Source organism: Urocampus carinirostris, chromosome 8, assembly GCF_059441175.1.
Source record: "Urocampus carinirostris isolate Australia breed hairy pipefish chromosome 8, RoL_Ucar_1.0, whole genome shotgun sequence".
In the NCBI taxonomy this organism is placed as follows: Eukaryota; Metazoa; Chordata; class Actinopteri; order Syngnathiformes; family Syngnathidae; genus Urocampus; species Urocampus carinirostris.
Window position 1 is genome coordinate 42,681,091 of NC_142356.1, and position 72,089 is coordinate 42,753,179.

The 72,089-nt window shown below is 40.1% G+C and overlaps 3 protein-coding genes and 1 pseudogene across 7 annotated transcripts; 2 read left to right on the top strand and 2 right to left on the bottom strand.

Moving 5' to 3' along the window:
- The first annotated feature begins 418 nt into the window (after positions 1-418).
- Positions 419-3,229, top strand: LOC148361938 (insulin-like growth factor 1 receptor pseudogene; annotated as a pseudogene).
- Positions 3,230-14,380: 11,151 nt separating this feature from the next.
- On the top strand, positions 14,381-32,004 carry lias (lipoic acid synthetase). The gene is made up of 11 exons (XM_088342778.1): positions 14,381-14,550; positions 14,704-14,876; positions 16,257-16,350; positions 20,781-20,861; positions 20,940-21,096; positions 23,279-23,336; positions 29,047-29,175; positions 29,285-29,430; positions 29,496-29,566; positions 31,056-31,167; positions 31,307-32,004. The coding sequence occupies exons 1-11, from the start codon at positions 14,458-14,460 to the stop codon at positions 31,372-31,374; spliced, it is 1,182 nt and encodes a 393-aa protein (XP_088198904.1). The 5' UTR covers positions 14,381-14,457; the 3' UTR covers positions 31,375-32,004.
- A 1-nt stretch (position 32,005) lies between these two features.
- On the bottom strand, positions 32,006-44,631 carry ugdh (UDP-glucose 6-dehydrogenase). 2 transcript variants are annotated; one of them, XM_088342776.1, is made up of 12 exons: positions 44,545-44,631; positions 42,625-42,786; positions 41,794-41,895; positions 41,040-41,240; positions 40,779-40,976; positions 39,392-39,539; positions 38,056-38,150; positions 37,849-37,979; positions 36,209-36,348; positions 36,020-36,111; positions 35,845-35,955; positions 32,006-34,964 (listed from the first exon to the last, which is right to left on the bottom strand). In XM_088342776.1, the coding sequence occupies exons 2-12, from the start codon at positions 42,784-42,786 to the stop codon at positions 34,821-34,823; spliced, it is 1,524 nt and encodes a 507-aa protein (XP_088198902.1). In that variant the 5' UTR covers positions 44,545-44,631; the 3' UTR covers positions 32,006-34,820. The 2 variants fall into 2 exon arrangements, with proteins under 2 accessions (XP_088198902.1, XP_088198903.1); XM_088342777.1 differs by lacking the exon at positions 44,545-44,631 and adding an exon at positions 44,509-44,519.
- A 4,299-nt stretch (positions 44,632-48,930) lies between these two features.
- Positions 48,931-71,894, bottom strand: map9 (microtubule-associated protein 9). 4 transcript variants are annotated; one of them, XM_088342779.1, is made up of 13 exons: positions 71,611-71,894; positions 71,460-71,541; positions 66,640-67,113; positions 64,353-64,522; positions 63,120-63,156; positions 62,977-63,044; positions 56,881-56,942; positions 56,648-56,798; positions 56,481-56,558; positions 56,189-56,350; positions 54,185-54,330; positions 52,650-52,785; positions 48,931-52,580 (listed from the first exon to the last, which is right to left on the bottom strand). In XM_088342779.1, the coding sequence occupies exons 1-13, from the start codon at positions 71,680-71,682 to the stop codon at positions 52,461-52,463; spliced, it is 1,758 nt and encodes a 585-aa protein (XP_088198905.1). In that variant the 5' UTR covers positions 71,683-71,894; the 3' UTR covers positions 48,931-52,460. The 4 variants fall into 4 exon arrangements, 3 of the variants coding, with proteins under 3 accessions (XP_088198905.1, XP_088198907.1, XP_088198906.1); XR_015851168.1 differs by lacking the exon at positions 48,931-52,580 and adding an exon at positions 52,849-53,154 and having other exon boundaries at positions 52,670-52,785; XM_088342781.1 differs by lacking the exon at positions 66,640-67,113.
- Between the last annotated feature and the right edge of the window lie 195 nt (positions 71,895-72,089).

The window sequence follows — 72,089 nt, forward strand, 5'->3', positions numbered from 1 at the left end:
GTAATTAATCACCTTTTATGGACTTTATAGAACTTAACAATAGTGAAGGGAAAAAGTTATGTTTAATGATAATAGGTTCATTCTCAAAATGGATAGAGCTTTTTCCTACAAAACACCCAGATGCGCTAACAGTAGCTAAAGCATTATGCCAAGACATAATTCCATGTTATGGGATTCCAGAAAAGATCTATAGTGATAATGGTTCATTTTGTAAATTAAAAACTTAACTAAAATAGGCATTTCATATAGACCTAAAATATCACTGTGCTTATCACCCACAAAGTGCAGGGTTGGTGGAAAAAAAAAAAAAGAATGGAACTATAAAAAAATAGACTTAGGAAGTGTATGGAAGAAACCAAAAGACTATGGACTAAATATCTAGAATTAGTAAAACTGTATATTAACATCACCAGTACAAATGTGCTAACACCATATGAAGTAATATTTGGTGAATTACCATTCTTTAAAAATATGTGGGAAACTGAAGATGAAAGTACTCTGGCTGATTACATGAGAAAAATGTTGCAGCACCAGAAGCAACTGGCGGATTGTAATGATAACGATGATAACACTTTCTATGTCTCCACAGGAAAGCCAATTAGTTGAACCAGGTGATTGGGTCCTGATAAAAAGCAGTAAAGATTGCAAAAAAAAACAAAAACAAAAAAAAAAACACATGGGCTCATTTGACACACTGTAAGAAAGTAATTAAGCATGAGTAAAATAACTGTTTCAATGTTTCTATTTTAGCATACGCTTTGATTGTTCTTAGTTGCGTCATTGTAATAGCACTGTGGTACCTACTGGAGAGCTGTTATTCCTCAACAAAACTTTCAGAGGAAGTCTGGCTACAAAGGGGGCTGCAATTATAGTTTGCAGTCGTCTCAAACCAGTGAAGATTGTCCACAACTCTGGAAGTGTTAGGAGGAATTGCAGATCTGCAGGTAGAATGCTAACAGGTAGAATGGTAGCAGTAGGCGAATTGGTAGTAGCAATTATAGCAACGTTTTTATTGTTATTTGAAGAAAACCTTAATGTGCAAAAGAGAAGAAGAAAAAGTAAAAGAACTCTCAGGAAGACAACTGGGATGGCGTTCCCCAGGTTTCTCCAAGAACCCCACGGGCGCTGAGATGCTTTTGCACCCGGCAGTGGTGAAGCCATATTTGACACTCCTTGCTGAGAGCTCCAACCCTGCAACTCTGGAGGGCGCTGCAGGGTCACTTCAAAACCTCTCACTGGAAGTTTGCGGCATACAACCGTGCTGCAGTGTGGAAGGAAAAAGGACTTTCCATCCTGGTGGAGCTGCTGCGAATGGACAACGATTAATGTGTCCCAGCCGTTGCAAGCACGCCTGCACCGAAAAAGGCGAATGCTGCCACCGCCAATGTCTGGGCAGCTGCACGCACGCAAACAGCGACACGGCATGCGCCGCCTGCCTGCATTATTACCACGAAGGCCGCTGCGTGCCCGACTGCCCGCCCGGCACTTTCAAGTTCGAGGGATGGCGCTGCATCACCATGGACCTTTGCTCACAAGTTCACCTGCCCAGCGACGTTCACTTCGTCATCCACGAGGGCGAGTGCATGCCCGACTGCCCCTCCGGGTCCGCACGCAACGAGAGTAATCGGATGCTGTGCAGCGCCTGCAACGGCCTATGCGACAAAATCTGCTCCACCTCCGTCATCGACTCGGTGAACGCCGCTCAGTCCCTCAAGGACTGCACCGTCATCGCCGGCAATCTGGACATCAACATCCAGCACCTTCACAACCTCTGGGACTGGACTCAGCACAACCTAACCATCCGTGCGGGACGCCTCTTCTTCCGCCTCAATCCCAAACTCTGCATGTCCGAGATCCACACCATGTGGGAGAAAACCAGCGTCACGGAAAAGCCCCAGGAAGGCAACTTTCGCAATAACGGCAAAAGAGCCAGTTGTGAGAGCCACGTCCTCAGGATTTTGTCCAACAGCACGTCCAGCTATGCCATCCGCCTGATGTGGGAGCGCTACCATCCACGGGATTACAAAGGCCTTATCAGCTTTATGGTCTACTACAAAGAGGCCCCTTCTCAGAACATCACCGAATTCGACGGCCAGGACGGCTGCGGTTCCAACAGCTGGCACATGGTGGACGTGGATCTTCCAAAGGATAATAATACGGACCCCAAAGTCGCCATTCACCACCTCAAACCCTGGACCCAGTATGCCATTTTTGTCAAGGCCATTACCCTGCGGGTGGAGGACAAGCACATTCCTGGTGCAAAGAGTGACATTATTTGAATTCGAACTCGTCTGTCATTGCCGACCGTGCCCAAAGAACCCCGTGCCTACGCAAATTCATCCATGAAGCTGCTGGTCAAATGGTCGCCGCCTCTTTTTCCCAACGGCAACCTAACCTACTACCTCGTCAGATGGCAGCGGCAGCCAGAAGACCGAGAGCTATACCTGCACAATTACTACTCCAAAGAGCTGAAGATCCCGATCCGGATCCCTGCCACGGGATTTAGCGACATGGAGGAGATCAGCAAGCCCACCAAGTCGGAATTGTCCGGGGCCAAGAAGGGTCCTTGCTGCGTTTGCCCAAAGACCCCAGAGGAGAAGGACCGGGAGAAGGATGACCGCGTCTTTCTCAAGCTCTTTGAGAACTTCCTCCACAACGCCATTTTTTTTGCAAAGACCTCAAGATCGTCGTCGCCGGGACCTTTTTGGCCTGGCAAATGCCACTTCCTTACATTTTCCAGATCTTTTTTTCAGAAATTTTTGACTACGGTGAATCAGACGACAAAGTTTAACCTCTAAGTGTAACATGAGTACTATAACATGATTCTGTAACTGAAAATCAAGAGAAGAAGTTATTGGATGACAAATAGAAATAGTGCAAAGTGAATAAACAGGAGGGAAATGATGGATTTAAACTCTAAAGATGTTATTCTACTATTGCACAAGCTTCTTTGCATACAATGCGCCTTTCTTGCTTGTGTTTGAAGAAGGAGGAAACAGGATAACACCTTATTTGCGGCCAGATAAGGGACCTCTCTGACCGCAGGCTCACTTAGTTTTTGTTTGCTATAGATAACATGTTATCGTATAAACAGGTCTCAACTGTTTGTTTTGTCACTCCCACTTCCCTTACCAGAAAAGACCTTATGTAAATTAAGGCCTTCCGAACACAATAAAAAGACAAGGAGCATAAGAATATTTCAGAGTATCCAGCAGACTGCCTTAGGGTAGACTATGGATATTTCTCCTTGCAAGTAAATCAAATATCACGTTCTCTCTGTCTTTTTTGTATATAGGTTTTGTACATCTGTTGGGTTAAACCTGACAAATAACATGCTTTTACTGTTGTGATTCACTCTTTGTTTAGCTTTTTGTAAAAAAAAACCCGATGCATTATCTTCTCAATAAGTAAGTTTGTTTAAGATAACAATATTTTGCAAAGAAGGCAGGTAATTCACGCTCAAGGTGAATGACTCCACAAAAATGAAAAATGCCATCCAAAAATGTTTTCAATGTGGGCAATACTCTAACGGTGTATGGTCATTCTAATTGATTATTGTTAAGCTATTTGACAAACATTTGAATTGTTTTATTGTTTTATATTATAGCATATTCTTTTTGTGTAATATTTTTCCATCCGTCCAAAACTTTAGAATTTGAATTTCAAAAAACAATTATATGGAGAGCTTATTCAGAAGAAAATTTTTCATCAATTGCGGAAAAAACTAGTGTAAGATTTTAACCTTTATTGTACTGAAGTCTGACCAAAAACATTTCACGTGTTTCGTTCTGAAGTTAGAATTTACCAGCCTCTTAAAAACTTCCCCCCAACTGAGTTTTGAACTCAGTTCAACTTTTATGAATACAAGTGAAATAAAACAGCATATATCATTTTGCAAGATACATTTATCAATCTTCCTCATGTGTATATACACTTTTTATTTACAAGACTCTATGTACCGTATTTTCCGCATTATAAGGCGCACCGGGTTATACGGCGCACCCCGAAAAAATTGTTTTTGGTCCTATTTTTGACACACATAAGACGCAACGGATTATAAGGGGAACGTCGACAAAACAGTCAGATAGTTCAGTCAAACTTATTACCCCCTTAAGATTCCTAAAGCTTGCAAAGACGCAAACATGTGTCGAAAACACGTGCGTATGCGGAGTCCGTACGATGTCACTCAAATGCATCATTCCATCATTCGGGGTTCAAGAAATACCACACATTCCTTAGTTTCTATTTTCTTTTTCACTCGCAACTTTACTGTGCATATGACAATAAACACTTGGAATTTAGTTGAATTTTAAAATAGACACTCCATTCCATTCATTATCTGCACCGCTCATCACAGAAACATCGAGTTCAGTCTGAAACAAGACACAGGGACAATATAAACCCCGGAGTAGCTCACCGAAGTCGTTGTGTTCATAATAATGTGCAGCCAATGTCCTCTTATACCCGTGAGTGCAGTAAATCCAGGAGAATATTTACAAATACAGAATAGAAAAAAAGGCTTTCTGTGTGCCGTCAGCCACGTGCTATACGCATTGCAGGCTTTGTTTTGCCGTTTAAGCCAATGTCAGCCTGTAAATGATAAAAAGGATCTGCCTCTTGACCTCCGAATAACTTTAGCCAATAGTGATCGATTCAACTGATGATTGACACATCTTTTTCGGCCAATTGCAGCCTTTGTTTTGCTGTTTAAGCCAATGCCAGCCTGTAAATGATAAAAAGGATCTGCCCCTTGACCTCCGAATAACTTTAGCCAATAGTGATCGATTCAAATGATGATTGACACATTGGTTAGCCAATGAAACACCGGTAAATAAATCCCAGCATACACCGCGTACTACTTGGCGTTCGGGGGAAAATCTAGCCGGTGGCTGCAAGTTAGTTGGAAAACTTAATGTTGATCCATAAATAAGGCGCACTCTATTATAAGGCGCGTGGTCAGCTTTTGAAAAAAATAAAGGCTTTTAGGTGCACCTTATAGGGCGGAAAATACGGTAACTTCAAGCAGACGCATTCTTTATTTGTTCTTGTGTTCCAGGCCTTGAATTGCGTATTCCACAGTACATTCACCGTTTGAATGTTGCTCTTGGCCCATCAAAACTACTTTTCCAAAATGTGTCCATCTCAAAAACGAAATGACTCCATTGTCTTTTGTCAGTTCCACTGCAACTGGCTGACAACCAGTTCAGGTATCTCCTGTTAGCTGTCCGAAAAGCAGCTGGGGTGTGCTCCATCACCCCCGTGACCTCGCTGTTGACAAGCAGTGTAGACAATGGATGAATGGATGTCTTTGTTAATTTTTCTCAACTGTGTTCCCCATCACAGCAGATAACATTTTGTCCATCTTCATTCTGATGTACCCCCTTTTTGACAGTTTGATATGTCCTTTGGAGAGTCCATTGATTTTCAAACAATGTTTTTTCTCTTTAGTGGAACTCAAAACTTAGAGTCTTGCTAAGTCCATCGTGCTTATGTACTGGGATGTCTTGGTAAATTAGCTGGACTATTCAATGGCCTAAATTTTTCTCTAAATTAAATTACCATGTAGACATTATCTTAGTTTAATTAATTTCTATCAATTTATTTCCTGTGCAGTTATATTTTTAAATTATCATGATCTGTCTTGAAATCTATTAATCTGTTATTTTTAAATTCCTATGATTGTTTCCAGGATTGGTCAATCTGTTTCTCATTGTCTTCTAAAAATGCTCTTTTCCATAGAAACTGTTTCATTTTAATTTAACCAAACTATAAGTCAGCATTTGTTACATATTTATTAATCATTTGTCCATCGTAACATGCTCATTCTTAAGAAATGGAGTGTGGAATTAGTTGTCTAAGGGATCTTATCCTTTGGGCTAAACTCAGCAAAATTCCAAATCCTCACACTGCCTAAACATCAAAAATCTCAAAAAATGCCAAATGGAACTCAATGTCAAAACTTTTTAGTTCATTTCCTCTCTCTATAATCATAATCAATCTTTTCTCATTGATTCAATATACACTAACACTTATGAATTATCTAGTTGACTCGCATTTATATGTCCCCTACCCCTCCAGCACACCCGTGACCCTACTGAGGATAAGCGGTGAAGCTAATTAGATGAGATTATCAGTATTATTAGTCTTTGCTCTGTGCAATAGTCTTTGTTCTGTACAGCCCTTCAAGATCCTTTATGATTAAAGGCTATACAAATAAACATGACCTGGCCTGACTATTGATACTTGTGTGTCCTTTTTTCTTCTTTTAAAAAGAAAACACATTTCATCTAGTGACTCAAATAGCTTCAGCTAGGTTATTAATGATTTCTAATCTCAAATTTTCTTTTCTGTGTTAATACAGTGGAACCTCATTTCTCGACCATAATCCGTTTCAGAACCCTGTTTGAAAAGCAATTTGTTCGATCACCGAGATCATTTTTCCCATTAAAAATAATGTAAATCATCTTAATCCGTCCAACATCCTGAATGTTTACCTTGAATGTTTAACGTAAACATAAAGCTAACCCAGGCTAATCGTACGTTCGCGTTAGCGTAATCTTCCGTACGAAAGATTACGCTAACACGAACGAGTAAAAATAAAAAAATCCGGTCGTTTACAAGTCATTTAGCACCCGGGTCTCCACAACAAGTGGTGAGCGGTTCATTGGAAAGGGGGCTGCGTCCCAACACCCTGAATGTTGGGCTCCGTTCAAACACCCTGAATATATCATCCGTACGAAAGATTACGATAACGCGGACGTACGATTAGCCTGGGTTAGCTTTATGTTTACGTTAAACATTCAAGGTAAACATTCAGGAAAGATTAAGATAACGCGAACGTTCGATTAGCCTGGGTTAGCTTTATGTTTACGTTAAACTTTCAAGGTAAACATTCAGGGTGTTGGAACGGATTAAGACTATTTAAATTATTTTCAATGGGAAAAATGATTTTGGTGATCGAACAAATCGGTTTTCGAACCGGGTTCTGGAACGGATTATGGTCGAGAACCGAGGTTCCACTTTATCAACACAGAAAAGAAAATTTGAGATTAGAAACATGAACGAATAAAAATAAAAAAAGGATAAAGAAAAGAATTATGAATAGGATTTCTTACCTTTGTGGTGGTCAGCAGAAGGCGCAGGTGGACGGTGGGCAGAGGGATGGAACTTTTCGAACCATCCTCTGCTAGCCTAGAAATCAAATCCTTCAACAATAAGCGACGGGTCTTTCTTTAGCAAATCACAGTACATTTCTAGTGTTTTCGCACAAATCATCTCTTCACTAGCATTATCTCCCGCAAACTGTTTTTCATTTATGAAAATCATCAAAAGTTTTTCAACCTCTTCGAAGACTTGCAGCCGTTGCTTGCTTATAGTACTCACTTCCTTAGCCACATCACTAGATTTCACAGCCTCCTTATTCTTTAGTATCTTACTGATCGTAGATTTAGCCATGACGTATTCCGTAACAAGATTAGACACACACCTCCTTCATATTTTGCTATTATTTCTTTCTAATATAAAATAGTTGTACGCACTACTTTTCTTTTTTCACCTGTAGCAACTTTGCTGCTTGCACTGACTTTCTTCTGAGGCATAATTAGGGGCTAAAACACTTAATACACCTATATTAAAAGCAAAAGCAAAACGAAGCACGTCCGCACGCGATAACGGTTGGTCACGAAAAGAGCAATCTACACCCGTACGCCGCTCAGCATCGCACCCCAGCGTACGCACTCACGCATTACTGGTGTTCGAACTCCGATTTTTTGACCGAACAGCGAAGCAAGGATTTCTCGAAATTTTTGGTCGGACTCCAATTTGTTCGAACTAAGAGGTGTTCGAAAACTGAGGTTCCACTGTACGTCGTTATTTTCAAACTTGCTGTTTCTTAGGGAGTAGAGATAGAGAGGATCCCCAAACACCTCGCTCCCTCCACTTTAGTCACCTCTTACGACACACAGAGGACCATGGTGGGAGGATTCTCTTACCTCTCACAAGGAGAGGGCCCCTCACCACAGGGAGAAGTTGTGAAAGGATAGTGGGATTGTGGACGCGTTCTTAAGGATGGGCTGGGCACCCGTATGATGCGGCAGGGGTAAACCAGTGAAAACTGTCGGGCCCTGCTGTTGAACAAAAGAGTGTGTTGTATTACCCTGACCCGAGTGACATGGCCGATTTCTGGTGTCCCATTTCATCTGGAGGGACGAAAGCATGACCAACTTAGGTGCCGAGGTGCCTAACTTGTTTGGGTATTTGGGCAATTGGGTTGGCCATGGTCCCCAAAAATTTGTGAGCGTTTTTTTTGCTATTTTTTTCCCACTTTTATTTTCTTTGTTATTGTATGTGTTTTTCTTGCTGTCGGTCACCCCTCTTGAGGAATATGCCCAAGGTAGATAGATGGATAGATTTTCAAACTTATTTCAAAATGTTGATTATTTGAAACGATTCAGATCACCTAATCTTTTGTGTGCAATATTCTATTGAGAGTAGTATGTTAATAAATATGGGTAAAAACTATATTTCCGCACTACGCCTCTCGAACTGGTCCATTTACAAACGAACGAGAAAACGGACACTAAAATTATGGACGTTCCCAGTTGCCGTCTTTGCTTTATTCGTCTTTGCTTTATTAGGAGCAAAACTAGACGTCTTAGAGTTTTTACCCTTCCGCTATTCACGTGTCCAATGAGAAATGATTAGTCTTGTTATTTACATATTCTTTCTTTTAAAACTATTCTGTATAATTACCTTGTATTATACACTCAGTGTTCTGGTTTGCCCGCGTCCCTGCGTCCTAGACGCATCGTTTTTGCTGGGGACGCATAGCCTCAAATCAACGTGTGTCCCTGGGACGCAACTTTTTTGCCACAAAATTGTCATTATTACCTAATTACTCTTTAACAAAGGGGGCCAAGTACAGAGCCTTGTGGAACACCACAGGGGACATTAGATTGTTTAGAGGTCAGATTGCCATAGTTTTCGTCTGCACGCTGAGATTTCGTAGCTTCGAGATTACGTCATTGTTGTGGTGCTTGTCGTTGAGCGAAGGTTAAGTCCATCTTTTTTAGAGAACTGGCTTTTTTGGCTCTACTCATTAAAGGGAGCCAGCTCTCCAACGGCTCACTTGCTTTGATGATTAATATTACGAATTATGTTGTATAAAGAAGTTAAGGAAAAAAAGAAGTATAAAAGGAGAAAATGAAAAAAACAGGCCTGTGGCCATCCCCTGATCGGTACATTACCAACAACAATTCGATGCAGAAAATGAATTAATAATTTGATGATTAAAACTGAATGAATACATAAATTTCTACTATATGTTTGTCACCGATTTACAACCTCAACCTCGATAACACTAAATCCTGGGGGCCCATAAATCTCTGCCGGGGCCCACAGATCCCCGAGCATGCGAGTCCCCGGGACCCACCACCCCTCAGGGGCAAAATGAACACTGTACACTACAATATCTCTATTACTCTAATCTTTTACACCTATCATATTATCATTATTGAATGTTCAGATGTCAAACGATTTCATATATAAATATATATATACATATACATATCTATCTATCTATCTATCTATCTATCTATCTATCTATCTATATATATATATATATATATATATATATATATATATATATATATATATATATATATATATATATATATATATATATATATATATATATATATATATATATATATATATATATGTATATATATAAAAAAGCTTTACTTGTCAATGACCTTATTAATGAACACAATGTTAACCTATTGGCCTTTGTGAGACCTGGTTAAAACCAAATGAGTTTGTAGTGTTAAATGAGGCTTCTCCCCCTAACTTTGTAAGTCCGCACTTGGCACGACCATGCAAAAAAGGTGGAGGCGTTGCTCTTATATCGGAAGGTAAGTTGAAATTCACTCCTGGTACCCCTGCTGTTTTTAAAACGTTTGAAGCACTTGTTATGAGGTCCTTAATGTCAACACCAATTTATGTAGTTGTGTATCGCCCACCTGGACCATACTCAAATTTTTTGGATGAATTTTCGGAACTGTTAACAGACTTAGTAACTTATGCGGACAATGTTGTAATTATTGGTGATTTTAATGTTCACATAAACTCCCCATTAAATTCACTTGCAATTGCTTTTAAGTCACTGATTGATACATTTGGTTTCAATCAAATAGTTGATGTGCCCACTCATAAAGATGGGAACACTCTAGATCTCAATCTGACCCGTGGCGTAGTAGCCTCAAATGTTACAGTGTTACCGTATCTTAATGCCATCTCTGATCACTATATTGTTAAGTGTGAGGTGCTGTTTAATGTTTACTGTGATAAGGAAAATTTAGGCTTTAGCAGTCGCAATATCCGCCCTACAACGGTATTAGCTTTAAAAGATCTATTACCTACGGTAACTGCAGCCTTCACTTCGTACACTGGGTCCATTGACTCACAAACAACTTCAATACTGCTTTGGTTAATGTTCTTGATTGTGTGGTGCCCCTAAGGCATAAATTTCGACCTAAGAAACATACACCTTGGTTTACTGAAGAAACCAGGTCACTCAAACAAGGTTGCAGAAAACTTGAACGAAAATGGCGCACTACTAAGCTGGAGGTCTTCCGACGGGCCTGGTGTGACAGCTTGCTGAAATATAAAGTAGCTCTTGCCTCAGCTAAAGCCTCGTTTTTCTCAAAGATTATTGTTAAACATAAGAATAATCCGAAATTTTTGTTTGACACAGTGGCGAAACTTACCAGACAACGACTTAACCCAAATGGTTGCACTTATTCTGCTAAAGACATTTTGGATTTTTTTCAATAAAAAGATTCAATCAATCAGGAATGACATTTTAAAAGAACGCACTGTAACCTCTCATCTCAAAGATGTGGAAGTGTTAGGTTAGGACTGTGTCGGCGGTTGTTCAGAAACATTCTCCAGTTTCAATGATTTGTCCCTTGATAGTCCAACACAGATGGTCAGTAGGTCCAAACAAATTACATGCCTGCTTGATCAGTTTCCAGCTTCACTGGTGAAGGATCTGTTTGGGATCTTAGGACCATCAGTTTTAAATATTATTAATATATCGCTATCCTCGGGTATTGTTCCTGTAGCCTTCAAGTCTGCCGTCATCAAACCCACACTTAAGCTACCTAACCTTGACCCAGAAAGCATGGGTAATTATAGGCCAGTGTCAAATCTGCCTTTTTTTTCAAAATTACTTGAAAAGGTCGTTGCACAGCTGACAAATGACTTTTTGTCAGAAAATAACCTCTTTGAAACTGTCCAGTCAGCATTTAGGGCAAATCACTCTACTAAGACAGCCCTAGCTAAAGTAACCAATGATCTCCCTTTAGCAATAGATTCCGGTGCCTCATCAATGTTACTGCTGCTGGATCTCAGTGCTGCTTTTGATACTGTCGACCACAACATATTACTGGTTCATCTGAAATGCATTGGTATCTCAGGAACTGTACTCTCGTGGTTTAGGTCCTACCTGTCAGACAGAATGCAATGTGTTAAATATTGCAATCTGACCTCTAAACAATCTAATGTCCCCTGTGGTGTTCCACAAGGCTCTGTACTTGGCCCCCTTCTTTTTAATATTTATATGATCCCGCTTGGTGACATTATCCGCAAGTATCATATTAGTTTCCATTAAATGTTTGCATGGGCTTGCCCCCTCTTATCTATCCGAATTGATTTCCCATATGTTCCTGCACGGAGTCTGCGCTCGGATAATGCCGGTCTACTCGTGACTCCGAGAGCCAAGAAGTCTGCAGGCTCTAGACTCTAGAGTCTAGAGTGTTCTCCATCCGGGCCCCGGTGTCATGGAATGTCCTGCCTCCGGAGATAAGATCTGCAATCTCAATGGAAGTTTTTAAATCGAGGCTTAAGACACACTTCTATTCCAAAACTTATGATTGATGCCCACCTCATATTCTGTATTGTCCTGTGTTTTTCCGACTGCCTGCCTGGTGGTGATACAAAGGAGAAGGACGATTTGGAGATGAGTCAGCGGACCAGCGTTTGACCTGAAGCATGTGAACGTCTGAATGGACCAGCTGGCAGGGATGGGAAACTGTGTCGTGGCCGTCATAGACTTTCTGGGCTAGGTTACAGGCTGGAGACGTCGCTGCTAACATACACTTTCCGGAAAAAAATTCAACATGTTACCTTGTGTTTACTATGCTTGTGTATAGTAATGCCAATTGTGATTCACCCTGGTCATCCTGGAAGGTGGATTACCACTTGTGAGGTCCTTTCTGAAGGTTTCTCTTTTTCCTCACACAGAGGTTTTGAGTTGTTCCTTGCCCGCATGTTGGTTTAAGATCAGGTAATTGTGTAGTTGTAATCCTGTGCAGTCCTTTGAGACATTTTTGTGATTAAGGGTTCTTCTATCTTATGTGATCCTGTAAATAACTTCATTATCTTCAAAATTGATATCGACTTTCTTACCTCTTACATCTTGTTCCCATTTCTGTACCTCCTTGGTCTGGCCATGGGGGGTCGCCATGTGGAGTCCAAATGAGACAAGAGCCACATCTCATTGTTATCTCCATCTCTAGGACTTATAAAGTAATGTTAGTGAAGTAGTGTTACTGTAGACTTAATTCTGAACTATTCCCATGGTAGTATTTTCATAGTAGTTCCATAGTAATATTTCCTTAGTATATCTAGTATTTTCTTATTGTAACAATGAAATAGTGTAGTGTTTGTATAGTATTTCTATAGTATTTTTGTATTTTTAGTCGCATTATTATGGTATTTCTGTCATAATATTCATGCACTGTATGCTTATCATTGGAGCTTAATTGATTGATTTTATACTTATCTCATTGTTATTATTATTTAATGTATGTTTATTTATTTAAATATGGTGTATTTAACTTCAAAAATAGTCTACACCCTGACGCCATCTTTTGGCTAAAATCCTAATTTCAACCCCCTTTGAGCGTGTGCAACTACAGTGGAACCTCGGTTTTCGAACGCCTCCCATTTCGAACAAATCGGAGTCCGACCAAAAATTTAGAGAAATTCTAGCTTCGCTGTTCAGTCAAAAAATCAGAGTTCGAATGCCGGTAGTGCGTGAGTGCGTACGCTAGGGTGCGATGCTGAGCGGCGTACGGGTGTAGATTGCTCTTTTCATGACTAACTATTATCGCATGCGGACGTGCTTCGTTTTGCTTTCGCTTTTAAAAAGGTGTACGAAGTGTTTTAGCCGCCAATTATACCTCCGAAGAAAGTCAGTGCAAGCAACAAAGTTGCTACAGGTGAAAAAGGAAAAGTAGTGCGTACAACTATTGCATTTAAGAAAGAAATAATAGCAAAATATGAAGGAGGTGTGCGAGTGTCTGATCTTGCCTGCGCCTTCTGAGGACCACCACAAAGGTAAGAAATCCTATTCATATTTCTTTTCTGTATCCTTTTTTTTTTCTACACATTCATGTTAGCGTAATCTTTCGTACGGATGATTACGATAACGCGAACGTACGATTAGCCTGGGTTAGCTTCATGTTTACGTTAAACATTCAAGGTAAGCATTCAGGGTCTTGGAACGGAGCCCAACATTCAGGGTGTTGGGACGCAGCCCCCTTTCCAATGAACCGTTCACCACTTGTTCTGGAGACCCGGGTGCTAAGTGATTTGTAAATGACCTGATTTTTTTGTTTTTACACATTCATCTTCTGTACGAAAGATTACGCTAACACGAACGTACGATTAGCCTGGGTTAGCTTCATGTTTACGTTAAACATTCAGGGTAAACATTCAGGGTGTTGGAACGGATTAAAACGATTTACATTATCTTTAATGGGAAAAAATATTTCGGTGATCGAACAGGGTTCTGGAACGGATTATGGTCGAGAACCGAGGTTCCACTGTATGTGAAATTCTTAGAGGCGCTCAATTAAACGTTTCCTTTTTCAGCTTTTTGGGGGCTTGGAATGGCATTTGGACTGTATTTGAAACAGTCAATTTCTTACTTTCCCCATTTCATCCTACAATTAAAAAAAAAAAACACGACCACGTTTGTGATATCATTGTGACCCATTCCCTTACCTCCTCCAGCCGCCATTACACAAATAATTGAGAAAATATTTAATTTAAAACTTTTAAGACACCTCAAACTAAGCACCCCACCTTTTAAGGTAATTTTTTATATTTTTTGACAAATGTATGTTAGTGATAAAATCATTCATTCTTTCATTATCAATTTGTAAGTGTCAAACTAAAATGTCTTACACTACCCAAAATACATGGATTAATCAATAATGACAGAAAATACAATTTCATTTCAAACTGACTTTTTTTTACTTAGAATACATATCAACACAACTGCCAAGTTCTCGACTCTCAGTGAACGCAACGCCAGGCCTCAACAATCGCTAACCGATGCTAGTTTGTTCAATATCTGGCTTGCTGGCCTTAGACTAACAAGGCAATGTCATGGCGTTGCTTCAACAAAGTTGTGTTGTAACAGGTCGTCTTTCCGCTAAATGCGCCAAATGTCTGTGGCTGGGATCGACAAGTATTTCGCACGTCAGTATTTAATCGAAAAATGTCGTTTGATGGTTTCTTCGCATTGTCTGACTTTTATTTTTAAAGCAGTGTCATCAACGCGGGCAAAGTTTACAAATCGTGTCGATATTGCGTTGGGATCTCGTTTAATATATATATTTTTGTGTTTCTCAGCGCTATGCGAGCCGAATATCTTCTGCAGCTAAATCTTCTCCGACTAACATAAGCAAAGAGCTTCTTAGCGATAATGAGGGCCCCACGTTGCAGGACTTCATTTCTGGAGAACTATCCGAGAAAAAAAACTGGGAAGAGTACAAAGGCAATTTGAAAAAGCAGAAAGGTGAACGGTGAGTTTGTTGTGAGCATTTTAAAATTGGATTTCTTTTTGATCGTTTTGGACATGCACGACGAACAAAAAAGCACAATACAGTGTTCCCTAGAGTTTAGTCATAAATCCGTCTCATAACCACCCGTATCAAGTGAATTCCTGCGAAATGGGAACCATATTTATGTAATACACTGCGAGACAAGGAATCTGTTTACGTGTGCGCATTGTTTCACACGCAGTGTCGCTTATCCGGGACATTTTGTCACGCAAAGCACAGCGGGACTTGCAGTTTAAGAGGCAAATGATACGTGCAAAACGCTTAAAATATGTTTGACTTGATTTTACCCGGTATATATCATGTTCTTCGATACCTGCCAACCTCTGCCCATTATTTATTGATAAACAACTTTCCAACGCAGCACCTATTTACTCACAGGAAGACAGACTATGTATATCCCCGGGACAATATAAACGGTGGTAATCTGAGTTGTTGCTTTTGGCAATAATGCTCGCAGACGTTTTGCTTCTTTACTTAAGTTTTGTCAGAAACATCCAGATGGATACTTCTTGCATCCAAACATGACAGTACGTCACTCTAACAGGCGGAATACAAAAACCCTTGTACTAATGTCCCAGGCGCAAACTACTTTTCTATAAGCGAACCACATTCACTCTCCTACTCTAGCAATCTTCAATGACGTTGGCATTTGCTGCCAGAGGCATTTTTCCTATTTGGCACCATTTCTGAAAGGTAACCTTAACTCAAAAAAATTATTACATTAAATGTTTTCAACATTTTATCCGAAAGCGGGACTATCCTACTATAAGATAAATGTATCGGTGCAATTAGGGATATAATTCCTTAACACTTGTTTGACCAATTCTGTACTTCATCCATACCTGTCAACCTCCACGGCTCCATGCCAGTACAAACTGTAGAATTTTCCTATACAAAATAATCGTACACCATATATTTTTTTTCCTGAATGATGCATGATGGGGAATCCCGAGGCAGCAGACGCATGCGATTGACAAATTTGCGTTTTCCCGGACAGATTTCCTTGTACGTCATACTTGTCTTAAAATGCATAAAAACACACTTTGTACGGCAAAACCGTACAGGTTGACAGGTATGTTCATTCATGACATAGGCCAAATATGTTCCCTGTTACAGTGCACAGCAGTAATAGGGGGGACATTTTGTGGTTGCGTTAGCCATTAGCACAATTGTAAGCTAACAACAATAATGTCTTCGATATTGTTACTACAAACCAGTCCTGGAGAACATTTTACCACACCAAGCGTCCCACAAAAAATGTTTATTGTTGAAATGTCTATTGCATAGTCTTTATGTACTATACTGGGCCAGATATGCATTAAAATATATATTTCTCCATAGGCTTCGTCTTCCACCCTGGCTGAAGACCGAAATCCCAATTGGGAAAAATTTCAACAGACTGAAGAATTCTCTGAGGGACCTCAATCTTCACACGGTAATAGCGTTTCCTGTTTTTACACAACCTTTCCACACACATTAGACCAGAGGATAAGACATCAATAGCCATATTTCTTACTAAGGAATAAGACATGTAGGCCTCCTTTGTATTTATTAATGGTTGCAAACTTTATTTTCATGACTGTTTTGCTTTTAGCATCACTTGAGGACTCCCCTCCTTTCACCGCCTCCCTATTTTTAATACATTTCCCGATTGTCAATTAGTTTCTAACATATTCTTCAGCGAAGATAAATTCACATGTGCTTTCATCTTATTTTTTGGTAATCACAAGCTTGTTTTCAATTTCTAGCAATTTTTAGCTTCTCCCTCACTAAAATACATTTCCTTTGATTGCCTCCTTGTTCGTAATAATTGTTCCGAAAACCAATTGGTTTTGGCCATATTTATTAGCAAGGATAAAATGCATGCGCCTTCTTTGTATTTATTGATGATCACAACTTTTTTTCCAAGGTTATAATTTTGTGCTCCTCCTTGATCTGCTACCTTATCGTGGTGGAGGAGTTTGTGTGTCCCAATGATCTTAGGAGCTATGTTGTCGGGGGCTTTAAGCCCCTGGTAGGGTCACCCATGGCAAACAGGTCCTAGGTGAGTGGCCAGACAAAACGCAGATCAGAAGACCCCTAATGATGAGAGAAAACTTTGGTCCTCGATTTCCCTCGCCCGGACGCGGGTTACCGGGGCCCCCTTCTGGAGCCAGGCCTGGAGGTGGGGTCCGCTGGCGAGCGCCTGGTGGCCGGACCCTTACCCACGGGGGCCGGCCGGGCACAGCCCGAAGGGACGACGTGGGACCCTCTTCCCATGGGCTCACCACCTGTAGGAGGGGCCAAAGGGGTTGGGTGCGCAGAGAGCTGGGTAGCAGCCAAGGGAGGGGTCCTTGGCGCGACGATCCCCGGCTACAGAAACTGGCTTTTGGGACATGGAACGTTACCTCTCTGGCAGGGAAGGAGCCAGAGTTGGTACGTGAGGTTGAGAAATTCCGACTAGATATAGTCGGACTCACCTCTACGCACGGCTTGGGCTCTGGTACCAGTCCTCTAGAGAGGGGTTGGACTCTCTTTCACTCTGGAGTTGCCCGTGGTGAGAGGCGCAGAGCCGGTGTGGGCATATTAATTGCTCCACGGCTCGGCGCCTGTACGTTGGGGTTCACCCCGGTAGACGAGAGGGTAGCCTCCCTCCGCCTTCGGGTGGGGGGACGGGTCCTGACTGTTGTTTCACCAAATAGCAGTTCGGAGTACCCACCTTTCTTGGGGTCCTTAGAGGGTGTGCTTGAGAGCGCGCCCCCTGGGGACTCCCTCGTACTGCTGGGAGACTTCAACGCTCACGTGGGCAATGACAGTGAGACCTGGAGGGGCGTGATTGGGAAGAACGGCCCCCCTGACCTGAACCCGAGTGGTGTTTCGTTATTGGACTTCTGTGCTCGTCATGGTCTGTCCATAATGAACACCATGTTCAGACATAAGGGTGTCCATATGTGCACTTGGCACCAGGACACCCTAGGCCGTAGTTCGATGATCGACTTTGTCATCGTTTCGTCGGACCTGCGGCCGCATGTTCTGGACACTCGGGTGAAGAGAGGGGCGGAGCTGTCAACTGATCACCACCTGGTGGTGAGTTGGCTTCGATGGTGGGGGAAGATGCTGGCCTGACCCGGCAGACCCAAGCGCGTTGTGAGGGTATGTTGGGAACGGCAGGCAGAATCTCCTGTCAGAAGAAGTTTCAATTCACACCTCCGGCAGAACTTCGCCCATGTCCCGAGGGAGGCGGGGGACATTGAGTCCGAGTGGACCATGTTCCGCGCCTCCATTGTCGAGGCGGCTGATCGGAGCTGTGGCCGCAAGGTAGTCGGTGCCTGCCGCGGCGGCAACCCTCAGACCCGTTGGTGGTCACCGGCGGTGAGGGATGCCGTCAAGCTGAAGAAGGAGTCTTATCGGGCCTTCCTGGCCTGTGGGACTCTGGAAGCAGCTGGCAGGTATCTGCTGGCCAAGCGGAATGCGGCTTTGGCGGTTGCCGAGGCAAAAACTCGGCCATGGGAGGAGTTTGGCGAGGCAATGGAAGCCGACTTCCGAACGGCTTCGAGGAAATTCTGGTCCACCATCCGACGTCTTAGGGGGAGGAAGCGGTGTTCCATCGACACTGTGTATAGTGCCGATGGGGCGCTGCTGACCTCGACCTGGGACGTTGTGAATCGGTGGGCGGAGTACTTCGAAGACCTCCTCAATTCCACCGGCACGTCTTCCTTCGGGGAAGCAGAGCCTGAGGACTCTGGGTTGGGCTCTCGTATCACTGGGGTTGAAGTCACCGAGGTTGTCAAAAAACTCCTCGGTGGCAGGGCCCTGGGGGTCGATGAGATCCGCCCAGACTTCATTAAGGCTCTGGATGTTGTGGGCGTGTCATGGTTGACGCGCCTCTGCAACATCGCGTGGACATCGGGGACAGTGCCTCTGGACTGGCAGACTGGGGTGGTGGTTCCCGTCTTTAAGAAGGGGGACCGGAGAGTGTGTTCCAACTACAGGGGAATCACACTTCTCAGCCTCCCTGGTAAGGTCTATTCAGGGGTACTGGAGAGGAGGGTCCGCCAGGAAGTCGAATCTCGGATTCAGGAGGAACAGTGTGGTTTTCGTCCTGGCCGTGGAACACTGGACCAGCTCTATACACTCTTCAGGGTCTTTGAGGGTGCTTGGGAGTTTGCCTGTCCGGTCTACATGTGTTTTGTGGACTTGGAGAAGGCATTCGACCGTGTTCCTCGGAAGGCCCTGTGGGGGGTGCTTCGGGAGTATGGGGTACCGCACAGTCTTATCCGGGCTGTGCGGTCCCTGTATTCCCGGTGCCAGAGTCTGGTCCGCATTGCCGGCAGTAAGTCGGATTTGTTCCCGGTGAGGGTTGGGCTCCGCCAGGGCTGCCCTTTGTCACCGATTCTGTTCATAACTTTTATGGACAGAATTTCTAGGCGCAGCCTTGGCGGGGATGGAGTCCGGTTTGGGGGGCCTCAGCATTGCGTCACTGCTTTTTGCAGATGACGTGGTGCTGTTGGCTTCCTCAGCCCGTGATCTTCAGCTCTCGCTGGAGCGATTCGCAACCGAGTGTGAAGCGGCCGGGATGGGGATCAGCACCTCCAAGTCCGAGGCCATGGTTCTCAGTCGGAAAAGGGTGGTATGCTCCCTCCGTGTCGGGGAGGAGGTCTTGCCCCAAGTGGAGGAGTTCAAGTATCTTGGGGTCTTGTTCACGAGTGAGGGAAGGATGGAACGGGAGATCGACAGACGGGTCGGTGCAGCGTCTGCCGTCATTCGGACCCTGTACCGGTCTGTCATGGTGAAGAGGGAGCTGAGCCGAAAGGCAAAACTCTCGATCTACCGGTCGATCTACGTTCCTACCCTCACCTATGGTCATGAACTTTGGGTCATGACCGAAAGAACTCGATCCCGGATACAAGCGGCTGAAATGAGTTTCCTCCGCAGGGTGGCCGGGTTCTCCCTTAGAGATAGGGTGAGAAGCTCAGTCATCCGGGAGGGACTCGGAGTAGAGTTACTGCTCCTCCGCGTTGAGAGGAGCCAGTTGAGGTGGCTCGGGCATCTAATAAGGATGCCTCTTGGACGCCTCCCTCGGGAGGTGTTCCGGGCATGTCCCACCGTCAGGAGGCCCCGGGGGCGGCCCAGGACACGTTGGAGAGACTATGTCTCTCGGCTGGCTTGGGAACGCCTCGGGGTCCCGTCGGATGAGCTGGAGGAAGTGGCTGGGGATAGGGACGTTTGGGCTTCCCTTTTAACGCTAATGCCCCCGCGACCCGACCTCGGATAAGCGGAAGACAATGGATGGATGGATGGATAATTTTGTGCTTCTCCCTTTAGCATCACTTGTGGAATTCCTTCCTTTCATCGTCTCCTTTTTAATTATTGTTCCGATTGTCTATTGTTACAGCCATATTTCTTAGCTAGGATAATGATGTGTACACTCTTTGTATTTCTACATAACTGCAAGCTTTACATGGTTATCATGTTTTTTTCTTCAGCATCACTGAAGTTTTGGCACCCATTGTTGTTGCACAACATTTCTAAACTGAACAAAGAAAAAGGCACTGTGGGAGGGATCCCCGCCAATTCCATATTGGCATTTTCATGACGTTTAAACCATTTGTAAACTAGCATTTTATCGGACATTGACTAATAGCAGACAGGCAACTTAAAGACGTAACTTTATCATACGCAACAACACCGTAAAGTTTTAATTGGTAAGTTATTTGGGTACAGAAAATAAATATTTGTAAATGTCATATACTCTGAAATTGGTCTAACAAGGGGCTGAAAACTCCTTATTTCACACAGTAACAGGAAAACAATGTAAGGTGGAGTTGCCGTATCTTGGGGTCAGCCGTCCTCATACAAATTCCTTGAATGGACATGTTCCGTCAGGTATGCGAAGAGGCCAGATGTCCCAACATCGGCGAATGCTGGGGAGGAGGAGAGTACTCTACAGCTACTGCTACCATCATGGTCAGTCTGAACATCTCCCAACTAAATATACATCATGGATTTAACACTCTTAAGGTTCATTTTTTTTCTCACGGCTAGCTGATGGGAGACACATGCACCCGCGGATGCCGCTTTTGCTCTGTCAAAACCGCTCGCAATCCGCCACCTTTGGACCCCAAGGAGCCTTACAACACGGCGGAAGCTATTGCGGCATGGGGGCTGGACTACGTAGTGCTAACATCAGTGGACAGAGATGGTAGGTGGGGCTTCCTGATATCTGATTAATTCAGTTAGTCATTGCTCTACTCCCAATGAAATTTTGTTTTGTTGATTATAATTAGCACATTAGTTTGTATTGCCAACAGTGTTGGGAATGACGCCATGATATATAACGCTGTTACGTTTCTGACCGTCTAAAGGGGTTCGTTACTTTGACTTAATTGAGACGAGGTGTGTTGGCCTGGAAGGGTGTTTACATTCGTTTCACTTGTAAGTAAACCATGACATACAACTGTAAACATTAGGGGACACACCGCACATGCACATTAACAATGTGGCATCATGGGTAGAGTGGTTCTTAATTTATTAAGTAAACAACATCACATAGAGAGAGGGATTGGAAAGTCACTTTATATTGTCTTACTGTTGGCTTTTGTTGTCTACATAAAATTTGAAGTGTGGTTGCCTATTTCTACTTGACCAGTGCCTTAGGTTGTATACAAGTCCACTGTAGACATAAAAATGGCAAATATTTATTTCAAAATTGTGAAGAGAACAACATACATACAACACCATAAAATAATACAATGTATTGTGTATTTTTATTCTTACACAGCAAATCCCAAAAATCACATGCATTTGAAAACACAATCAAGAAAATGTAGTTGCATAATGTAAAGAAAACGCAAACTAAAACCTGACTTTTCTGGCTTTTCTTGATGCAAAATCATCGATAATATCGTGATAAGCAAACTAGGCCCCTATTTCGTGATTAATTCTGATTACAGTAAGGACAGTCGGCTCATAAATGATTTTGTATCACATATTTCATCCATTTCACACAGTTCAGAAAAATGTGCATTAGTTTGCCCTGTATTTTTAAAGTTATGAATAATGTGCGTTATTTGGAAGACAGAAGCCACCAACTGATATTTTTAAGTATAGTAATTCAATGAATACTCCATCTGCCTGTCATTTTGAGAGAGCTAGTCAGAGGTGACCTTTCTCCCGCAAGGCCCGTCACCTTTGCTTTTCTTTGCTCGCCAACCTGAAAGTCAGTCTCTCTGCACACTTTTGCAGCAATTAACGGCATCAGGTTGGCCTTCCTGACCTAAAATGTTCCCCTATCTATCTCTGGCTAACAAGGTCACAACTCCATTAATTCCACTCTGGTGATTTCTACACAATGCACATTACAGTTCTATTACATTCCCAACAAAAGAGAGACAAAGTGGTTTTGGTGACAATATCGCTATTACATTCCCAAAGACTGAGATAAAAGTGAGAGACTAAGTGGCTACCCTCTCGTCTACCGGGGTGAACCCCAACGTACAGGCGCTTAGCCGTGGAGCAACTAAAAAGAGTCGGAATTCAACATCTCTAAAACGGACCATTCGAGTCGGATTTAATTTATTAACTCCATTTATATTCTGTACTGCTGATTCTTATGTTATTATGTTGTTTAGAGTATTTTTGTTGCACTTTAAGTGTAGGAAAAAACCTGTTGCTGGTGAGGTGCAATAACTATTACAAGGCTCTATAACACAACTACCTGTCTGTTCTTCTTTATTCAACTAACCCAAATACTGCTCAGGAAATTTTACATTTTTTCACATAACTTATTTTTTTCAAGTAACGGAAATAGTTACTTTGCCCTGGTAACTAGTTACTTTTACTATAAGAATAACTCAATTACAATCTGTTACCTTTTGGAAGAAGTAGTGTGTAATTATAATGTGAGCTTCTAGTCCTGTAAAGTACTTTATATTGTTTTACAGTTGACTTGTGTTGTAAACAAAATGCGTGAAGTACAGTGCCATGCCAATTTATTTAACTGACTTTATTATTGTTTACTGCCGATTGTTAGTTCATCATATTGATAACTGTTTGTCTAATTCTGCTCAGAAAATTTCCAATTTTTTAAGATTCAACAACTTCTTTTTAAAGTAACAGAAATGGTTACTTTCCCTGGTAACAAGTTGATTTTACTAGGATAAGTCAGTTTTTAACCCACTTACTTTTTGGAAGAAGTAATGGCAATATATAACAAATTCCTTTTTTGAAGTCACGTGCCCAACACTGATAACTACTACTAATAACTGATTTGGCTATTACACACCAAATTAAGTGCTATAAAAAACAGAGTAACAACGGCTTTATAGACAACATTTAAAAAGGATCCCCCTAATGGTCTCTGTATTTATGTCTTCGCTGGCTAGATATCGCTGATGGAGGGGCGGAACATTTTGCCAAGACCGTTTCTCACTTAAAAGAAAGGTAAATATTTTATTTTCTTACTTTACAAGAAAAGGGGTCATCAACGTGGTGCTTGCGGGCACGTGGCGGCCTTCAAGAACTATGAGTAGCTTTTAGGTCACATTCAAGTCGAGTCACATTTGTCCGTATAGCCAATCAACACAAAATGTCTCAAAGAAATGCAAATACCACAAAGACACCATTTCCTGATCTGAACCGTCATGCTGGCAAGGACAAAAATCAAAACTTCAGCATGAGAAAATTATTAAACATTGAGAAGGGACCACACAAATGGTAATCCCAATTCCAGAAGGACTACGCTGCAGTAGATGTTACAAAACAAAAAGATCAATAAAAAACATAGCTAACATGTAAAATTGTCCAAAAAGTCCACGACAGCAGCGACATAGATTCTCAACTGGCTGGTCGATGCAGATGATGACATGCTTCCAATCCAGGTGCTGGTCCGCTGACACACATTTCTTCTTCCTTCTCCCTCATTTCACCACCAACCAGACGGCCTGAGAAGAACAGGAAAAGAAAAGTATGCGGTCGGAATCGGTCATAAGCTAGAATAGAAGTGTGTCTTAAGTCTCATCTCATCTCATTAGCCGTACCGCTTATCCTCATTAGGGTCGCGGGGAGGCTGGAGCCCATCCCAGCCATCTGCGGGGAGTGGGCAGGGGACACCCTGAACTGGTTGCCAGCCAATCGCAGGGCACACAGGGACAGACAACTCATTCGCTCATTCACACTTGGGACAATTTGGACCAGCCATTTAAGAATAGAATAGAATATACCTTTATTGTCATTGTTACAAAATGGGTTAAAATATTGTCACAACGAAATTGGGTATGACCACTCCAGTTTTACACATTCACAGTGAGGTATGAGCAAGAAGATAAAGGAACAGAGAAGATAATGTAGGGACAATTTGGACCGGCCAATTCACCTGAAATGCATGTTTTTGGAACGTGGGAGGAAACCGGAGTGCCCGGAGAAAACCTACGCAAGCACGGGGAGAACATACAAACTCCGCACAGGAAGTCTGGAGCTGGATTTGAACCCACGACAGGTTCCCATGACATGAACTGTGCCGCACAAGCGCTAACCACTGCGCCACCGTGCTGCCTTAAGTCAAGATTTGAAAATTTCCACTGAGGTTGAAGATCTTCTCTCAGAAGCCAGCACATTCCACAGCACAGGGGCCCAAATGGAGAACACTTTCGAGCCTGCAGACTTCTTCTTGGCTCTTGGAATCACAAATAGACCGGCATTCTCTGAGCGGAGGCTCCGAGCAGGGTCTCTGGCCTTTTCGAAATCCAAAATCAAGAGACTTCAGCTAGTACAAAATGCTGCAGCGAGGCTTTTAACTAAGAAAAGAAAGTTTGATCACATTACCCCGATTTTAGGTAATCTGCATTGGCTCCCTGTTAGTTTAAGCTGTGATGTTAAGGTTCTGTTGGTAGTATACAAAATCATGCATGGACTTGCTCCTTCATATCTTTCAGATATAATCTCCCCCTATGTTCCGGTCCAGAGCCTTCGCTCTGAAAATGCTGGTCTACTAGTGATCCCAAGAGCCAAGAAGAGATCCGCAGGTTCGAGAGTGTTCTCCATTCGGGTTCCGTTGCTGTGGCATGCTCTTCCCCCTGAGATTCGATCCGCAACCTCAGTGGAAATGTTTAAATCTTAGCTTAAAACACACCCCTATTCTATAGCATGTGAATAACCTATATTTTATGTTGACAATATCAGGGGATGGTGTCATAACTGTCTGTAGTTTGAAATTGCCTTTGATCTGTGCAGCCATTTGAAACACTTTGTGATTAAGGGCTATAGAAATAAACATGACTTGACTTGAACATAGGGAGAAATCAAATCAGAAACATAAGAAAGGGCTAGTCCATGCAAACATTTGTATGTCAGTAAGAGAACTTTAAAGTCACATCTTCCGCTTACCGGGAGCCTAGATCTATTTCAGGAAGAATTTAAAAGCTTTGTGATCATTCATTCATTCATCATCTGCAGCGCTTATCCTCAGTAGGCTCCCGTGGGTGCTGGAGCCCATCTCGGTTATCTTTGGGCAGTGGGCAGGGGACATCCTGAACTGGTTGCCAGCCAGTCGCAGGGCACACAGAGACAGACAACTCACTCGCTCAGTCACACTTGGGACAATTTGGACCAGCCATTTAAGAATAGAATAGAATATACCTTTATTGTCATTGTTACAAAATGGGTTAAAATATTGTCACAACGAAATTGGGTATGACCACTCCAGTTTTACACATTCACAGTGAGGTATGAGCAAGAAGATAAAGGAACAGAGAAGATAATGTTATAAAACAAGGGGGATAAGGCTATAGTTATAATTTACATGGTATTTACACAAGAAATGTCGGCATGTGGGTTGTTACATACAGTGTTGACGTGATACCGTTGGTATCGCAAGGGTTGTGCAATATTGCATTTGGTGCAAAGTCATCATAGTGCAAAATAGTCAGCATATGCATTGGTGCAAACATAGACATCATAGTGCATAAAAGGAAATGGTCAGACATTGTGAAAAATTGTCTCTTAGTCGCTGAATAATTGGCCACCCCTGAAATAGACAATCAAAGACGAGAATAAAACACATCCCCATGTCAGCCAGTAGTATTGAACGTCAAGTGGAGGGGCTGACAGAAAGCGTGTGTGTTTCAATTTGATATTTTCTGCTATAAGATGTCATTGGTGAATAGTTTTGTAGCTGTCCGTATCACTTTTTTTTTGATTATAGTTCATTGTTGATGAAGAGTGGTTGATTCTTATGGTCAAAAGTTGAAGTCATGGATGTCTACAGGCCTTTCCACATGTTGCTCACATTCATTTTTTAGTTTATTGTTGAACAAGAATAGTGTTGGATAAATGGGTCAGTTATACGATTTCAATGTATATCCATGTTGTATATTTGGACTAGTGTAAAATGACACCCAGTTCGATATAAAAATTTTTTGTGCGAGTCATTAATCTTGTTTTGGCACACTGATTTACAAGGAAATTTGAAAGTGTCACTCCTCACCGAAAAGGTTGCTGACCCCTGACTTAAACTAATAGCATACATTTGAAAAAAAAGTTTACAAAAATGAAAGGAATTTTGCATGTATGAATGTATAACAGGTTACTTTTAGCTCTAAACTGAATTAAACTAATTGAACCAAAAAAGGTTTTTGTTAAAATTCCCAATTGTGTAGATTGCAGACTAATAATAGTAAAAAAATAGATATTTTTTTTCTCTTTAAGACCCAGTATATGTATATTATAGCCAACCTCAGTGGTGTAAAAAATAATTAATTTAAATCAAAGCAGAAAGACATCTACTATCTCATAAATATTATTTCTCATGTAGACTTATAGATTTAGAAATTTGTGAAATTGTTGGCTGCTCCTGCATCGTTCTTCAGTGTCATGAGAGTAACACCAGCTATTCTTGTCTTGTCCTTGTCTGAAATTAATCCTTGGTCGCAAAAGAAAATATGAAGGTAGACTTTGAATTTAGTAAAATGGTATCCTTTGGGGTTCTAGTGTGTCTTCTTTGAATGCACACACCCTGCTCCATTCCCTGTTACAACGCCCTCTAATGGTGAATTATGACACATTAATTATAAACTCTTGAAAAAAATCAAATCAATCGGATTTGATTACATCTAGCTACTGGAGTACTGGTTCAAGGGTTTGTATACCTTTTTATGGCCAAATCCAGGCACTTTATAAGCACTGTTAAGGCCATTTAAAAAAAAAAATTCCAGTACCTTCAAAGGAAGAAATCCAGCGCTGATCAAAAGAATGTTTTATTTGTTGAGTTTAGTTACTAAAGTCCTAGCATGCTGCTAGTTCATACTTTGTGCTATATTGAGCTACTGCTATCTATGATCATTTTGTGTCATTGGCCGGCTTTAAACTGACATCGATTCTGCCTCAACAATGTTTGCAAAGCTTGGCTACATCACACTTGTTTACAAACACAGAAATGGGATCTAAAGGTGTTGGCTAAAAATTGAATTCAATACGGAAGACAAAAAAAAAATAATTGTATGTATAAAAAGCAGAAAAATAAGGCAAATTCGGCCTCGTTTTAATGATATTGTTTGCTCCGAAGCAGAGTGCATAAAATCTTTCAACCGACTGCAGATCTTTTGCTTTTTCTTAAACTTATTTTACTATATACCTTTGTGTCTTTTCAGAGGATCTGTGTCTAAATTGGTGAAAATAGAATTAAGTTCTTTTTTGCATTTCATCATTTATTTATAGCTCTGAAGAGTTAAAATGTTTAATTTATAATATATTGTTTTGCAATTTCAGGGATTTTTGTGTTGTTGTTTAAATCTGTTCAGTGTGTAAAAAGCTGAAATTGTTTTGTATTTTAATTTTTTTTGTAGATCCCTGTATATTTTAATTTATATTCCATGTATGTTCAGTGATCCCCTGCAAAACATATTAACAAAATAGTGTGTAATGTTTTTTTAAAAATTGATAATATATCATTAAAAACAAAAAATTCTGAGGAGCTGTCACTGACCCCTTTTCTAAATGGAGTTTTTCAATTAGGTGTGACCAGTAAAGGGGAGGTTATGTTTCACATGACTATGCCATAATGACAAGCCACCAGAGCAGGCGTTTTTCACGCCTCATGAAATATGTTCATTGATTGCGTGGACTGCCAAAAATGGCAACAATTTCAAGCCTTTTGACCCAAAATTCAATCATTTCCTGACCTTTAAAACGCAATAGTCGTCATGTTTATTTGTCTAGCCCTTAATCACAAAGAGCCTTAAAGGGCTGCACAGAACACATATTATTGCAAACTACAGAAAATTATTACACCACTGCCTGATCTAAAACCTCTGAGGGCAAGGAAAAACTCAGAAACCTCAACATGAGGAAAATGAAAACCTTATGAAGGGACTGCACACGAGGTAATCCTCCTTCCAGGATGACCAGGCTGCAATGGATGTTGCAATAACAAATAATACACAGATATTGTCAACACAAAATATAGCTTATTCATATGCTATAGAATAGAAATGTGTTTTAAGCCTAGATTTAAACCGTTCCACTGAGGTTGCAGATAAAATCTCAGGGGCAAGAGCATTCCACAGCATCGGGGCCCGAATGGGGAACTCTCTCGAACCTGCAGATCTCTTATTGGCTCTTGGGATCACGAGTAGACCAGCATTTTCAGAGCGAAGGCTCCGGACCGGAAAATTGGGGAAAATAAATCTGAAATATATAAAGGAGCAAGTCCATGCATGATTTTGTATAATACCCACAGAACCTTAAAATCACAACTTAAGCTAACAGGGAGCCAATGCAGGATAGCTTAAATAGGGGTAATGTGATAAAACTTTGTTTTAGTTCAAAGTCTCGCTGCAGCGTTTTGTACCAGCTGCAGGCTCTTGATTTTGGACTTCGGGAGACCGTAGAGTAGTGCATTACAGTAATCAAAACGGGAGGTAACAAACGCATGAATTATAATCTCCGCATCCGACTGAAACAGCATAGGGCGAATTTTATCAATGTTGCGAAGATGGAAAAAAGCTGTTCTAGTAATATTCTTAACGTGTGTTTGAAAGGGCGGATTGGGGTCAAATATGACACCTACATATTTATTCAAGAATTTTCATGGATTTACAGCCCCTGGTCGGATCCTGTGACTAAATGAAGACGTTCGTATGCCGTTCATTTCATTCAGGAACCCTCAGATCCTGGTTGAATGTCTGACGCCTGATTTCCGAGGTGACCTTTCAGCAGTGGAGAAGATTGCCTTGTCGGGTCTGGATGTGTACGCGCATAATGTGGAGACTGTCCGAGAGCTGCAAAGGTACACCTTGACTTTGCATTTTCTCACTCTTTTGAAGTCAAAATCCAAATTAAGCAATGATTTTTATTTGAAAAATAAAATCACAGATGTCTGTTCTTTCCTGTTCCAGACATGTCCGAGATCCCCGAGCCAACTTTGACCAATCACTGAGTGTTTTGAAGCATGCCAAAAAGGCCAACCCTGCTCTCCTTACCAAAACATCCATCATGCTAGGTTTGGGAGAGACAGACCAACAAATTCACAACACACTGACTGGTATGTGTTGCGAACACGTGCATCATTTATCGGGTCTGTCCTAATGCTGTTTTTTGATGCTACAGAGCTGCGAGAGGCTGAAGTGGATTGTCTTACCCTGGGACAGTACATGCAACCCACCAAACGGCACCTCAAGGTAAAGAAAAAGCGGTCCAGGACGTTCTAAAATACAGTATATTAATCTGTTCTGAAGTGGAGATGGCAAAGTGAAATTGCCGTATAGCGAGGGATAGAAACACATGCTAATTAGCTAATACGTTCCAAACACTTGTTAATTAAGGTAAAAATGTTAAAATTGACTATATGTATCCTTACTAACAAAATAGTATTTAGTAAATTCCAAACCTTGATGAGTAATATGAGTATGGATGTAAAGAGAGGACTGTATGAGAGTGTGATTGTGCCGACTGTGTTGTATGGTTCAGACACCTTGAGCCTAAACGCAGATTTGAGAAGGAAATCAAAGGTTTGGGAGATGAAGTGTTTGAGGAGTATGTTAGGAGTGACAAGATTGGATAAATTGAGAAATGAAATTGTGAGAGACAGAACTGGAATAGTAATGGAACTGAGCAAGCGAGTGGATAAGAGAGTACTCGGTTGGTTTGGACACATGGAGAGGATGGATGAGAAGCAAATGTTGAAGAGGATCTATAGAGCAGAAGTAAATGGAATGAGACAAACAGTAAGCCTGCGATTGACGTGGATGGATGGTGTTATGAGTGCACTGGATGAAAAGGGTCTAAATTATCTTGTTGGTGATAGGAATGAGTGGAGAGCTGTTGTGAAAGTATAGTTGGATGTTTGGATGTGTTTTAAGGGACGGGCACGGCACCTGTATGATGCGGCAGGGGTAAACCAGTGAAAGCTGTCGGGCCCTGCTGTTGAACAAGTGTGTGTTGTCACCCTGACCCGAGTGACAGGGCCGCTTTCTTGCGTCCCGTTTCATCTGGAGGGACGAAAGTGTGACTAACTTGGGTGCAGAGGCACTTAACTTGTTTGGGTGTCGTTTGGGTTGGCCATGGTCAAGTTTGTGTTTATTGCTACTTTTTCCTTTTTTTCTTTTCTTTGTTTTTGTGTATGTGTTCAATGAGCTTCAATGATGATTCCAGCCGAAAGATGGCATCAGCAAGTAGCATTTTTTAAGTTACATGCACCACTTTTCTGGGCACATAAAATAATTATTGATGTCCTGTAGTGTGGAAAATGCAGTCAGTAAGAGCCAAAATAAAATCTTACATCGTAAAGGGATAACATCATAAGGTAAGAAGAAGAAGAATTTTCTTTTATTGTCATTCTTGTGCCCATGTACACAGAATGAAATGTCGATACATCTGACCCACACAGTTAAACTGTAGCGATGTAGCCGCAGCCGAACAGGGCGCTGTGATTTTAGACCCAACTGCTGTGTTGGACCAAACCCCCCCAATTCCAACCCTTAATGCTGAGCGCCAAGCAGGGAGGCAATGAGTACCAATGTTGTCTCAGGTATGACTCGACCAGCGACCTCCCAGTCTCGGAGCGGGCGCCCTACCCACAAGGTCACTGAGCTGGGTAGTTGGAAACGCCGTATCCGAGGGGTCTACTGTATATATGAAATAAAACTAATGATGGCAATTTCTGTTTAGGTGGATGAATATATCACACCAGAAAAGTTTGCACACTGGGAGAAAGTGGGAAATGACATGGGATTTGTCTACACTGCCAGCGGGCCGCTGGTTCGATCCTCCTACAAAGCAGGTCAGAAGTCAAGAGACTTGTGAATAAAAATAATAAAATTAAAACCCCCTTTTTCAAAGGTCACTTGCAGTCAAATGGGATTCCCTTTGTCTTGGACGTTTTCCATTCATTATCATAAACTTGTCTCATTTTTCCACAGGAGAATTCTTCCTGAAGAATTTGCTCAAAAGGAAAAAAGCAGAGGCAGCAGCAGCAGCAGATAAATAGGAAAGCACTCCTGCTTTTTCTAAAATTGCACATATGCACCAGTGCTGTAAACCATTGTTTCAATGATGACAACGTATGCACACTCAAAATATAATAAAGATAATTATCATGAAATGTGTAAAAAGAAGACAACCCAAGAGTTCAGCAGAAATACTCAATATTACTGCGCATCGGGGACAGCGAATTCCATCCCCGGCCTCCTTGTATGCCAATTGAAATAACAAACATCAAATTAATTAACACAGCCCCAAAACGAATATTCCATTATTTGGATTTTTTTTTTCAAACATAATTTAAATATTATGAAAAATATGCTGTTCTAAAATTAAAACTATGGAAAAATTAAATTGACATTTTATTAATCTTTTTCTAAAGATTTATTTTGAGACATTTATTCATTGAAACCTTGTTTGATCAATTAAATTATGGCAACTCTTGGGCTTCAATATCCCCGACCTTTTATTTGCCTTTATTTAATGATGCCATCTTAATTTATTGAATGAATAGTCTGATGTTTGCACTTAATTACTTTCCTTCACAAATGCGTACGTCAAATCAAATGTCCACATTTTTTAACAACTTTGTAACTTATTACGTTCTCTTATAATGAATTAAAACTTACAAACTGTACTTATGTTGTCAGTTTTTTATTTTTTTTTATAATCACATGTTGAGTTTTCACATTTTATTGCATTGGACCCTTTCTGCCACAGACAGAGGACACATAAAAAATTTCATAAAAAAACCCGTTGGAAGCTGAAGCTAAAAATTGGATTACATGTTTCATTGCTTGATAAGCACTTATGTACAGTATTCCCTCGAACTTTGCAGATAATGTGTTCCATAACCACCCGTATTAAGTGAATTTCTGTAACAAAGGATAAATAATTATATGTATATAATAGCAGAACACAATCTCTTGTGTGTAGTTTTCCTCATTTTGGGATAATTTGATGCCGCAAAGAGGCAAATGATCCACGTCAACTATTGCCTACTCGCTGAAAAAAAGCCTCAATTGTATTACCGTATTTTTCGCACTATAAGGCGCACCGGGTTATAGGGCACACCCCGAAAAAAGTTTTTGGTCCTATTTTTGACATACATAAGACGCACCAGATTATAAGGCGCTACAATGGGAACGTCGACAAAACAGTCAGATAGTTCAGTCAAACTTATTACCCCCTTAACATTCCGAAAGCTTGCAAAGACGCAAATACGTGTCGAGAACACGTGCAAATGCGGTGTCCGTACGATGTCACTCAAATGCATCGTTCCATCATTCGGAAGGTTAAAGTCTTGGGATTCAAGAAATGATAACCATTCCTTAGTTTCTATTTTCTTTTTCGCTCGCAACTTTACTGTGCATGACAATAAACACTTGGAATTGAGTTTAATTTAAAACTAGACACTCCATTCCATCCATTATCTGCACCGCTTATCACAGAAACATCGAGTTCAGTCTGAAACAAGATACAGGGACAATGTAAAACCCGGAATAGCTCACCGAAGTCGTTGTGTTCATAATAATGTGCAGGCAATGTCCTCTTATATCCGTGAGGGTAGTAAATCTAGGAGAATACAATATTTACAAATACAGAATATAAAAAAATGCTTTCCGTATGCCGTCAGCCACATGCTATACGCATTCATCTTTTTCTGCCAATTGCAGGCTTTGTTTCGCCGTTTAAGCCAATGGCAGCCTGTAAATGATAAAAAGGATCCGCCCCTTGACCTCCGAATAACTTTAGCCAATAGTGATCGATTCAACTGATTATTGACACATCTTTTTCGGCCAATTGCAGGCTTTGTTTGCCGTTTAAGCCAATGGCAGCCAGTAAATGATAAAAAGGATCCGCCTCTTGACCTCCGAATAACTTAAGCCAATAGTGATCGATTCAAATGATGATTGACACATTGGTTAGCCAATGAAACACCGGTAAATAAATCCCAGCATCCACCGCGTACTACTTGGCGTTCGGGGGAAAATCTAGTCGGCGGCTGCAAGTTAGTTGGAAAACTTTGCAACTTTGAAATTGATCCATAAATAAGGCACACTGTATTATAAGGCGCATGGTCAGCTTTTGAAAAAAATAAAGGCTTTTAGGTGCGGAAAATACGGTAGTTGAATTGTATTGGTATCTCAGAGACATTTCCATTTCATTTTCTGTCCTCATGGTGAAAATGCTACCTATCAGTGTACTGTATAGTGCAGGGGTGTCAAACTCAATTTACCTCGGGGGCCACAGGATAGAACAAACATTCTCTCGGGGGCCGGACTAGTAGATTAGAGAGGAAGAAAGAAATAAGACAAAGCGAAGGAGAGAAAGAGGGTGGGACAAAGAAAGAGAGAAAGGGAGAGAGAGAGAGAAAGAGAGTAAAAAGAGAGAGAGAACGTGAAACGTGAGAAACAAGAGATAAAGACAAATAATGAGAGAAGGGGAAAGAAAGAGAGAAAGAAAGATATCCAAAGAGAAATAGAAAGAGAGGAGAGGAAAAAAGGAGAGAAAGAGATCATGGGAGAAGGAGAGAATGCGAAAGCAAGAGAGAAAGAGACAAGAGAGAGAGAGAAGGAAAAATGTAAGAGAGAGCAAAATAAGGTAAAAAGACAAAGAGAGAGAGAGAGAAAGAGACAAAGAGAAACAAAGAAAGAGAAAAAGAGAGACACAGAAAGTGAAAGAGAGAGACAGCGAGAGAGACAAAGGGAGGGAAAAAAGTGAGATAGAGAGAGAGAGTGAGAGAAATACAAATCCACCGTCTTTGTGAGAGGCACCTGGCTTTGGCTTTGGACATATTTCAACCTGCTCGTTTTTCTCTTGCGCTTCTCTGAGCGTTGTCTCGCGGGCCGGATTCAACCCCTTAGTGGGCCTGATCTGGCCCCCGGGCCGCATGTTTGACACCCCTGGTATAGTGTATGCTTCAGTTGTGTCCATCCTTAGATAGTGTAAGTCTATGCTTCAGAAATGGAGCCCTTTTTGAAGCAAAAGTGCATTGTTTTTAGTGATTTTTGTAGATGACATAAATGAAATTCTTTGAGGTCAAAAATTAAATTCTGTTAAAATAATGACATTGATTGTGTTTGCATGCCGGCGTTCTTCAGGGTTGTTCATTTGTGACGAGTAAGACAAAGGAATCATTTAATTGCTTAAATCTGCGCCTTGGGAAAAGAACGCAGTTCTCTGCTTGTATCGGGATGCCGTAATCCTGCACAGTATGTACTACCCGCAGAACCGATAAAAGAAAAAAAAATCTGATGCACTGAGGATGTAAAAGTCGAACCGCGTGATGACGAGGGAATACTGTATTTTATAAACCTTTCAAAATTTTGGAAAGGTTCAAACGTAATCATATGATTACAATCAAAATCTGAATCAAGAGTCAGAACTCGGATTCTTAAATTGGTCGCTTTGGCTTGTTTCCGATCATGAGGCAGCATGACAGGAGTTCAATTAAACAGTCGAGGAAGGGATTTGTTGCGTGGCAACAGTTTTAGATTTTTTGGATGGCGGCCCACTGGCATCGATGCGAGGACACACAGCAGCTGGAGTGTAAGGGATTCGAGTTGCTGTGACTTTTTTCCCGATGGTCTCAATCTGCCGTGAGGAAGGTAAGAAAATAAATGACAGAAGTGAAAAGTAGGCCTGCTACTAGTCATTATTTTCATAACCGATTAATCGGTCGATAATTCTTTTCAATCATTCAATGAATCTGATTTTTTAAAGTCATGTTTGATTTCCTCCTTTATTCAAAGATAAAAGTTTTGGACAGAAAGAAAAACAGTGCACTAAACAGAAAATGTTATATTAAACAGAAAAATCAAAGATTTCAATTAACTTGACAATAAACAAAAGTACATACAAATGACTTATACAAAACAAAGAAATTGCAATACATTTCATTTTATGTGCAGCAATTTTGCTTTATCCAAAAGGTTAACCCACTTCGCAAAATTTTGTCAAAAATGTTTCTATTTTGGGTAAAAAACATTCCCAATATGAAAATATATAATATGGTTAAATATCTGACCCTTGTGTAGAGTTAAGCATATATTTATTATTTTACGTTATTTACCTATTTTCTGCAGCATTTTTTTTTCTTAAATTGTTAACTTTGTTTCATGACGAAACAGTCAACACTACAAAGTCTCAACTTCCATGCCAATTCTGTTTGTAATGATGCAATGTTTAATAAAACATGATTCAAATGTAGGATAACTTTTATTTTAAAAAAAGAAAACCAAAAACGTTTTGGCACCAGACCATAATGGTACTACAACGCGCTGCGCCACAACAGAATTTAATGCACTTATTTGGATTGATTTAACAGACTTTGTGGCTCATAAATCATTTAATAAAAAAAAAAATCAATGATCCAATTAACTGTCAACGCTTTTTAATAATCAATGTTAATCAATTTTATTGATTAGTTGCGGAAGCCCTAGTGAAAAGATATATACATTTAGTTTTTCCTCACCTGGAAACCCAAGTCCTGGAGGTCTGCATGCAAATGGTCCAGCACCCTGCGACCGTCAAATATAAAGGCCGGCTTAAGCATCTTTTTGTAAATCTTCTCATAGTTCAGTTCCTGTAATGACACACAGTGGGTGACTGATATCACAGAGAGCGGGTTAAATATGTGACTTACTAACCTTAAACATGTCCCACTCGGTACAGATGACTAACGCATGTGCGCTTTGGCAAGCCTCGTATGGGTCACTCGTCACAGTCACCAGCTCTGAAACTGAATTCAAATTATGATGAATCCTCTTTTTCCCAAACCTGCAAAGCTTTGAAATCATTTTAAAATGCAGAAAAATCCCAGGAATCACATAAGCTACCTCTTTCTGGCTTGTCTTCGGAGATGTTGGGCTGGGAAAGGTCCTGAATGATTTGCTCTTTGAGGACTTTGGGGTCATAGATGAATAATTTGGCCCCTTCATCCATCAAGTATTTGGAGATGTATATACTGGATGACTCTCTGAGATGAGAGAGATCATAATCACTGAGTAGTTTTATTCATAACGAGCTTAGCAAAAATTGATCTTTGACGTCCATGTATACCTATAGCAGGGGTGGCGAACAAGTTTGGGGTAACTGAACATGAAATGAGGCTAAGAGCCACATTCTTATTGGCCAAGAGCCGTATGCCGCGTGTTCACCACCCCTGGTCCATAGCATCTTCACAGATATGGATCTTTGACATCTATAGATGTCTATAGCACTGAATGAGTTAACTATCAGCCTACTTAACCCTATGCCTTTATCGAACCTTATTTGTACATTTTTATGACTTTTATGTGTTACATTTTAGAAAATGAAAGAAAAAATAGACTAGGTAGAGGACATTTTTACCGGAGCAGTAAAATAGCAAGAGTAGTTGTAGACTTGACACTTGTACTATAAATATTTTGTACATTAAATATTTTGTACATTGACACTTATGACTACCAGCTCAGTAGCCTAGATGGTAAGGCGCCCGCTTTGAGACTGGGAGGTCGGTGGTTCGCGCCCCGGCCGAGTCATTCCTAAGACTTAAAAAGTGGTCGGCGGCGCCCTCTGTTGGCTGCGGCTGCATCGGCTCGCTACAACGGGTCAGGTGCAATCGACATTTCGTTCAGTGTACATTGTTACACAGAATGACAATACAAGGAAATTATTATTATTATTATTATTACATGAACACATTGTGTTGAGGGACTTGTTAGCATAGAGAATGTCAATACAACAATGTTTTGACTTATTTAAGCAAATGTCATAATAAATGGAGTTAATTTAATCAGTATTAAAAGCAATTTTAGTTTTTTCTATCATTGAACTATCATGGAACTTCAACGTAGTGCCTGTGGGCTGCAGGTAACCCTCTTAGAACACAGGCGGTTCTAAAAAATAGCTAATCAGTGATGGAATGGCCATTGTGATTGTTTATGGAATTTGATTTCTAACTTGCACGAGAAATCAGTGACAATCATTATCTTTAAATACATGATCAAATCTTCTGCAAATATTTTAAAATAAGTCTGTAATTCATAAAGTAAATCACCTAGTGTCTTTATACAAAGCATATAATTTAGTGAGTGACTTAACCTATTTCAACCCCACTTCTTATAATAAAAAACCTGGTAATACTATAATAACGTAGTACAGTAATAACAATTTGTTTCAAAATTCAAATCAAACTGGTATTACTTCTCGCTAATTGGTAACAATGAAAGTAGCTCTCAGCTTCAATAAGGTTGATTACCCTGGAATTAACTTGAATTGTGTAGGGTTAGGGGAAGTTAAAAACAAATACACAATTGTGTACAGGTATGATGCCAATGAACATTGTGAATGAATTAAAGAAATAAAATAACAAATTAGTCATTATACCTCCTAAAAAGGTAAATATTACATACAAAAAGAGCAAGGGCATAAAATTAAAATATCTAAGCATAGAATGCCCTGTTTATGATTAAAATCATGAATGTAGCGTGCCAACCTCGTGTCACCCGTGTCTTTTTTAAAAGAGAATCCGAGCAGAGCGATTTTTTTGCCCGTCACCGTGTTAAAGAGGCAGTCTATGATTCTTGAGGCAAAGCGCCGCCTTTGGTAATCGTTGATATCGATCACCTGAAGGAGAAGAGTTTATAATAATCAAATAACCTCCAGGGTTAAGTTACACTTTAAAATGTGTCGCTCTGCTCGCCTGTTGCCAGTAGGAGGCGACCTCAGGCAGGTTGAGGGCCTCACATAGGTAAACCAGATTGAGCACGTCTTTTTGGAAACAGCTTCCGCCAAAACCTGGAGAGATTGGAACAGTTCAATTTGCAATAAAAATCTAATAAAGCGGTGTCTTGTAAAGGTATTGCAACAATATGCAAAATTGTTGAAAATGTCAACAGCAGAGTTTTGTGGAATTAAAAGAAATTTGGCTTACGGGCAAGTGATTATTTTCGTTACCTTCAATTGAAGGGCTACTATCATAGAGATAAAACCGGTGACAAGGCCATTAACATTTTTGAAAGTGCCTTTAAAGCAATTTTTGACATTTATAAATGTTTGATGGCATATAGTGGCATTCATTACTCTTTATTAATAGAAGAGAAGAAAAATAAGGCGGGTGGAATATCTCTAAAACACAGTGCACATCCACTAGCTCCCAGATTCTAAAGGAATTAGACTGGAAGAAACTGGTCAGATTTTGTAATGTATCTAAAGTTAGCAGAATTTCCTGGAGAGCATGTGGAGAGGAAGACATTGACCGCATGCATATATTTTGGCTGTGTCCAAAATTACAAGATTACTGGGACAAATTATGGTTTCTTTTAACAAAAATTGTGGGATACCAAAACATTCAAGGTGCTTTATTTGGGGTATCTGACAGAATAAATATTACAGAAAAAAGAGGAATACCTGGTAAAAATTCTTCTGACATCCAGCAAAAAAAGTAATAACAAGAATATTGTATAAACAAGAACGCCACCCCCACCACCGTGGAGCAGTGGGTGAGCACTGTGGAGGAGTTATTCTTAATTGAGAGGGCTACATTTGGAATAGGAATACAGGCGACCCAAAATCATGGACAAATGTGAACAATGGATTGATTACAGGAAAAATAAGGACATCACGAATGAACAATGAAGACTCGACTTTGAATAATGACTTAAGCATGGAAGCTTCTCCAACAGCGCAATATTGTTGTTTTTGCCCCCCCCCCCCTTTTTTTTTGGTTTGTTTCAATGTTCGAAAAAGGCACAAAAAACATACGATTTAAAAAAAAAAAAAAAAAAAGTCTGTCATACATTGTAACCAAAACTCAGGTTGCACGAAATCAGTTTTTCCTACTTATATTGACAACCAATAAAATTCTGCTTCCGGAGACAGATACTGAACTTTTTTTACTTCATTTAGGGAAAAAAACTCAAAATTACTTTTGTCTCTCTATTTTTGTTCACACTTAATAACATTTTCCAGTAACTATCAGCAGGATGTTCCAGACTAAAACCATACAAACATATAAGCAACTTTGATCATTTTCTTACCCACGCTGGCTTTAAGAAAATTGCTCCCGATTCTCTGGTCCATGCCAATGGCCTTGGCAACCTCCACCACGTCAGCCCCGGTGGCCTCGCACAAAGCACTGATGCTATTGATGCTGCTGATTCGTTGCGCCAGGAATGCATTGGCTGCCTGCATGCAGTTATTTCAAGGAGATAAAAAAAAAAAAGAAAATATGACTGGAACTTCACCAGTATGTATGACTGCTATCAGTCGTTGTCTGGTCCAATTGCCAGTGCCAATAAGCAAAATCTTGGTAAATGATGGGCTTTTTATTTTTAATATAATGATAATCTGACGGCTGATAATAGATTACATTAAAGTGACTGTGTGTAACATTTAGTGCCCCCTAGTGGTACAAAAACCTTTCATTCAGTAAAAAAAAAAAAAACAATGATTTGAATACTAGGAAAATACACATGAACTATCATAACAATGTTCATTTACATTAAAAAAATCATAAGTTGAAGAATTGCTATTTCTTTTACATTGTGGAATCCATACATAAGGTTTCCGCTTGCATTAGACAACAATGCCAGCTAGTGGTCAGATATTTACAACTTAGGCTTTAAGGAACCATTTTCAGGTTACCTTATACAATGCCCTCCTGTTTTTGTTACAGTGAATTAAACGTATTGGGCGAAAATCAAGTTTAAATTAACCTACAAGATTTTCCGAACACCGAGAGCTCCACAAACTTTAATAGAATAGTTAACGATGACTCATGATTTATTTTGTACTCAAAATAAATTTTAAAAATTGTATTAAAAAAAACACATGCTTACAGATTTGATAACATTTTGATACACTTTTCAATTTAGAGTAAGTAAATAGCACTGAAAAAGATTAATAAATCTTGATTCGCTTCTCAAACAGAATGGAGAAAAATGTTTTTTTATCTCAACATCTCTGAACTGTTATTGTAAGGCATGGGCGATTACCAGGTATTAGCACCTATCCCCTGTAGTCACCACTTTAGATGTTTAATGTTATTCAACTAATTCAATCAAACACTTAAGAACAAAATATTGGAAATAAAAGAATCGGGCAATTTAGGCTGAGAGTATATAATTTTATGAGCAAGTCGTACCAGTATCTAGTGTCAATATTTATTACAACTCAAAAGTTGAGTAACAGTATCAGTCTAAAAAAGGTATTGGGCAACCCCAATTGTGGGTAATCTTTTTTATTTTCAGTATGATTACAGTGACCCCTTGCTTTATCACGCTTCCCTTTTCGCGGTCTCGCTCCTTTGCTGATTTGCATCGAGCATTGTGTTATTCATTTTGATTGGCTAAACAGTCTCTCCCCTTCAGTTCACATTTATGATTAAACTTATATTATATCACTGTATTAGGATTATACACGCACCAGTTTGGACAGCTCTGATGACCAAGTATTGGTTGTGATGATTCTGGCCTTGGGCACCCAGTTTTCATACACGGCGCACAACGCTTTGATCGCCCTTTGACCTTCTGCTGTCTCATCACCACCAATCAGGACGCGATCGGGCTCCTTCAAATCCTTTACTGCTGTCCCTTCTGCGAGGAACTCTGGGTTGGACAGCACCTGATGTGAAGAGGCAACGTGAGCCTATAGACAAGTCATACTTAGGATGCAGATTGTACACACGTGGAGGTTGAGGCTGGGCTTTGTGTTTGCGTCGAAGATACGTCGAATGCTTTCTGCGGCTCGCACGGGGACGGTGCTTTTCTCCGTGACGATCTTGTAACCGTCAGATACTTCCACGATCCTCCGGGCGCAGGCTTCAATGAACTTGAGGTCAGCTGCACGGCCCTTTCCCATGCCGTAGGTCTTGGTGGGAGTGTTTACCTATGTTGGCATTTTTTTTTTAATAGATGAGTATAGTCTTTATGGTAATTTATTAGAAGGTGGTGTGCATTGTTTATGAGATTAGATGTGGCCTCCCAGGATAAACATGTAATTAAATATTTTAGGAGCCATTCTATATATATAAAAAAAGAAACTATATTGACTTAAATAATAAGCAAATATACATGAACTATCATACAAACAAATATTTCTATTTTAAATTTAAGATAATACTACGTTGTTACCTTTTCCACCCGAGCAATGGCACAAAATGCGATCAAAACTATGTACCAGTCTCACACACTGGAGGTACCGTGCCTTCTTATCTTATACTCTTTGATGCTAATATGAATTGGTGTTTCAGAAATTTTCTACCTAGCAGTGCCATACACAGACTATTCAAGACGTCTGCACAAATGACAATTTTCAAGTCCCATTGAGTACTGACGTACTCAGCAATACCAAGACCTGTAGACCTTTTTGTAAATGAGAACCACTGCTTTAAAGCAAGATAATGAGGCCAAGAACTGTGTGTTGCACGGATGAAACTCACAGAAATGAAAACAAGATCAGCATCCCTAATGGCTGAATCAATGTCCGTGGAGAAAAATAGGTTCCTCCCTCTGCATGATTCCACCACATCTTTGAGGCCAGGCTGCAAGGGGAGAAGCACGGAAAGTTTTTCTGAATCGGGTGTGACAGCCCAACACTCATCCAATAACGTCATCGCAACAATGAGTCATCTGGAATGGTTCCCCTGTCCTTCAAGACGCTTGTTACAAGACTCTGGTCATAGATGGTTGCACATAAGCGATTACTCAACCAAAGCCCTTTATAATCCTCTCCAGCGCAACATTGCTGACCACACCCTGCAACCACTAGTAGCTAAGTTTTGAAATTAGGCAGGGCAATAAAGAAAGCTTGACATCTGGCTGCTCCTTTAACTGATGTGCATGTTTGATGGGCAATAAAAAAGTAGTTTTTTGTAATTCATTGGTTACTTTTGCTTTTATAATTTTCCTATTCACAAATCAACAATCTTTTAAACAAAATCAGATTTTCGTCAGGGGAGAAAATGACTATCGATTCACCTGATTATCTAAAAAAATATATATATATAATAAATATAAGAGTGCACCTTAGTTTTATAGTTAGCTCTAAATAAGATTTTATGATTGTCAGCAAATAAATCAGTAGACCATAGCCAAAACAATCCTCATAAGACTATAGCTATTTCTTTAGAACTTAAACTTTATTTGAGGAGCAGTTTTTCTAATGATTGAATACATGAAACGGGAAAACTAAACTATATGATTTTAGATACTTTTTCATAGTCATCATCGAGAAGGATTTTTTAGGATATTATCCATCCTCATTAAGATACCTCATATATGGGAAGCGTGTCCGAGTTCCATGCTTTGATCCGGGATTCATTAACATCAACCACGGTCACCGTGATCCCCGGACACATTTGAGCAATCACGCTGCATGTTGGGCCTCCCACATAGCCAGCACCGATGCAACAGATTTTCTTAATTTGAAACATCTGTAAATACAAAGGGGAAACATTAGCACTTCAATTTCAGGAATCTGGGTAGGTTAAAAAAAAAAGTCAAGTTTTTAGAAACCCCATTTTCACATTAGCAGATACGACTATTTTAACAAGACTGCTTATCAATTTAGTGGGAGCCGTTTAAGGAAGCAAGAAGATGAAGGCTGCTCAACCACTACATATTTTTTTCATTGTCGGTGCCACTTTTGAGTTCAGACATAAGTTGAGGCACTGTTACATGTTTCACAGAGCCACAGTGGAGACCATACTGGTATAGGGCATCGCGGCATGGCATGCCGGGTGCACGGCAGTAGACAGGAGAATCTTACAGAAAGTCATCAACACAGCACAGAAATTCATCGTCTGTTTTCTGCCCAGTCTGGAGGGCATTGCCAATTCTTGTTACCTTAGCGCCACCCACTGCCAGCTCTTTGATCCGCTGCCCTCTGGCAGACGCCAAAAGTCCCTTAAAACCCAGACCATGAGGCTGAGAGACAGTTTCTTTCCCAGAGTAAACGAAGTGAAAAAATGTCCTCCCTATGCTATGCATAGAAGTATACATTCATTAATTTTGTGGACATGGGAGGTAGCTGCAGTGCCTGATTAAAGGTAGCTGAAATTGAACCTGGGACCTCTGAACCGAGACGCTGATGTCCTAAACAGTCAGCCACGATGCCTTTAAAAAAAATTATATTCTTATTTTATGCTTGATTTTTATTTTTTCACAATGTTGCTGCCAATGTCATTAAACTATTATATGATCCACTTACAACTTAGGTCAGTCACCAAACACTAACTTGAAAATATTTTGCCTATGTATCTTCACATTTTTGTTCTTATTGTTTTCTTTATGTAATTTATTAAATGTTTAGCCAGGGGAGCCCCGTATAATCTTGTTGTGAACAATGGAGACTACGCACAATTATCAATGACAATAAAGGCTAATGTATGAGATTCTACCAGTAAGAAGAATTAAAAATGGTAAGTAAAAGGAAAAATTGTATATTTGCTGCTCTTCTGACTGGTTTTTAATGATGTCAAATTCAAAACTATTATTAACTCTGGTTGGCTGGAGGGCAATAACAAAGCTCCAAGCAAATCGTTTACTATGAATAGATAAAAAGACAAAACAATCTTCAACTCCTATTCAGTATATCAGTCCTGAGTTGTAAACACGCCTCCTCTTGTCAAAAGCCAACAAAAACCTCCAACTATTGTGTGCAAGCTTGCATGACTTGACTTTCAACTTTTTATGACTTCCTAAACTACTCGAAGTGATTTGCCCAAGACTTTTTTTAATCTTTCATTCAAATTTGGGTCTTGTTTAAATTCTTAATAACGCAAGCTTGGTGTTGAACTGGATATCTTCACCAGTCAAAATTTGCCAGATCAGATAAAGAGCCATTCATTCCACTTTGCCACGTCCCACACAATCTTTTTTGGGGCGCCAAATCACGAGCGAAGCACCTTCATTTGACAACGCTTCCTGACAGAACCTGTCCAGCATTATTACCAGCACCAGATATTTATACACTCAATTAAAACGATGTTAACATTGACGTAGACTATTAGCTAGTTTGGCTAATGCAACCTTATTGAACCCCAGCCGAATTAAAAAAAAACCCTTCACTTTTTCCCAGTGTTTCAAAAACACTTGGACGCAAAAACGACCAGGACCCGAAGCACAACAACACATATTTACAATTAAAAATATACATTTGGGATCATTTGAGTCACCGAACCGGGGCTTACCTTTCGTACTGCACTTCTGCCACTAATGAGTAGCGGCTCTGTCAGTGGAGTATGGACCGCGAAATACGGTGACGTCACAAGCAAACGGTTTCTGGTTTGTGGATTTTCAAAGTAAAAGTCCCACTAGTGTCGTTAAAACTATTTGAAAGAAGCAAATTCCACACAGGAGGTTCGATCTCATGCCATCAGAACTGCGCCTCACACGTGTTAACCAATGCGCCGCCGTGCTGCCCGTTAATACCCCAAACATTCAGTATCATACCACACAATAATTCTCCCTTGAACTTCATTACCTCATCTGCGGTCCATTTTCAAGGTTTCTTCATTTACCTCACCATTTGAGACTCCTTGTGACAAAGGGCTATACAAATAACTTTATTTTTAATGATGCTAACATACAGCACAAATCAAATTACTTCCTCCTCTCCGCGGGCACACTTACAAAAGATAAGGCTGCCTAACAAGGGCAAATAACCTGAGGTAGGTAGCAACGGAGTACATTTACACCAGTACTTTTGGTTTGAACAAATTTATTGACACTAAAAACAGAAAACAATCATGACAATCTCAACAGCAATTAAGCACATTCACAATATTATATTCCAATATTACGTTTTTAACAGCAAACACAAAGTGAGGTTTGAACAAACCTTCTCGAAAATCAAACATATTCACAATTTCATTATATAACATCTTTGTTATTGTCAATAGATCCGTCCAGGCCAAAGTCGATTGTCCTCGGTCTGAACAAATCCACTGACACCAACAGCAGCAAAACAGCCATCAAGCATATTCACAATTTTTTTATATTTGACAATATGACGTGACGATATGACGTTTTAACATTTTTTCCTGACATTTCCAACATCAACTAAACAATTTCAGAGTTATTTTCTTTTAACAGTAGTTAACCAGCGTGTAAAAGGCAATACTATTGTGCAAGGGCATAGCTCTGCCATCCCACCCTCCCAAGCAGCATTCTTCCAGTCCTCTGTGTGGGTCCTTTCCCTTCTGCGTGGGTCCTCTCCCTTCTGGGTTCCACAACCCAGGCCGTTGCTGCCGGGACTCCCACAGCGTAGCTCCGGCTCCCCCCTCCGGGTGGGTACAGACGAGTCTTCTTTATGGCTGCGTCCTAGGCCCGCCGCTCGCAGATTGTATGGTATCTGCAGCCATTTGGAGCACAGCCACGGGGGGGATCTGCCTGCACCTCCATACCAGCAGGTTTCTGGAGGTCCAGATGGCGTCCTTGATGGCGGCGAGAGTGAGCCAGTCCCTGGCAAAGTCGTTCCGATGCCTCCTTGACCGACTCACCCCGTAAAGCACGTACTGTGCATCAGGGACCTCTCCTGCTGGCAAGTCCGGGAACTTTTCTAGTTGTTCGGCCATTGTCCACAAGACCTTGGCAGCGCTGCACTCACAAAAAAGGTGCCTCACCGACTCCTGGGCGCCACAGCCAGGTCGAGGGCACGTCGAAGTCGCTGACATTCCTCGGTGGTGCATTACAGCTCTGACTGGGAGAACTTCATGAGCCACCATCCATGACAAGTCTCGTAGTCTGTTTGGGAGGGCAGGATGATTGACGTTGCTCCAAACCGTTGTGGATTCGCCAAACGCAAGCCCCCGCACAGGGCTTACTGTAGCTCGCTCTTGCACAATAGCAATAAGGGCCCTGTGGTTTTGTAAAGTGTGACATTCTTGTGTTTCCAAATCAAACTTCTTCAAAAAATCCCGAATAAAGAGATGTGTTGGTGGCAAGTTAAATGAAACTGGAATCAAACGATTGTTTGGTACAAGCTTTAGCTTCCGCAAATATGAGCCCATCCAAAACCGGGTCATTGCTTGACTTTTCGGGTTGTTGGGTGGGCCCACAGCGTTTTGGAAGTGGAGAGAGACATATTTGCTTCCCAGGAAAAGCTGGAGGTCAGGCACTCCTTTCCCCCCTTTTTCCAGTAAATACTGGAGTAAATCCCCATACTTTTACTTGAGTGAATTTGTGAATAAGAAAAAAAAGATGATTTTACCCCGCTACATTAGTTAACATCAAAGTCGTCACTTCCTTACCTATTAGACCCCTTAAGCGTAAGTACGCGTCTGTCAATCCGAGGCATTTACTTTGACAGAGAGCTCCGACAGGCTCTACCATGTTTAGCCAATCAAACGTAGCAGCCTCACGTCACCATATTCAACTTCAGCTGGAGTTGAAACAGATGGAAAATGTCGCTTAGCAATGCCGAATATGAAAACAGAAGAGGATGAAAACCGTAACAGTACTTTTACTTGAGTAAAATTTTTGGCTACTGTACCTAACTCTGCAAAAAACAGAACAAATAGCAGCACGTTTCTTTATTCTTTTGTTTTAGCTCAGGTGGTCATGTGATAGGAGTCTATACATCCCTTTGAGACTTTTTGTGATTAAGGGCTATAACAAATAAACATGCCTTGACTTAAATTTGGCAGGAGGGAGTGGGGCAGGGAGATAGTTCAAAGTCCTGTCAGCCTGATGGAAGAAGCTGCCCTTTAGCCTGTGGGTTCTGGTTCTGAGAGATTGCAGTCTTTTCCCTGACAGACGCAGGTAGAAGAGGCTGTGAGATGGGTGGGAGGGGTCACTTGCAACCCTGGTAGACTAGTGGGTGCGGTGGGAGTTGTAGATGTCCAAGAGGGGCGTGAGGGGGACACCAACTACCCTTTTCACTGGTCTCACAATGCACTGAAGGGTCTTTCAGCAGGACACGGTGGAGGCGTAATAATACCACACAATGATGAAGTTGGGCAAAATGCTCTTGATGGTGCCTCTGTAGAAGGAGCATGATGAGTTTCGGGGCACTTGCATTCCTGATTTGCGGAGAAAATACAAGTCTTGGGCTTTTTTGGCCAGGGATGCGATAATATGGCTCCAGGACAGGTCCTTACTGATATGCACACCCACGAACCTGGTACTGCACACCCTCTCCGCCGCAGCATCATTGTGAGTGGGGCATGTGTCCTCCCCTAAGTAGCCAACCATCTCCTTCGTCTTCTTTTAAACTACAACTAATATATTCTGTCTTACATAAGTGTTTTACACAAATCTGTGTTACTCAAGTACTGCATTTTCACGACTATAAAGCGCACCCCCCCAAAATAATTTTTTGTCCTATATTTTCCATACATAAGGTGCACCGGACTATAAGGCGCTCCAGTGGGAACGTCAACGAAAGTCAGATAGTTCAGGTAAACATATTAACCCCTTCAGATTCCAAGGACTCATCTAGTCGGCGGCTGCCTGCCTTAGTTGTGAGACATAGCGACTCAATATTGATAGATATATAAGGTGTAGTGTATTAAAAGGCGCATGGTCAGCTTTTGAAAAAAATAAAAGCTTTTAGGTGCGCCTTATACTCGTGAGAATATTGTAGTTTAATTACAAAGGAAAGCTTGTGCAGAAATCATGATTGAGGTTAGATTACCGTAGGTGACCCCTTCTTTACTTCAAAAAGGGGATAAAGTTCTACATTCACCAAATTCTTGTCTTGTTTGGAAAACTATTTAGAAATAGTTTGGAAAAAAAACAATATATGCAACATTTTCAAAATAAAATACATTTTATTGTGACCCATAGTTTTGGCAGCTCAATAGGCAAAACAGTACAGGAGATTAAATAAGAAATTACTCTGGAAATCTTAAAGGTACATTGTGTAATAATTGACCACTAGATGGCAATGTATTGTTTAATGTGAACGAAACCCATTACCAAATGAGCACAGTTTAGCAGCAAGATGCCAGACAAACATGACAGAAAATACTAGGCATGGATTCTGCTATGTAAAAGAAACACAAATTTCTAGACCTATGAATATCTTTTAAAATTAATATTGGTATGACAGTAATATAATTTTGCCCGTTATTCAAATCAATGTTGTTGTTTTTTTACTGAAAGAAGCTTTTTTGTACCCAAAGAAAAATTATAATTTAAATCAAGTTGTGGAGAATTTCAATAGTTATTTTGTAAATGTTGGACCAGAGCTCGCTGCAAATATCCCAGAGTGCAGTGGTAAACAATTTGAGTCACTAATAAAAATGAACTCCAAGACCATGTTTTTATCTGGGGTTACGGAATCAGAAATCTTAGACGCGGTTAGCAACTGTAAAAACAAAACGTCTATGGATTGTTTTGACATCGATATGGTACTAATTAAGCAAATTATAAACAGCATTGTGAAACCATTGACCTACATCTGTAATCTATCATTTCTAACAGGCACATTTCCAAATCAAATGAAAATAGCAAAAGTTATACCAATATACAAAAATGGGAACAAGCACATTTTTACAAACTATAGACCGGTATCTCTGCTTCCTCAGTTCTTTAAAATATTAGAGAGACTTTACAATAATAGACTAGAACAATTTGTAGATAAACATAAATTGATTAATGAAAGTCAATATGGTTTTAGAGCAAACTGATCAGCAACAATGGCAATTATTGATGCAGTACAAGAAATCACCCACAGTATAGAAAAGAAGAGATACGCAGTCGGGGTATTTATTGACTTAAAAAAAACATTTGATACAAAAAAACTGGAAAGATATGGCATCAGGGGAGTGGCTTTGAAATGGATTCAAAAGTTATTTGACGGGGAGGAAGCAATATGTAAAAATGGGAGAGTTTTCATCTGAATATTTGGACATCTGTTGTGGAGTACCACAGGGTTCTATCCTGGGACCAAAGCTATTTAATTTACATATTAACGATATTTTTAATGTTTCAAAACTATTGAAAATAGTAGTATTTGCAGACGACACTAACATTTTCTATTCAAATGATAACTATATTGATTTGGTAACCTGTATTAATCGTGAACTAATCAACCTAAAAGTATGGATGGATATAAATAAATTATCTTTAAATTTAAATAAAACCAAAGTAATATTCTTTGGTAATCGTAAGGCAAATCAAGATTTAGAAGTAAAAATGGATGGTGTCACAATAGACATTGTATCAGAAATAAAGTTTTTAGGGGTCATAATAGACAATAAATTAAGTTGGAAAACACACATCAGACACATACAAACAAAGGTATCTAAAATCATTTCAATAATTAATAAAACCAAATTTATTTTACATTATAATGCATTGTATTTATTATATTGTTCTCTCGTTCTGCCATATTTAACATATGGTGCAGAAGTCTGGGGCAATAATTACAAAAGTTCACTACAGCCCCTTTTTATCCTTCAAAAACGTGCAATAAGAACCATACACAGGGTAGGATACTGTATAGGGATCATACCAATATTTTATTCATGCAGTCCAATTTATTGAAATTGGATGATTTAATAAAATTTTTCACTTCACAACTGTTATTTAAGGTCAACAAAAACATAGTGCCAGAAAACATACAAAGATTATTCACTCGGAAAGAGGGAAATTATAACTTGAGGGGCTGTGGTGAATTCAAAATCCCAAAGGTGAGAACCACCAGAAGTACTGGACTGTCTCAGAAAATTAGAATATTCTGATAAAGTTCTTTATTTTCTGTAATGCAATTAAAAAAACAAAAATGTCATACATTCTGGATTCATTACACATCAACTGAACTATTTCAAGCCTTTTATTATTTTAATATTGCTGAATTTGGCTTACAGCTTAAGAAAACTCAAAAATCCTATCTCAAAATATTAGAATATCATGAAAAAGTATACAAGTAGGCTATTCAACTAATCACCTGAATCATCTAATTAACCCGAAACACCTTGCGAGGGTTTCCTGAGCCTGAGTCCAGGTATCAAAAGCCACAGTTCACAGACGTGTCCGGGAAATGGGCTACAATAGCCGTATTCCCATGGTCAAGCCACTTCTGAACTCAAGACAACGGAAGAAGCGTCTGACTTGGGCTATGGAGAAGAAGCACTGGACAGTTGCAGAGTGGTCCAAAGTCCTCTTTTCAGACGAAAGCAAGTTTTGTATTTCATTTGGAAGTCAAGGCGCCAGAGTCTGGAGAAAGGCTGGAGAGGAGCAAAATCCAAGTTGCTTGAAATCCAGTGTGAAGTTCCCACAGTCAGCAATGGTTTGGGGAGCCATGTCAGCTGCAGGTGTTGGTCCACTGTGTTTCATCAAGTCCAGAATAAATGCAACTGTGTACCAAGAGATTTTTTGAGCACTACCTGCTTCCATCTGCTGAGAAGCTCTATAGAGATGAGGATTTCATTTTCCAGCATGATCTGGCACCTGCCCACAGTGCCAAAACCACCAGTAACTGGTGCACTGACCATGGCATCACTGTCCTTGATTGGCCTGCTAATTCCCCTGACCTGAACCCCATCGAGAATTTGTGGGGTATAGTTAAGAAGAAGATGAAAGACACCAGACCTACAAATGCAAATGAGCTGAAGGCCGCTATCGAAGGATCCTGGGCATCAATAACACCTCAGCAATGCCACAGGCTGATTGCCTCCATGCCACGCCGGATTGATGCAGTAATCCATGCAAAAGGATTCCCAACCAAGTACTGAGTGCATCAATGGACATTTTCAAATGTTTGATTTAGTTTTGCTGTTATAAAATTATTTTTTTACTTGGTCTATATTCTAATATTTTGAGATAGGATTTTTGAGTTTACTTAAGTGTAAGCCAAATTCAGCAATATTAAAATAATAAAAGGCTTGAAATAGTTCAGTTGATGTGTAATGAATCCAGAATGTATGACATTTTTGTTTTTATAATTGCATTACAGAAAATAAAGAACTCTATCACAATATTCTAATTTTCTGAGACAGTCCAGTATGTGTGTGTCTGTGTGTGGAGTCAGACTTTGGAATAATTTGCAAAATGAGATCAAACAATGTCCAACTATCCATGTGTTCAAATTTAAATACAAAAAAGCATTACTGGCGAAATACAGGGATGAAGAAAATGGGATATGACGGAGACTGGAAATACTGCACTTCAAACTATGGCTAACTTGTTGTTATTGTGCTATTATCACATCAGAACTGTTATAAGTATTGTGTTTATTTTTATTGATATTATCACTGGTGCCGCAGTGACATTATGCGCATTATGACGTTGAGGGATGGGTATTGCGAAGATTAGTGTATAAAATATGTGATTATTGTATTATTGTATTATTGTTTCATCCGTAATTGTAAATTGATATCTGACCTATGTAATAAGTATATCCATGAGATTTTGTTTTGAGGAGCTATCTATAAAATGTATTTAATAGGGAAGATAAAGGGGTAGGAAAAATAAGCATCTGCTTCTGACTACCCCTATTCGAACATGTTATGTGACATTATTTTGTTGTTGACTCATTGTTTTTGTCCTGTTTTTATTTTTATGTTCAAAATAAAGTTTTCATTCATTCATTCATTCATTCATTCATTCATTCAAAGGAGGCACTAAATATTACATACTTTCTCTTTAAGGAATAGTAATCAGAATTGTTTTTACCCTGTTCTCCGAATCCTCACATCAATTTTTGGAAACATTTCTTATGCAATATACAAAAATGACAAGATATTATCAACTATAAAACCAGAATATTTCTTGCTTTTCTATGTAAGTAAAAAAACAACATCTGGTTACATTAATAAAATGCTACCTTTATTCTCACTTTCTATTTTAAATATTAAAAATGCTTTCCAAATCCAGTCCCTTTTACGATTGTAATGTCACAATGCGTTCGGTAAATGGTCTGCATTTATATTGCACTTTTCAAGTCACTGAAGACCTCCCAAAGCACTTTACAATGTGCTTAACACTTACCCGTCCAACACACACACTTACACAGCCATGCAAAGCTCCTACTAGCTTATCAGGGTCATTAATTAATGGTTGAGTGTCTTACCCAAAGGACACTTTGAAATTTAACGCCGAGGAGCTCGGAATCAAACCCAAGACCTCTCGGTCCCAAGACGAGCGTTGTTATTTGATGTTATTTTCGAAACTGAATGGTTTTATTGGGAGGGCTCCAAGGTGGGGGTGGACTGTCATGCATTATCACTTGAATTCGCTTTTCTTCTTTCTGTCGCTTTTGTTGCATACGTTTCTTGGCCTGTTTGTAAAATAATAATAATAATAAATCAATAAAACGGAATGTCAGTGAGATGTCAATTGTACTCACCAGCCACTGTTCAAACATCTCAATAGCAATTTTATCCCGCTCCTCTTGGATGTATCGATCTTCCACCTCTTTATTCTTGATGACCTGACGTTCTGTCGAGACTTTTTTGTGCAGAGCGTCAGTTTTCTTTTCGCACCTATGAAAACCATCAAATGGTTGAAACCATGCTCCTGTATGTACCAAAAATCATAAGTGCTACCAGTTTGCTATGCATTTTGTGGGGTCCAAATTGTCGGTTAACCCCGTGTGGCCGGTCATCAGATATAAAAGGAATTTCAGGCAGAGACAATGTACATCTTCGTTCCGCTGCAGCGGGGGAGAATTGGGGAGAAACACAGCGGATGTGTTCTCGGCTCCACAATCATCGTCCTCCTCCTCCTCTCTGCAGCCGGTTTTATTTAGTACAGGTATGGTGGACTTTAGACTGACACATCGTTGGGTGGACTTTAGACTGACACATCATTGGGTAGACATTAGACTGACACATCATTGGGTAGTCATGAGACTAAAACAGCAAAAGATATATAGACAGTGAATATTAGGGGAATGTTCAGAGAAATACACAAAATATATATATAGACTTCACACATTTCTAAAACAACTAGTTATGTTATTACAATGTAGTTCTTGTTTTATAATTCTTCAAAAAAATCTTATTTTTACCTTTAAGTCTTATTACATTTTTATCCTGGACAGCAAACAATGTTATGTTAAATTGAGTGAAAATACCTTGGCAATTCAATTGTATTCAATAATAAGGGGCAGCAGAAAAGTTTATAAAAAGAAAAAAATAAGATTAGTTTTCTGCAAACGAGGTCGTCTAAGGAAATATATTTAATAACTTAATTTCTTTTACGAAAACTGTTTGAAATTGCTCTCCTAGAATAAACTAAATATTATGTAGTTAATTTTCCGAAAACAAATAAATCACAATTTATAACAAAGGAGAAATGTTTTAATTCCAGTAGAACGGTTGTCAGGAGCGAGACAGATATGGGGCTTTACATGTGCGACTTGTGCTTACTTTATTTCATTGATTTATACAATTGTTATTTTATTGTTTTGTAATGAACTTGATTTTACTTTGATATTTTGAATATAAATTTAAATTAAATGTAATTTATTGTCGATTGGATGGACTTTCATGATCTGATTCAATGCTTGATTAATAAGAAAAAAGATGTTGCTAAAGTTAATCAATACTTGAGTAGTTTTTACACCAAGTACTTTTTTACTTTTACTGAAGTAATAATTTAGATGACTTGTTTTTACTTCTACTTGAGTCATATTATTCTGAAGTAACAGTGCTTTTACTCGAGTAACATTTTTGGCTACTCTATCCACTCTATGTAACTAGGACTATCCAAAGAAGCACAAAATAAAAATCAGCCGCGGGTTGAAATATGTTCACTTGATATAGACAAAGCCAGGCACCACTCGCAAAGCAACTGGATCTATATTAGATTTTCTCTCTCTCTAGTTCTCTTGCTGTCTGGAGCTCTCGACGCCTTTGGATAAATCGTATTTCAACATACCAGGTGGAAAAAGCAGATTTGCTTTCTCTCTTTCTTCCTTCCTCCTCCTCCTGTTTCTTCAGCGCAAGTTTCTTCTCGGCCTCTCGTTGCTGACGAGACTTTTTTTGGAGTAATTTGTCGTGTTCACGCTTCCATTGATGGAAAACCTGCCACAAGATTACTTAAAATTAGACCCAGAGCCCTAGGCATAAGCAAGCGAAGCAGCTGCTTAGGGCTCCGCGACCAGTGGTGGACCCCAAGAGCAATTAACATTAATACATTTTGAAATAATACCATATTCACTGTCCCACAGTTAAATTACATTTTTTTGTGTCTATATCATATCAAATACAATTTTTTTCTTTCCAGAAAACACACTGATCAAAATTAGAGAACAACAATGACTTTGGCATGGCAAACGATTCTTAGGGTTACAACAGTCAACAATCAGTAAGGAGTGTACAAGCCTCTGCTATCAATGAATTTAGCACATCTGCAGCCACAGGATAGCACGAGTCTCTCACACTGCTCTGGTTTGACTCTGGTCCACTGTTCTTCCAGCGTAGAGGCGAGTCCAACTATATCTAGTCGGAACTTCTCAACCTCACACAACAACTCTGGCTCCTTCCCTGTTAGAGGGGTAACATTCCATGTCCCAAAAGCCAGTTTCTGTAGCCGGGGATCGTCGCGTCAAGGACCCCTCCCTTGGCCGCTACCCAGCTCTCTACGCACCCGACGCATTTGGCCCCTCCTACAGGTGGTGAGCCCATGGGAAGAGGGTCCCACGTCGTCCCTTCGGGCTGTGCCCGGCCGGACCCCGTGAGCAAAGGCCCGGCCATCAGGCGCTCGCCAGCGGACCCCACCTCCAGGCCTGGCTCCAGAAGGGGGCCCCGGTAACCCGCGTCCAGGTGAGGGAGATTGTAGACCAACGTTTTTTATTTTTATAAGGGGTGTTCTGTTCTGCGTTTTGTCTGGCCACTCACCTAGAAACGGTTGGCCATGGGTTACCCTACCAGAGGCTTAAAGCCCCCAACAACATAGGTCCTAGGATCATTGGGACACACAAACTCCTCCACCACGGTAAGGTGGCAGATCATGGAGGAGCATATATATATATATATATATATATATATATATATATATATATATATATATATATCCAACCATTATCTGCACCGCTTATCCTCAGTAGGGTCGTGATGGTGCTGGAGGTGCTGGAGCCCATCCCAGCTATCTTCGGGCAGTGGGCAGGGAACACCCAGAACTGGTTGGCAGCCAGTCGCAGGGCACACAGGGACAGAAAGTTGGAATATGCCTACGGTGACCGATGACATCACCTGCATTTGATAAGGCATGCGCAAACGTCTGCTCTTCCAGGACAGCAAGCACAAAAGAGGGCCTTGGCTGGCCTTAGATGTTCTTGCCTTGTAAAAAAGTCACTAAAAAGTTTGTTAGAATGAAACTACGTTGCATTATTTTATGTGTCTATATTTTTCCTTAGGTATGATCAGACATTATCAATATCAATTAACTGCAAAATTGATAACTTAAAAATCTAAAGTACAATATGGTTTGAATATTTGCTCTTTCATTGTAACACTGGAGACAAAAGAGGTTTATTTTGAACTAATTCTGGTGGGGGGATCTTCAGCCCCGCCTAATGGGTGTTTCAGTCACCAGAAAATCCAATTCCAAACCAAAATAAATATAATTGAAAGCAATTATTTCCCGCAATATAAACATACATGACATATAGGTAATACTTATTATACACTGTTTTGTTATTTTTATTTTTTTTATCTGTGATATTAAGGGCACGGAAAGCTTTAGTTAGGCTTTAACATAGGATTTCATCCCCCGCTATAGGGCAATTTCACTTTGCGATTTTCACCTTAGAAACAGATTAATGCCGTATCCCGGGTGTCGACTGTCATTTCAGGGCCAGTTATGTGATTCAATGCCTACATTTAAGATTGATTTTCCATTATCTAAACATATCTCACTTGAAAATGTATTCCAATATACCTTCTCAGCCGCTTTCCTTTTCTCCGCCATTTCCTTCTCCGCCATCTGCTCTTTCCTCATCCGATGTTGGTCCTCCTTTGTCTTCACCTTCAGCATCTCCTTTTTCTTTTCTTTCCAAGCCTCGTACGAAGCCGCGGCATCTTTCTTTTTTTCTTCCTCCCTCTGTTTGATTTGTAAAGAAACAAAGTCAACCGAGCCTACAAAACTGTAATATCTAGCACGGTTTGGTTTTACCGTAGTTTGGCAGGGATGTCCGCTTTGCTGAGAGGTTCTTATCTTGTCAGCTGCTCACCTTTTTCCTTTGCTCTTGCAGGATCTTCTCTTTGTTCAAATTCTCCGAGGACTTTTCCTTTTTCTTTTTAAGCCATTCCTTGGTGAATCACAAATAGATAGGAACTTACTGTCATGAAATCTTCAGAAATATGATTGCACAAATCATTTCTTTAATGTTTCACCGACCTGGTACACGGTGGCCCGGTGACAATTGGCGCTTTCTTGGTCACAATCTTGAGAAACTTTACAATCAAGGATTTTAAGAGTGCCCAGGTACTTTGATTCCACCCTCTTGGCACAAGCGCTGTTTGATCGCCGAGAATGAGAACTGGACGTCCTGAATAATATAAAATCAATGAACTCAGTACAAATATTTTCATGTATAAATGCACCCACACAGTAATACTGAAAATACTGACCTGGGGTCGGATTTGTTTTTAACTTGAGAGCCTTGAGCAGCAGAATGTTCTACTATTTCTTGCTGAAAGAAAAAAAAAGAAAAACTTCATTGCATTAGAAATGTTGAATTTCTGGAAATGGTTCATGAAGGCGAAAAGGCTGAAAGAATGAGGTGAAGGAATTGTAAATAGGGTTGGGGTGAGAATGAAGTGGAATTGTGCAGAATAAGTTGAATATGTTACATGAATTACCTTAACATTGAAAGTTGAAGCTAGCAATGTTAAAATGAAAACGACTAAATTGTACTAAAAAGTATTTCAAAGTACAAAAACTAAAGTAAAAAAAGAAAAGTACGAAAACGTTTTGAAAATTAGAAAATAGTACTGAACAGTACAAAATGAAGTAAAAGGTATAAGAAGAAGGTAAATGTATGAAAAATCCCTGAAAAACAGCAGTGTCTGAAATGACATCTGCCCAGACGCCCGAGGCGTGCATCTTCTACGTTGGGCGTACAACTTACAAAACGTCTACGCCCGGGTGGCCAACAACTTTTTCAAGGGTTTCGAAATCTTCGTTCGGTTTGGAAATTTCAGAATTTTCGGTTCTTTTCGCAATTTGCATACTCTGCAGCCAATCAGAAGCCTGCATCGAATAACTTGGTGCTTCCGGACTGTCCCGAGCGTTATTAGGTCTTGCAATTGCATATCATTTTCCAAAGTGGACGCACAGAGAACACAAGAAAAATTTATAAGTGGTTAGGAATCGAGCCAAAACCTCAGCCCCAGAAGATAGATTCAAAAGAAGCTAACAAAATTGATGACGCTCCAAAATGTAAACGTACATTAAAAGCATCGTGGAAAGAGGAGTTCACGTGGCTTGTAGCAGACGATGCATCACAAACATTGCATGAATGAAGATGAGTACCGTATTTTCCGTACTATAAGGTGCACATAAAATCAGATTTTTTAAAAAAAAGCTGACTATGCGCCTTATAATCCGGTGCGCCTTATATATGGATCAATATTGAATTGCAAGGTCTCGCAACTAAGAGAAGCAGCCACCGACTCCATTTTTCGCGTAGAAGAAGTGCGCTGTGCATACTGGGAAATATTAAACAACGATTCCTTTTTATTTGTGCGTTTGTATAAAGACCCTGAAATGGCTCCTATTAAGAGACACACTTAAACGCAAAGTTTAAACTAAAGGCGATCAGTTACGCAGTAGAACACAGAAATAGAGCAGAAACAAGTGGAGGAAGCATGAGGATAAGCTGCGCCAAGTAAGGAAGACAAAACAAAGTTTCCGTGGCAATAAAAGCGAGATGGCCACAGTTAGAGGACACACTTGAACAGTGGGTTGTTAAACAAAGAGCAGCAAATAGAAGTGTCACTACAATAACTATTCGAATGAGGGCAACAGCGCTGGCACGGGAACTTAACATTAAAGAATTCAGAGGTGGTCCTACTTGGTGTGTGTTTACGTTTTACATTTTACAGTTATTATGTTATTGCTTTATTGTTATTGTTTTGCACTTGTTGTTTTTGCACATTACGAGTGTCACTATATTGCGATTGCACTAATATTTAATTTACCATAACAGTATCAGATGGTTTTTTGTGTGTTGACTAAATGGAGGAAAAGTAAAATGTTATGCCTTGCTGTTGTTCAAAGATGTTAAAGATGTGTCATGAAAATGCTTTACCTCAGAGAAAATAATAAAACAGCTGTTTATTCATTTTGGGAGTGAATGAAGATTGTGGAAAGCTTGTTTGTTATCTATTAATAAAGTTTGACTGACCTATCTGACTGTTTTGTTGACATTCCCTTTAGCGTGGCACCATCTAATGGTTGCATAACGTAACTACATCCTCTACTGTAGCCAAGTCAAGTTAAGTCACATTTATTTATATAGCTCTTAATCACAAAAATGTCTCGAAGGACTGCACAGGATTACAATTACAAAATTGCACAATTACCTGATCTTAAACCAGCATGCACTCATAGCGCCTTATAATGCGGTGCGCCTTATGTATGGAAAAAGTTTAAAAATATATAATTCATTGAAGGTGCGCCTTATAACACGGTGCGCCTTATAGTGCGGAAAATACGGTAGATACAGGTACATACTGTTGGTAGATGGAAAACAGCAATGTCATATCCATGCAATGACTGTTATAAGTAGATTTATAATAAACTCAATTTTAAAGTGTTGTTCTGTTATATATTCTGATTATCAATCCTTAATATTTTGCACCAATGTTTTTTTTTTGCGATTAGTCGTCTTATTGTGTTTCAAGTTGTAAAAAATGGGGCAGGCAACTTTATGGCTGGGCAGACAACTCTGAAAAGTTGGTGTCAGGTAACTTTTGGGGCGGGGGTTTGTTTTGAGTTACAGACACTGATATTAGGTGAAAAGGTATTGAAAAATATGACTGAGTACTGAAAAATATGAAGGGTTAACTACTGAAAAGAATGTAAAAGTGCTGAAAATCCTCCCAAAATATGAAAATGTATTAAAAATGACTAAAAAGGTGTGCAAAATAAGTATGAAAACCACTTAAAAGAACTGGAAAGTATAAAAAGTACAGAAAACTAAAGTACTGAGAAGTACTAAAAATGTGTTGTAAAGTACTAAAAAATATGAATTGGCATTGATTAAAAAAAAACTGAAAAGTACGAAAAGTTAATAAAAATAGTACTGAAAAGTACAAAAAGTAGTAAGAGGTATAAAAAGTAATAAAAAGTAAATCACTGAAAAAGATTAGGTGCTGAAATTGTAAATTAAAAAAGTACTAAATGGTATTTAAAAAGTACTGAAATTAAGTATTGAAAAGTAAGAAAAAGTACTAAACGTATAAAAAAGTACCGAAGAAAATATGATTAAGTACTGAAAAGCCCCCAAAATATGAAAGGGTAGTGAAAAGGACTGAAAAGTATGAACACCAATGAAAGTAACCGGAAAGTATAAAAAAGTACAGAAAACTAAACTACAGAAAAGTATGAAAATGGGTTGAAAAGTGCAAAAAAACAACAACTGAAAAGCACTATAAAGTATTAAAAGTCAAGTCATGTCTATTTGTACAGCCCAGGGGTCGAAAACTTTTTCGACCCGAAGAACCATAAAAGCATAAATATATACGTATTTTCTGCACTAAAAGGCGCACCTAAAAGCCTTTATTTTTTCCAAAAGCTGACCATGCGCCTTTTAACGCAGTGCGCCTTATATACAGCGTGTCTCAAAAAAATGTACTCACTCTTAGAATGACGAGAAAACCTTCATTTATGAACATAGAATGAAGTGAAATAGCATCGAAGACTTGAGACAAATGTAATTGAAGAATCATGTTCGCAAATGTTCAAAGTGATGACCATTATTGTCCAGACAACGCTGATGACGCACAAACGTCGCGAAACACATAAAAAGAGTGAGTACATTTTTTTGAGACACCCTGTATGGATCAATATTAAGTCGCAAAGTCTTGCAACTAAGGCAAGCAGCCGCCGACTAGATTTTCCCCCGAAGGCGAAGTAGTCCGCGGTGTATGCTGGGATTTATATACAGGCATTTCATTTCCTAACCAATGTGTCAATCATCATTTGAATCAGTCACTATTGGCTGAAGTTATTCGGAGGTAAAGGGGGCGGATCCTTTTTATCATTTACAGGCTCGCATAGGCTAAAGAGGCGAAACAAAGCCTGCAATTGTGAATGTGAATCACACGTTGGGTTGCACTACGGCATAGAGAAAACATTTTTTACTATTCTGTATTTGTAAATATTTTACTCTCCTGGATTTACTACACTCACGGTTGTAAGAAGACCATGGTTACGTATCATTATTGAACGTGATGGCTGCAAGAGAACTTAGGTAAGCTATGCGGCTTTATATTTTCCCGGTATCTTGTTTTAGAACAATCTTGATGTTTCTGTGATGAGTCTATTTTTAAATTAAATTCAATTCAAAGTGTTTATTGTCATATGCACAGTAAGGAACCCTGTTTCCCTGCAGAATAAAATTCTTACTTTGCTGTCCACACAGTTGCCAGCAAAAAATAAAATGGAAACTAAGAAATGTTTGGGATTCAAGAAATGCCAAACATTTCTATGTTTTTATTTTCCTTTTTGCTCACAACTTTACTGTGCATATGACAATAAACACTTGGAATTGAGTTTAATTCACTCAACTCATCACAGCAACATCAAGATCGTTCTAAAACAAGATACCGGGAAAATATAAAGCCGCATAACTCACCTAAGTTCTCACGTTCAATAATGATACGCAATCATGGTCTTCTACAACCGTTAGTGAAGTAAATCCAGGAGAGTAAATTATTTGCAAATACAGACTAATAAAACATGTTTCTTTATGGTGTACTTTACAAGCTTGCTAAGCTTGCTACGCCATTGCTAAACTCGGCCAATTGTAGGGTTTGTTTTTGCCATCTAGCCTATTGGAGGCTCTGAATAACTTCAGCCAATAGCGATCGATTTAACTGATGATTGACACATCTTTTTCGGCCAATTGCAGGGTTTGTTTTGGCCATCTAACCAATCCGAGGCTCCGAATAACTTCAGCCAATAGTGATCTATTCAAATGATGATTGACACATTGATTAGCCAATGAAACGCCGGTATATAAATCCCAGCATACACCGCGGACCACTCCACGTTCGGGGTAAAATCGAGTCGGCGGCTGTTGAGTAAGTTGCGAGACCTTGCGAAATTAATATTGAGCCATATATAAGGCGCACTGTGTTATAAGGCGCATGGTCAGCTTTTGAAAAAAATTAAGACTTTTAGGTGCGCCTTATAGTGCGGAAAATACGGTATATATTTTTTTTGGGGGGGGGGGGGAGACCTCATCTCATCTCATCAGCCGTACCGCTTATCCTTATTAGGGTCACGGGAGAGACCCATACTATATATTTTAAGACATTAATAAATTGATTCCACAAAACCCCCAAAACTGCTCTTCAGACAAGTTAATTCTTCAGCACATTTTTATGATGCTGTTTGATCAAATCTATGAAATTATAATGCCAGATCCTGTGTCCCATTTCATTATGAATATATCACTTAAAATTGGTCTTCCTTCCACGGTTACTTAAGAGTGTTTAGGCTCATTTTAAACGTCATTTTTGTACTATATAATGGTTTCAAAACAAAGTGCAAGCAAATTTCTTCTGTAAAAATGTCACAAATTAATGCAAACAAAGATGCCAATGTGTTTACTTTTAGTAAAGACGGCACTAGGCAAGGGGGAGAAGGAGTGGGCGTGCTATGTGTATAGCTCCGCCCATTCCTACCGCTGAACAAATCAATTCGCTCTGGGTGCTTTGCTTGCGTTTTTGTGTGTTTACGGTCTGTTCTGTGGGTTTTCAACATAAGTTGTCTCAACAGTGAACATAGAATGTTTAATACGCTTCCATATAAATGTAAAGGAATCTTTAACTAAGAACAGCCAAAACAGGGTCTGTTGGCGTGACACCTTAACTGTTAACTGTTGTTAGAACGATGCCCTATATATACTAGAACCAAACCATGTTTTTTTAGCAATTTCCCATCTATACATTTGCTGAAATCCGCTTTGTATGTATCAATATAGTATAATATGGCGAAAATTCTATTTTATCTTTGAGTCAGATGTACCCATGAAAAGAGCCCTTAATCACAAGTTTAAAAGGGTTGCACACAACATTACATCATTTCCTGATCAAAAATATATGAGAAAATACAAAGAAGTATGAAAAGATACACAGAAAAAAAAAATTAAAATTGGGGAAAGTATGGAAATGTATAAAGTATTAGAAATTAAAAGTTCAAAATATTCTGAGAAGTACTGGACAGTTTGAAAAAGCATTGAATAGTACAAAAAGTAGTGAAAAGTTGTAAAAAGTGAACACTTTTGCTACATAAAAAATAATGTTATGTAACTAATAGAGCAAGAAGTTTAAAAAGATAAAGGACTGGTTTGAATCCATCAAGAAATATTAATGAGGAAGATAAATTGACAAAGGTGTCATGAATTTGGTTGGCTATAAACCTCAAAAATGGGGACATCATGGTAAGTATAAAAATGATGAAGAAGGTTTCTCAGCAAATGGAGAGCAACTTACTTTTGGTGATTCCAAAATTTTGGTGTAGGTCTCATGTAAATCTTTGGTGTCACCAAAAGCAAAGCCATCTAAAAAAGTATAAATCCAAATTGTAAAATTATACCCCAAAAAAATCTATTTCAAAAGTCGTTCTTGAAACTCACTTGTTGCATCTGAATCCACGCAGGGTTCTTCTTTCAACTAAAACAGTACACATGACATTTTAAAAATAATAAGAATATAAGAAAAGTATAGCTAAAAATTAGCCAAAACCGTTTTAAAACACAAATACATGTACTTCTTAACATAATTATCTTTATTATTATTTTTAACTTTTTTTTTGGTACAAAAACAAAATTAAAATAACATAAAATAAAATAAAAATAAATAAGCTAAATTATTTGACAGTAGAAAGAGGATTAAGTGCACTTAAAGACATTTTTTGTCAAGAAAATTCTTTAAGTTGCTCCTCTGTGGACAATTATTTAGATCGTTTTATTTTTTAACTTCTTTTTCTGATACAAGTATTTGTTGTACTTATTTTTGCTAGTACTATTTATTTCCTTTTATTGTATTTTACCTTGTTTTAAATTAAAACTAAATTAAACAGAGTAAACTAAAAGCATTAATATGGTAGACAGTAAATGAAGAAGTAAAATAATATTTGAAATGAGAAAAATTAGCTATTAGTAAAATATTTTAATAAACTAAATGATTTGCCAGACCAGGTAGCATTTACCTCTAAAAGGCTTCAATTTTTCACATTTTTTCTTTTTTTTCTTTATCTTTTATATATAGTTTTTTATAGTATTATACAGTAAAATGAAATACCTTAAAACATTGCTAAGGTAGCCAAAAATGTAATTAATAATTTAATCTAATTTCAAATTAGATTATACATAACTATTTGTCAGCTAACAAAAAAAGCATTTACAGTAAAATTAAACAAATACCTAAATTAGCTAAATTATTTGAAAAATGGTTGGTTGGTAGTAACCCTTAACCTCAAGGATTGTGGGGGCACTGTTTCCTGTGGTGTGCCTTGGGCAAGTACAACCTGCTGACGCCTATTCCTCTCCAGGCCAACGTATGTTTCCACCTGGTCTCAAACCATGGACTTGTCGCGTGCTAGGCGAATGTGATAACCACTGCACTACGGAAATATATCTGAAAGTCCATAGGAAATTAAATGCACTTTCCAAGACGATTATTTTTGTAATTGTTTCACTTGTTTTCCTGGGATTATACAGTAATTGGTATTATTATATAGTAATCTGAGAGAAATGTCTAAATTACCTAAATGGCTCCGCTAATAGTATAGGAAAATTTTACGAGCACATATAAATTTACCCTGTTTTTTTTTTTTCACATGTAAACTCAAAAATAAAATGACACACTTGTGGAGTGCAGCTCCCCGTTACGTTCCTTTCCGGAGCTGCTACATCGGCGACATTGCATTCATTGGCAGCGGGAGGAGTTGATGGTGGAATTTCACTTTTTTCCTTCAAAATGTTCAGTCCCGGAGTACTTTGTCTTGGTCTGGGTGTGGGGGTCTCCTTCTCCATACCTTTAAATAAATTATCAGGATGGAATGTGTATAGGATGAATTCTGGATGCAGATAGTAAAATTAAGATGTGATGGTCACACAAAGATTTCAACATTCATGTTCCTTATTCTAATGTTTTAATTTCCAAGGGAAGTAGCAGCGCAACTTGGTTCCGTCTGTCCCTCTCGAGCCCTTTATAAGATGCGTAAGGCATCGGAGAACTTAATTTAAAAAAGTCGCATGGTTTAGGATGCGTACAGGCTGTCGTGATTCTAAAGTAAGAGTGTAAACTAGTGCCTGGGGGACAGAAACAGCCCCATCAAGTGTTTTAATTCAGGCTGCCAAAATAAAATGGTAGAAAAATAGTGCTAACATTGGGTTTAAAAAATGCAGGGAGGCCAGGGTAGGAGGAAAAAAATGGATTGGTTAAAGTTTTTTGTACACCGATACTTTGGTAATGCAAGAGGAAAAAAGAACGCAGGCCTATCAAATTCTTCTAGTTTGCAATTACAAGAACAAGGCTCAGTATAAATATTTTTTTATTTGTTTAGAAATGGAGCATTTATTCCAATTGCTTCAGAAACACTCAAAAAATTTATTTATTTATTAATTCAAACTTTTATTAGAAGTACTTAAAACAAAGGATACATATATACTGTATATGCACACACATACACACACATACACCCATATACACACATACACACACACACACACACACACATACACACACACACATATATATGCACACGCATACACATACACACACACACACATATATATGCACACGCACACACACACACACATATATATGCACACGCATACACGTACACACACACATATATATGCACACGCATACACGTACACACACACATATATATGCACACGCATACACGTACACACACACATATATATGCACACGCATACACGTACACACACACACATATATATGCACACGCATACACACACACACACACATATATATGCACACGCATACACACACACACACACATATATATGCACACGCATACACACACACACACACACATATATATGCACACGCATACACATACACACACAAACACCTATATATGCACACGCATACACATACACACACAAACACCTATATATGCACACGCATACACATACACACATATATATGCACACGCATACACATACACACACACACACATATATATATGCACACGCATACACATACACACACACACATATATATCCACACGCATACACATACACACATATATATATATATATATATATATACATACACACATATATATAAATGAGGCAGGTGCATTCCCACGGAGCAGAGGTCCAAGATTAAATTCCAGCTACCGCAGCCTCCCCGTGTGGAGTTTGCATGTTCTTCTGGACACTCAGGTTTACTCTCACATTCCAAAAACAGGATATTTGGCCAGTCCAAATTGTCCCAAGGTGTGAGACTGTGTGCCCTGTGACTGGCTGCCAACCAGTTCAGGGTGTCCCCTGCCCACTGCCTGAAGATGGCTGAGATTGGCTCCAGCACCCCCGCCTCCCTAGTGAGGATTAGCATCAGAAACAATGGATGGAATTTTTTTATATTTATAGTTACATTATCAAAATATGTCAGTTTGTTGACACTATCGCATGAGTTTTACAGTTATAACAGTTAATTATTTGATCATCACATAATTACTTTGATAATTCACATTATTCATTAAGATGTAATAAATGCACATCATATTCATCCACATGTTTGAATGAAGTATTTACTTAATTTCTATGAATGAACTCTTTCGTATTGGTATTTTCCCAGCAATGGTCTTCCAATTGCAACGTTTTCCTGTACTTGCTTTTCTGATCATGCATTTATTTTTTTGTCCAGATGATTATCATTTTTTTGCAAAGAAACCACATCTGAACGAGCCATATTGCATTTTTTGTTTTACAATAAATTATGACCAAATGTAGTGCTTCTTTTATCTCCAACATGGAGACATATTTACCAAAGCTGTATAAAGGTATTGCCTTGCAGAAGCAAGATTTTATCGGTTATCGATATTGGTACAAAAAAAAAAACCAGGTGCATCCCTAGTATAAATGCAATTGATTTATCACAATAATTGTGTCAACTGACCAGAGATCGACACAGACTTGAGTTCGTCCTCCAAGGAAGTCTGGAAGCGATCTTCGCAACCCGCATCTTTGCCCATTTGTGCTTTGCTTTCAGGCCTCACGGGCGCTGGAGATGTGCTACTTTGGAAAGGTAACGGCAAGTCCAGAGGGGGTTCGTCATCTAACAGGGATGACACCGTTCTACTGGAGTTTTCTTTCGTGAAAGAACGGTTCGGCAGTTTTACGTCCTCGTTTTCACTTATTTCGTCTCCGGTGGATAACGGAAAACTTTTTTCTGCGTCTTGATCTTGTTTTGCAGGTGGGTCTTCATTGGTGGAGATTCTTGTCAGGGATTTCAAAAAGGAAGTCCTCTTCTTGGGCCCTTGTTTCTCATCAACATCAGATAAGTCGAAGTTGTTGATTAGGTTTTTTGTCTTGCTGGCTTTGAATGCATCAGTCCTGCTTTTTCTGGATTTGAGGAGGCTGTCCAAAAAATCTGCGACAGACAGAAAATAGGGACAAATTTTTATCCAGGACCCCTGAAAAGACCTTACCAGGAAGGCTAAGAAGTGTGATCGCCCTCGAGTTGGAACACACTTTCCGGTCCCCCTTCTTGAAAAGGGAACCTACCACCTCAGTCTGCCAGTCCAGATGCACTGTCCCCGATGTCCACGCGATGTTGCAGAGGCCTGTCAACCATGACATGACTACAACATCCAGAACCTTAATGAAATCATGGCAGATCTCATCAACCCCTGGGGCCTTGCCCCCGAGGGGCTTTTTGACCACCTCAGTGACTTTAACCCCAGGGATGTGAGAGCCCACCTCAGAGTTCCCCGGCTCTGTTCCCCCAGGGGAAGACGTGTCGGTGGGATTGAGGAGGTCTTTGAAGTACTCTGCCCACCGATTCACAACGTCCCGGGTCGAGGTTAGCAGCGCCCCGTAGCCACGATACACGGTGTTGATGGCACATTGCTACCCCCCATTCGCCGAATGGTGGACGAAAATTTTCTCGAAGCCATTCAGAAGTCGCCTTCCATTGCCTCACCAAACTAATAAAACGATAAAACTCATTCAGCTTGACGGCATCTCTCACCGCCGGTGACCACCAATGGGTCTGTGGGTTGCCACCACGGCAGGCACTGACTACCTTACAGCCGCAGCTCCTATAAGCTGGCTGAACGATAGAGGCATGGAACATGGTCCACTTAGACCTAATGTGCCCTGCCTCCCTCAGGTCATGGGCAAAGTTCTGCTGGGGGTGTGAATTGAAACTTCTTCTGACAGGAGATTCTGCTAGCCGTTCCCAACAGACAGTCACACTACGCTTGGGTCTGCCGGGTCGGACCGGCAACCTCCCCCACCATCGGAACAAACTCACCACCAGGTGGTGATCAGTTGACAGCTTCGCCCCTCTCTTCAACCAAGTGTCCAGAACATGGGGCCGCAGGTCCGATGAAACTACTACGAAGTCGATCATCACGGCCTAGGGTTTCCTGGTGCCAAGTGCACATATGGACACCCTTATGTCTGAACATGGTGTTTGTTATGGACAAACTATGGCGAGCACAGAAGTCCAATAACGATACACCACTCGGGTTTAGGTCAGGGGGGCCGTTCGCAATCACGCCCCTCCAGGTCTCACTGTCATTGCCCACGTGAGTGTTGAAGTCTCCCAGCAGCACAAGGGAGTCCCCAGGGGGCGCGCTCTCAAGCACACCCTCCAAGGTCTCCAAGAAGGGTGGGTACTCTGAACTGCTATTTGGCGCATAAGCACAGTCAGGACCAGTCCCCCCACCCAACGTACAGGCGCTGACCCATGGAGCAACTAATATGACCACACCGCCTTTGCCTCTCATCACGGGCAACTCCAGAATGGAAAAGAGTCCAACCCCTCTCGATAGGACTGGTACTAGAGCTCAAGCTGTATGTGGAGGTGACTCCGACTATATATAGTCGGAACTTCTCAACCATACACACCAACTCGGTCTCCTTCCCCGCCAGAAAAGTAAATATCCATGTCCCAAAAGCCATTTTCTGTAGCCATGTATCGGCGCGCCAAGGACCCCTCCTTTAGCTGCTACCTAGCCCTCTACGCACCTGACCCCTTAGGCCCCTCCCACAGGTTGTGAGCCCATGGGAAGAGTGACCCAAGTTGTCCCTTCAGGCTGTGCCCGGCAAGACCCAGTGAGCAAAGATGCGGCCACCAGACGCTCGCCAGGGGACCCCACCTCCAGGCCTGGCTCCAGAGGGGGGGCCCGGTAACCCTCATCCAGGGGGTGGAAATTTTGGACCAAAGTTTTGAGTAGTCATAAGGAGTCTTCTGATCTGCGTTTTGTCTGGCCCCTCACCTAGAACCTGTTTGGCATGGGTGACCCTACCAGGGGCTTGAAGCCCCCAACAACATAGCACCTAGGATCATTTGTACACACAAACTCCTCCACCATGATAAGGATCATGGATTAATCTATCAATCTTTTTAAAATAAACTTCTATCTAATTTAATTTAAATACAACGTACCGTATTTTCCGCACTATAAGGCCACCGGGTTATAGGGCGCACCCCGAAAAAATAGTTTTTGGTCCTATTTTTGACATACATAAAACGCACCGGATTATAAGGCGCTACAATGGGAACGTCGACAAAACAGTCAGATAGTTCAGTCAAACTTATTACCCCCTTAACATTCCCAAAGCTTGCAAAGACGCAAATACGTGTCGAGAACACGTGCGGATGCGGTGTCCGTACGATGTCACTCGAATGCATCGTTTCAAATATCATTCGGAAGGTTAAAGTCTTGGGATTAAAGAAATGCCAACCATTCCTTAGTTTCTATTTTATTTTTTGCTCGCAACTTTACTGTGCATATGACAATAAACACTTGGAATTGAGTTTAATTTAAAAATAGACACTCCATTCCATCCATTATCTGCACCGCTTATCACAGAAACATCAAGTTCAGTCTGAAACAAGATACAGGGACAATATATAGCCGGAGTAGCTCACCGAAGTCGTTGTGTTCATAAGAATGTGAACCCTCTTATATCCGTGAGTGTAGTAAATCCAGGAAAATAAAATATTTACAAATACAGAATCGTAAAAAAATGCTTTCTGTATGCCGTCAACCACATGCTATACACATTCATCTTTTTAGGCCAATTGCAGGCTTTGTTTTGCCGTTTAAGCCTATGCCAGCCTGTAAATGATAAAAAAGTTCCGCCCCTTGACCTCCGAATAACTTTAGCCAATAGTGATCGATTCAAATAATGATTGACACATTGGTTAGCCAATGAAACGCCGGTAAATAAATCCCAGAATACACAGCGGACTACTTGGTGTTCGGGGGAAAATCTAGTCAGCGGCTGCAAGTTAGATGGAAGACTTTGCGACTTAATATTGATCCATAAATAAGGCGCACTGTATTATAAGGCGCATGGTCAGCTTTTGAAAAAAATAAAAGCTTTTAGGTGCCCCTTATAGTGCGGAAAATACGGTAATCTAATCTCATTCTAATCTTGAATCTAGTCCAATCTAAATTAACCTAGAAATCCCGATTTGTGTGTGTGTGTAAATGCTTGCGTATTTGTATATGATTTATAGACTCAGAACCGGATTTTCGCACACCTAATAAATACCAACAAAACCAATAAATACCTGCTTTTGTGTACAAGCAGCTCTTGAGCTGTATGCGACCATGTGTCTCTTTGGCACTCCCTGGAGCTTTTTCAACAAACCAAGGCCCAAACGACCTCGCCCAAGTAGAATGCCCAGCAACAACAAGCCTGCAACGCCAGGCCGTTATGCTTGTTACCTATATTTTATGTTGATGTCTTTGTAGTGTCTGTCGATACCCTTGCAACAGCTATTACAGCATGGTTCATCATGGAATGGAGATGACCTCATGTGTGGTCTCTTCTCAAGGTTTTTTCATCTTCCTCATGCTGGGGTTATTGAGTTTTTCCGTGCTCTCATGAAGGTTTTCGATCAGGGGATGTAATAGTATGCTGTACACCCTTTTGAGACTTATTGTGATTAATTGCTGTATAAAGAAACATGACCTGACTTGTTTTGGATCTTAGTTTTTGTTCCATTATTTAAAATGTATTTTCCAGGACTGCGAGGCGCTTGTTACTCTAACAATCACAATGACTTGATTTTGAAATTAGGCTGCGCAGCTGCTGAATGGTTAGCACGTCCGGGGCACAGTTCTAAGGTAAATGGTTCAAAATCCAGCTACCAGCCTTCCTGTGCAGAGTTTGCATCTTCTCCCGTGCTTGCGTGGGTTCTCTCCGGACACTCCGGTTTCCTCCCACATTCCAAAAATATGCATGTCAGGTTAATTGACCGAATCCAAATTGTCCCTAGGTGTGAATGAGCGAGTGAGTTGTCTGTCCCTGTGTGCCCTATGACTGGCCGGCAACCATTTCAGGGTGCCCCCTGCCCACAGGACAGCTGAGATGGGCCCCAGCGACCCTTTTGAGGATAAGCGGTGCAGATAATGAACGGTTCGATGATTTTGCACTCATCGCTCCATTTTTCAAATTACTTCTGCTTTTTTGAGCTATCGTCTATTAAATGTCTTATTTGGTTGCTGGTAGTGGCATTGTCTATTTGTCCAGATAGGAATATTTTATTATTTATACAAAATCGTATAGGTTGACGGGTAGGTCTAAATATAATAGAACACATTATTTTAAAATCCAGAAAAGGAGGAGAATTGAAGGTTATACCTGACAAAGGCACTGAATGATTACAATTGCTAATCTTATTTGTGAACGTGTAGTTAAATGAAGATCAAATAAAGAAATATGTCGATTACCCCATTATTCAGAAAGTCTTACCGTCGCCATCCTCTTCAAAATCCCCTGAATACAAAAGTGGTTTTTTTTTAGCTCTGACATTGAGCGCAGCTTCGAGTTCATCCTGCAAAAACACAAACTGCCTTAGCCCAGTTTCCATCCAAGGGCAATCACAAGAAAGTGTAACACTTACCTGGAATGTTGTTCTTTTGGTTGTTTTGGGACTTTGCGAGTAAGCAACAAGATCGAACGATTGATCAGACATTTTTTAAACCAAGCTAGCACAATATATCTGTATTTGTACTAGCAGCAACAAGGGCTCACCGAGCACTCAGAATTGCCAATTACATTCCTGTGAGTAACGCTGACCATGGAGTCGGTTCCAAATACATAAAATGGCAGTTTGATTCAACTAAATATGGGTGTGATTTCTGTAAACTACGAGGAGAATACCATTTTGTTGACGGTAACCCAGGGAAACTCAGTTTCCGGTTATTTTAACACGCATGCGCGCTGAGTGTTCGGTCGCCTGTTTTCTTACTGTGACGCAAGGGTTTTAGTTTCACAAAATTACGCCAAGATAACCTTGTATGTAATTTTAAACGTTAGATTAAAAATATTAAAAGGGCAATCGTGCTATGAGAAACGATCATCGACCAGAAACACTTGGGA

Bases quoted from the DNA above. Each gene is read 5' to 3' on its own strand.
- lias (XM_088342778.1), top strand. From the start codon at position 14,458: ATGGCGTTGCTTCAACAAAGTTGTGTTGTAACAGGTCGTCTTTCCGCT. The intron at 14,877-16,256 runs GTGAGTTTGTTG...ATTTCTCCATAG, and splicing joins AAAAAGCAGAAAGGTGAACG to GCTTCGTCTTCCACCCTGGC. The intron at 20,862-20,939 runs GTCAGTCTGAAC...TCTCACGGCTAG, and splicing joins CAGCTACTGCTACCATCATG to CTGATGGGAGACACATGCAC.
- ugdh (XM_088342776.1), bottom strand. From the start codon at position 42,786: ATGTTTCAAATTAAGAAAATCTGTTGCATCGGTGCTGGCTATGTGGGA. The intron at 35,956-36,019 runs GTTAGTAAGTCA...GTGTCATTACAG, and splicing joins CCGAGTGGGACATGTTTAAG to GAACTGAACTATGAGAAGAT. The intron at 34,965-35,844 runs GTGAGGAAAAAC...TCCTCACGGCAG, and splicing joins TCCAGGACTTGGGTTTCCAG to ATTGAGACCATCGGGAAAAA.
- map9 (XM_088342779.1), bottom strand. From the start codon at position 71,682: ATGTCTGATCAATCGTTCGATCTTGTTGCTTACTCGCAAAGTCCCAAA. The intron at 64,523-66,639 runs GTCAGTTGACAC...ATTTATTTAAAG, and splicing joins CAAGTCTGTGTCGATCTCTG to GTATGGAGAAGGAGACCCCC. The intron at 54,331-56,188 runs GTATATTGGAAT...ATCTTGTGGCAG, and splicing joins AAAGGAAAGCGGCTGAGAAG to GTTTTCCATCAATGGAAGCG.